This window comes from Nicotiana tabacum, chromosome 16 (genome assembly GCF_000715075.1).
Source record: "Nicotiana tabacum cultivar K326 chromosome 16, ASM71507v2, whole genome shotgun sequence".
Classification (NCBI taxonomy): domain Eukaryota; kingdom Viridiplantae; phylum Streptophyta; class Magnoliopsida; order Solanales; family Solanaceae; genus Nicotiana; species Nicotiana tabacum.
The window spans coordinates 143,334,579-143,406,667 of NC_134095.1; the positions used below are offsets into that span (position 1 = coordinate 143,334,579).

The window sequence follows — 72,089 nt, forward strand, 5'->3', positions numbered from 1 at the left end:
TCCTGATGGTCGATTCCCCGAGGAAGAAGTTCGCCAAATTTGGAGTGAGTGTCAACATCTGATGGCAAACACTTGTATGTCAGATAGGGTCAAAGGGGAAGTTGCCCAAGGATATCACGAGTGGTTCAGAGGTGACGTGGCATGTGGGAGACCGGCTAAAAGACCTCATCTCAAAGATTTCGCCAAGTCATCCCAAGAACAGTGGGACTGGTTAGCAAAGGAAGAAGGCTATCAAGTTGAGATCGGTAAACTGAAGCAGCAAGTTGAGAGTCTGAAATTCGAGAACAGTGTACAGGTTGCCGCAGATCAAGGTGAAAAGAATAGACTGGCTCGAGAAAATGAAGCACTTAGGACCCAAATCCGACAGTTGAAGATAACCATCGATAAGCAACCGAGGAGCTGATCCAATGAACAATTGGTAAAAAGATTGGAAAATGAAGTCAGGGAATGGCGGGATGAATTAGAAAAATCTAAGAATGTCTGCAGAACTTAAGTGGGCTACAAGAACAGAGGAGCGTCGCCAATACTTGAATCAGTTGAAAAGGGACCATGAGAAAATTGTTGCCAGTTTAAAGAGAAAAGTGGTTGCCCTTGAGGGTAAAGCGGTTAGGCAGGCTAGAGATTTTGAAATTGAAAGTGGACATTGTTACAACTTGTTGGCCCAGATGGAGGTAGAAGTACAGCGGCTGCAAGACCAACACCTGCAGGACTCTCGAGCTTTAAAGACATGCAGCGATCAGATAAGACGCTTGCTCATAGAAAAGAAGCAAACAAAAGACAGGATTAGAGCCATTGCTCATGCCATTTTCAGGAGATGCCGGGTTTGTGAAGACATGACCCATACTACTTTTGTCTCAGCAGTGATGATCTATGTGAAGCGAACCATGAATGAGTTAGAGCAGCTTGAAAGGGATTTGGATCCTAGGCCCGCGGCGAGGCCGAACGACGCCAAGCGGACACCTAAGTTTGAAGCACTAGAATATGCATAGTCCGTGTCTGTAATTTTCTACCATTTTGAGTCAATCTTTCGTATGTCCGTTATCTTTCCGGGTCAAGTATGTTCGTAGTCTTAGAATCTGTATTTAATTTGCATCCGTTAGTTTCATTCCGAAAAGTGTTGAGTTTGTAATAGTTTGTTTTAGTAATGAAAATTGAAAATTTTATTTCCACCCTTTATTTGTGCATTTATTTTCACGAACTACGCTTGGTCTGATTCATGCGGGGTCACAATACGTAGGCAATCTCCATAGGATTCGACCATAATCGTAAGAAAAATAGAAAGAAGAAAAAGAAGAAAATAGAAGGAAAACTGAGAAAGAGAGAAAGAAAGAAAAGAGCAGAAAAACAGAAAGAGAAAGCACAAGAGAAGGATGAGGTGAAGAAATTTGAAAAAAGGAAAAAAAACAAGGAACGAAGTGCCGGGATGACGCATGCAATCGAGGAAACGCATAATAGAAACGATTAACTGTATAAGTGCATTAATGCCAACGTGCGGTTGTTAAATCTGTTAAGACTTAATCGCTAACAAAGTGGTTGTCTAAATGTGTGAGTCCAGGCAGGTGGTTAGTTGATTGGAAATTCTGGCAACTCACCCGTACAACACCCGGTCGAAAGATCAAGTAAAAATGACCGGGCAGGATTCGGAAATCAGTATCATAGACCATTAAAATGAGGTTGAGGTAATAGATGTGGGTGCTATGAAAGAAGAGATGAAGAAATTAAAAGCACAAATGGCTGAAATGCATCGGGAATGGTCTCAGGGACATCCGGCACCACTATATCCTGCTAATCCATCTTACATCCCACCCTTGTCCCAAGCTCAGGAGCCCACCACTCCCCACACATCTTCAGCTTTCCCCTATCCCGCTCAGGGTTATGGTACCACTTCATACGCTCCCCCGGCTCCACCCCCCAAACAGAACCCTCCACCACCTATGGTTCCAGTCTTTGTGGCACCTCCCCCAGCCCCACTACATAGATCGTCCAGTGAGCCATTATTCCAAGCTCACGACACCCAATATTACCCTCCTGAACCCACTTTCAAAGCACCTGAACCATATACCTATTATCCCCACTTTGAAATCCCTGGAGATGTTGAGAAACCGGTTAAGAATACAAAACAGGTGGAAGTAATCCGTAGAGTCAAAAGCCTGGAGCAATCCTTCAGGAACATGCATGGTTTAGGTAACCAAGTCAGCGTCGCATACAAAGATTTGTGCCTTTTTCCTGATGTTCAGTTGCCTGCGGGGTTTAAAATGCCGAAGTTTGACTTATATGAGGGGCACAACGACCCAGTAGCCCATCTGCGTGGCTTTTGTAGCAAAATGAGAGGTGTTGGGGGAAAGGATGAACTGTTGATAGCATATTTCGGTCAAAGCTTGAGCGGGTCAGCGCTAGAATGGTACATGAGGCAAGACCCTGGCCGATGGTATACATGGGATGATTTGGCACAGGCATTCATTGGCCATTTTCAATACAACCTTGAGATAATCCCCGATCGTCTGTCATTGTTGAAGCTGGAAAAGAAGCCTGGGGAAAGTTTTAGAGAGTTTGGTTTCCGCTGGAGGGAACAAGCTCCAAGGGTTGATCCTCCCATGAGGGAGAGTGAGATGGTAGATTACTTCTTGCAAACATTGGAACCTACCTATTTTGGTCATCTCGTGACATCTGTCGGAAAGTCGTTTAATGAAGTGGTAAAGATGGGAGCCATGATTGAAGAAGGATTGAAATCTAACAAGATCTTGAGTTACTCGGCATTGAAAGCAACCACCCAGGCCATCCAAAGCAGTATTGGTGGTGTGCTTGGAAAGAAGAAGAAAGAAGAAGTGGCTACAGTTGAAGCTAGTGCTTGGTCCAGGCCCAATAACCCTCCACTCTATTACAACCAACCCAGACCCCACCACCCAAACTACCAATATACCCCATATGGCCCACCACAACACTATTATCTACCACCAGAACCACACTTTTCTATTCACCACGCCCAGACCTACACTCAGCCCCCGGTGCACTCGCAATGGCGTGCACCGAATCCTCAAAACACACATCCACCCCCACAAAACACATATCCCCCTCCCAGGGGAAACAGACCAGGAACCAACTTTCGCCCAAACCAAGCTTTCAGAAATGAGAAGGCCTCAAACAGAAAAACATTTACTCCGCTGGGGGAATCTTACACTGCTCTCTTCCATAGATTGAAACAGTTGGGAATGTTGACCCCGATTGAATCCAAAGCACCAAACCCCCTTCCTAGAAACCTGGACCATTCTGTTAGCTGCGAGTATTGCTCAGGGATGCTGGGGCATGATACTGAAAAATGTTGGAAGTTGAAAAACGCGATACAAGAACTCATTGATAATCGCCGTATTGAAGTACAGGCTCCAGAGGCCCCAAACATTAACCAAAATCTGTTACCAGCACATTATGAGGCCAATATGATCGAACTGATACATAAGGGGGCAGAGCCAGAAAAACCTTCACAGGTGGTTATGGTGATTCGTTCTACGGAAGCCAAAGAAAAGACAGTGGGTGCAAGGCCAGTGGTTCAGTTAAAAGCAATAAAAGACAAGCCAGTGTTGGTAATGGGAAAGGGACCATCCGTGGCTGCGAAAAAGCCAGAGCCAGTCAAGTTAGTGGCACCAGGGTCATCATCTACACCCATGGTGGTTGTGAAAGGAGCCTACGTAGAACCGGTTGTCATAAAACTGGTAGTCCAGTTACCCGTGGTTGATAGCAAAGCCGTACCGTGGAGATATGACAAGGTGGTGGTGACATACAAAGGAAAGGAAATTGAGGAAGAGAGTTGTGAAGAACAAGGACTAACCCGGTCGGGACGTTGTTTTGCTCCCGAAGAGTTGAGAAAGGCCAAAGGCGCTAAACACAATCCAATGCCAGTCAAAAAAGCTGTGACGGAAGAAGAGGCAGAAGAGTTTCTGAAAAAGATGAAAGTACAAGATTATTCCATTGTTGAACAACTGAGAAAAACACCGGCCCAAATTTCGTTGTTGTCGTTATAGATTCATTCTGACGAACATTGCCGAGCTTTGATGAAGATATTGAATGAGGCTCATGTGCCTGACAAAATTTCAGTGAACCATCTGGAGACAACTGCCAACAAGATCTTTGAAGTGAACAGGGTAGCATTTTCTGAGGATGAATTGCCTGTGGAAGGCACAGAACACAACAAAGCTCTCTATTTGACGGTCAAGTGTGAAGGATCAATGGTTACTCGGGCACTGATCGATAACGGGTCAAGTGCTAATATTTGCACGTTGTCCACGTTGAACAAGTTGAAGATCGATGAGGATAGAATCCGAAAAAATAGCATTTGTGTTCGAGGGTTCGACGGAGGGGGAACAAACACAGTAGGGGATATTGTACTCGAATTGACTATTGGCCCAGTCGAGTTCACTATGGAATTTCAGGTGTTGGATGTTGCAGTATCCTATAATCTTTTGTTGGGTCGACCATGGATTCATGCGGCCAAAGCCGTGCCGTCCACGCTGCACCAAATGGTCAAATTCGAGTGGGACAGACAAGAAATTGTGCTACATGGGGAAGATCCCACATGCGCCATGAACGATGCCATTGTGCCCTTTATAGAAACTGAAGATGCTAAGGGACCATGGGTTTATCAAGTCTTAGACACGGTACCGGTGAGTAGAGTGCCCGAAGGTAAAAGCATGCCATGTCCCAGGGTGGCAGCTGCGACCGTCATGGTAGTATCAGAAATGTTGAATAACGGGTTCGTGCCAGGGAAAGGTCTGGGGGCTGAACTTCAGGGCATTATTCAACCTGTGTCCCTTCCCAAAAATCTGGGCACTTTCGGATTAGGTTTCAAACCAACAGCGGCAGATGTTAGAAGAGCCCGTAAATTGAAAAAGAAAGCTTGGGTTCTTCCTAAACCTATCCCACGTTTGTCCAGGTCCTTCGTCAGGCCGGGTAGCAAGAAACAGGCATTGGCGAAGATGTCAGGTTCACTGATTGGGGCAGAGGGGAATTTGGATAAGGTGTTCGAGAGAGTATTTGCTGAAGTAAATATGGTTGAGGTCGGGACAGGGTCAAGCGGAGCAGATATACAGTACATCGGACCACATGCTAACATCAACAATTGGGAAGCTACTCCTCTTAAAATTCGGAGGGAGTCGTGGTAGTGGGTTTTGTTTTCCTTTTGTCACCTGGATTATTCCAGGATTTGTAATCCAGTTGCTATGTTCCGTCCGTTTGGATGAGTTAAAACCTTGTTATCTTTACATTTAATGAAATGCAATTTCCTTCGTCCCTAATTCTTTTTCCATTTTCTTTTCTTTTCTTTTGTACAGTTCTTTTTATGCTGATATCAATGATATGACATGCATGAGGAATCTTCGGCCCAGTTTTAAAAACCAATCTAGCTCAGAAGTAATAATACAAGAAATCAAGTGTGATGATGGGGTGGATGGTAACAATGATGAAGCTTATGAGGAAATTAGTAAAGAATTAAGTCATTTTGAAGAAAAACCCAAACCTAACCTAAATGACACAGAAGCAGTTAATCTAGGGGACCAAGACCATGTGCGGGAACTGTTAAAAGATGTTTTAAGCAGTTAAACTAAGATAGCCCGATGGGCTGGTTCTGTTGGTATTTTGCCCGAGGAGATGATTTGTGTTTCTATCTTTTATCCCTATTTTTATTCACTCATTTGAACTGTTAAAAGATGTTTTAAAAAGGTTTTACTGTACTTAGAAGTTTTTATGAGCTTTTACTGTTCTATTGTATTGTTCTTTTACACTGCCTCGTTGTAGCATTTTGATGTGTTTTTATGTGCTTTCTAATCGCTCAGTTGCCTTTACTTTTATTAGTTACTAAGTTGGCGTACTCACATTACTCCCTGCACCTTATGTGTAGATTCAGGTGTCAGGTCACGCTAACGAGGGCTGATTACTTCCAGCAGGCTGTTCAGAGTTCACTAGGTAGCTGCTCGGTGTTCGCAGCCTAGTGTTTCTCCTTCCTATCTTTACTTTTCTTTGTACTAGCTCTGTAATAGACTGTGTAGTCCTTTTCATACTCTTAGACGGATGTTTAGATGCTTATGACTAGTGACACCCCGATGTCGGGCTGCGTTGGTTTCCGCATTTGTTCTATTTCACTCTATTTTGGGATTTATCACTTATTAATGACTTAAATTATGAATTAGTATAACTGTTAATTGGTTTGGGGGTTTGTGTCGGCTGGCCTTGTTTCACGAGAGGTGCCATCACGACCGAGTCCGGTTTGGGGTCGCGACATGGTGAGTTTTGCAGCTAACACCAACAAGGTGCTCATAAGTGGAAAAGTTCTTGGAAAGCCTCTTCCTATTCCCGCAAAAACAAGAATGGACAATGAAGACAAAATAAATATCAAAGAGATAGGAGAGCTCATATTATGATAATGCAAAGGAGAAGGAAGATGACAAATTGAAGTGGAAGACCATTGATGATGCAGTAGAAACTAAGAACAAATTTGATGCACTGGAGATTAAAGAAATAGAACAACCAACTTTGAGGATCACTAATGGCAAAGGGGATGGGAATGACAAAGAAAAAGAGAAGAAACAGTTGGAGAAGGAATCCAATAAGGATCAGGAGCAGACACAACTAGACAATGCTCAAATTTCCAGCTCAAGTCCTAGGGCAACTGGGACTACTGTAGCGGCAAAAACTAGGAACCCTAATCCTACTTCTACAGGGATTGGGGTAGATACTAGTAAAGAGAGGACGGTTGACTGTGCAAATAGGAGATTTGGGGCTCCTAAAGAAGTGCTTAATGTTACCATGAACCAGTTTTGTCAGGAGGTACCTTCACAAATGACACAAGACTCGTCAAAGGCAATTGAAAATACTGGAGCTTTAAATAATGTTAGCTATTCATGGGGTGATTGAGTGGATTTAATGGAGAACAATACAAGAGCTAATTTTAATGCCCAGACCAAGGAGCAAAGCAGTAGCATGCTTAAAACACAAGCTGACACTGTAGGGCAGGCTGCTACAGTAAACCCTAGTTTACTATAAACTACGGTTGAAGATTTTAAATCAACAGCCAATGCAACCAGTTAGAGTTGATAAAGAATCCGTAGAAGGAGGTAAAATAAATGGATGATTAGTTATTGATGCAGCTGGGAAGAATACACCTAATGGAATAGTAAAACCTAAGGAAACTATCAAGGTTTTTGGCTTTGATACATGTGATCCAGTGGAGTTTTAAGGTAGTGATTAGTTTGGAGATGATTATGTTGAGGTCCTAGAGGATACAGTAAGGTCATACCATGAAACAACTGATGGGAAGACTTTTGATCTTAATGGAAGAGTGATTACTTCACTACCAGCTATAGTTTCCCTAGCTTGGGTTCTGTAATTAATCTCTAATTTAAGGTGATGCTAGAGGCTTTAGGTGTTATGGAAAAAAAAACTCTAAGGTGTTAAAGGAAGCAACAATGAAGGCACGTGATCAAATTGATCAAGCTATAGTCCCCAAGAACAATGGAGCAATGCTAATAGCATGTGCTTCAGGTACTGGGCAACCAATGCTGATTCAAATCAATGTACCCTTGAAATCACCAAATCATATCCTGCATGACATCATCACACATAATGTTACCCTAGTGGACATTCAAAATTCAATAGTGGAGCAAAGGCAATTCGAAGTTAAGGGTGATGATGAATCAACTGCAAGGAATTTCAAAGTTGTAGCTAGGGAAGCTGACTTATTACCTAGATCAAGTGCTAAGAGTGGTAAGAAAGAGCGAAAATAGACACAAAGTAAATAGGCAGCTCAACATACAAGAATTTTGCTCAGAAGGGCAGTATCACAAACTAAATGATGATCAAGACATTAGTTTGGAACATAAGGTCTGTTAATACTCAACATGCCTTTCAGAGGGTGATCAACATGCAAAGGGGACATGGTTTCTTCATTGTAGCACTCACGGAACCTTTTCAGCACTCTAGACATATTTAGAGGTACATGAGGAGGTTAGGAATGGAAGCTATAATATTAAATATCAATAGAAAAATATGGTTGTTCTTTGATGCTATGATAGAATGGGAATTGTTGATGGATACTGAGCAATAGGCGACTATTAAGGTGTATCATCAAGATATTGGTAAGCACATTATGGTGACCTTTGTGTATGCCAAATGTTCAGCACTTGAAAGATTAAAATTGTGGGACAATTTGTACTATCTTGCTAGTGACATTGTGTTGCCTTAGGTGGTTGCTGGAGACTTCAATGTGGTTCTTAGTAAAGATGAGAAGATAGGAGGCCTTCCAGTTTACCCTTCAGAATATGAAGATTTTGCTTTTTGTGTTAAATCATGTGGGATGTTTGATCTTGGATACAAAGGGAGCCCTTTCACTAGGTGAAATGGGAGATCCAATGTCGAATATATCTTCAAGAGGTTGGACAGAATTTTTATAAATCTACCTTTTCAGAATTTGTTTCCAAGTATTAAAGTGGATCATCTAATAAGAACAAGCTCAGATCATGCTCCAATATTGATGAGTTTTGGAGATCAGGCAATGCAATTCAACTAACCATTCAAGTTCTTGAATTTCTGGATAAAGCTTGATACACTTAAGGAGGTAGTTAGGAAAAATTGGGTGGATGACTTCATTGGAGATCATTTCCTATGTTCAAGCAAAAGTTGAAGAGAGTTAAAATTGTACTTTCCAAATGGATCAAGGAGACCTATGGAGATATCTTCCAGCAGCTGGCTATTAGGGAAGATGTAGTGAAAGTGAAGAAGATATTACTTGAGGAAGAACCAACTGTGGAGAATAGAATAGTACTGTTGGCCCAAGTTCAGGTGAAGTTTTGAAGAATGACAAATGAACTCAGTCATGGACCAGGTCCATCATGTGAGGCATAGTATTTATCAACCTAGACATGTGAGATACACATGAAGGAGATAAGTCTCAGTGATCAAGCAGCAATATCTCCTGAACTGATCGAAAAGGTTGCATATTAGATGAGGAGAGAAAGTCTCCTTATGGGAAGAGGACACAATCCGGATAACGGATAGGGTTGGAGTTTGTATTGTACAAAGACTCAACTTCGATGGAAGATCAGCAATTGAGTCTCAATCAAACTTTGATTACTAACTCATTAAATAACAGTGATTGTTCTCTTTTACAGGTGTTGCACATACGCAAAAGTTAAACTAAATTGAGAGCAAACGAGGAAGGCAATTTTGCGAGCAATTTATGTGAGATTTAAGTGTGCACACCTGAAGCTACTTGAACGAGATAGAAGAACTAGTTCTGTTGTGTTTATTCTTATTCTAGTTCAATTGTAGCAGGTGGTTTAAAGTTGTACCTTTTCAACTTTCATAGAAGCATTTGTAATAGGTACTTTGAGTGTTCAAGTTATAGGCTAACTTGAAGGTGTTGCAACAGTTGAGGTTGTGTGCTACACAACGATTAGAGTTAATCCTTAGGTTTACAAAGAGTTTTTGTAAATGTTGTTTTGGCTCAGTGATTTTAGTGGATGTTTGGGAAAATCTTACTGAGCAGTAGGTCGTGGTTTTTTCACCTTTTGAGCCAGGTGTTTTTCACGTAAAAATCTCTGTGTTTTTTATTTTTTGTACATTTAATTCTGTAACAGTAGTAGTTAGAACACTTAGAAGAACCGAGTTCTTCTAGATCGAAAAATTGGGTACCACACAAATCACCCCTCTCTTGTGTGGTATTGACGTTTAGAACATCAAGTACTTCAAAAAGCTCAGGCTAAGTTGAAAAAGTATTTTAAGTATTGAAAAGCAGAAATGGAAGCAAAAAAGCAGGCATGATATGGTTTGTTGAAGGAGATACTAAAACTAGATTTTTTCATAAACATGTCAATGGTAAAATGCAGAAGCTGCAGTCGAAGCGAATTCAAAATGGAGATGGTGCTTGGATCATAAGATCTTATGCCTGAGGCTGCAATAGAATTTTTCCAGAAGCAGTTCATATAAGAAGATGATCCTACAAACTTTGAGCTACTCAATGTTCATGCTATGGTGTTTATTGAACAAAATTTGGAACTTTTGTAGATTTCCTACTATTGAAGAGGTCAAAGGGGTAGTCTTTGCATTGAGTGGTGAAAGTGATAATGGTCCTGATGGCTTCACTAGCATATTCTATCAAGAATAATGGGACATAGTAGGTGATGATATATACAACATGCTATAGGTGTTCTATGGAGGAGGTTCTTTGCCAAAATCTATAACACATACAAACCTCGTTCTTCTACCTAAAAACCCTATGGTCCACACCTTCTCTAATCTAAGACCTATAAGCTTAACTAATTTTATAAACAAGGTGATCTCTAGGGTGTTGCATGATAGATTGGAGAAGATACTGCCATCTTTGATCTCCTTTAATCAATTAAGGTTTGTTTAGGGGAGAAGTATCTTTGAGAACATCTTACTAACATAGGAGATAGTCACTAATATAAGATTGAGGGATAAGCCTACCAATGTGGTGATCAAGCTTGATATGGAAAAGACCTATGATAGGGTGTCTTGGAAGTATTTGTTGCATGTGTTGAGGAGAATGGGATTTGCAAAATGCTTTATCAACATGGTATGGGATCTAATTGCTAATAATTGGTATTCGGTATTGATTAATAGCCAAGCTTCAGGATTCTTTCACTCAACAAGAGGAGTTAAGCAAGGTGATCCTCTATCACCAGCTTTGTTCATTCTTTCAACTGAGGTACTGTTTAGATATTTGAATAAACTGTTTGAAGATAGAAGGTTTAAGAGTTATGGCATGCCTAAGTGTACTGATCCATTGAATCACTTAGCCTATGCTGATGATACTATTATCTTTGCTTCTGCTGATCCATACTCATTAGAGAAGATAGTTGATGTGCTGACCTAGTATGAGCACATATCTAGCAAGATGATTAATAAGGCTAAGAGATCATTTTATATGCATGCTAATGTAACTGGAGCCTTGTTCGATTCTGTATGGGCAATCACTGGATTCTCAAGAAGTGAATTTCCATTTACTTATCTTGGTTGTCCAATTTTTAATACAAGAAAGGGGAAAGACTATTACAATGATCTCATCAAGAAAGTTAAAGTCAAACTTCACTCATGAAAAGGGAAGTTACTGTCTTATGGAAGTAAGGCTATATTGATCTCAAGTATGCTTCAAAGTATGTCTACTCACATTCTTTCAGTGTTGGATCCACCTGAAAACATCCTGGAGCATCTACATAAGACATTGCTAGGTTCTTTTGGAGTGCAAAGGAAGAAGGCAGGAGCAGGCACCGGACTAAATGGCAAAACCTATGTCTACCTAAAGAAGAGGGTGGATTAGGTTTTAGGTCATTGTTTGATGTATCCAAAGTATTGTTTGCTAAGTTACGGTGGTAGTTCAGGATCTCTTAATCTTTATGGTCTAATTTCATGTGGAACAAATACTGCAAGAAGGAGATACACACAGTGATTCAATTTAGAGAGCGGTCACGTGTAAGGAGGAAAATGTTAGAAGCAAGGGAGGAGGTGGAGCATGAAATACTTTGGGAGATGAATAGGGATTTTACTAACATATGACATGGGAATTGGACAGGTCTTGGTGCTTTGTATCATGTACTACCTCCAGACATTTACATTATTGAAGACCTTCAAGAAGTAGCAGAATTGAGGAATGAGAATAGCTGGAATGAACAACTACTGGAGCAGTCTTTCCCGGATGATATTGCTGAGCATATAAGGCATGAGGTGCACTTTCAAAATGATGATGAATTTTGGGACACACCTAGATGGACGCCAACTTCTTCAGGAAAGTTTTCAGTGAGTAGTGCACGGGAAATTCTGAGACATAGCCTACAAATTTAGAATACACAATGTGTGGACCAAAGGATTGCCTTTCAATATCTCTTTCTTCCTATGGAGGTCATGGAAAAGAAAGATATCTACTGATGATTTGTGGAGGACGAATTATTACTTGACTGTCTCTAAGTGTTGGCGTTGTTTACAACCACTATAGGAGGCTTTTCAACATTTGTTCTTAACAAGTTATACTACATTCAGGGTGCGGAAGACTTGTTTTACAAGCAGCAGGTATAGTTGTGAATTTGGTATAGGTCCATCAAGCTGTAAGGACATGGTTGAATGCTCAATGTTGTCCCAAACTCAAGCCTTTGTTTCAGGCAGTACCAGCTGTGATCACATGGGAGCTTTGGAAGAGGAGGAACACTATGAAAAATAGAGGTACAATATCATTTCCTAGGGTTGTGCACGAGGTGAATAAGACACTACATTATTTAGCAAAGGTGAGATACCCTTGGTTATCAAATATACCTCTTCTATGGCCAGACATGATCAGAGAGATACCCTCATGCTTGTATATGGTTACTTGCAGTGTGTTGTTAGATGATTTCCCAGTGATATTAGCATGTTATCATGCTCATTCTAGGGGGTGGTTTGGCAACATATAGAACTGTTAGGGCAAGCGGGCAATCCTCATTAACAACTGTTAGCAACTGGATCAAATTATGGGATTCTTGTGGGTGCAATGCTATCTACTGAAGTGTACTATACTATCATTCAGAGGTGTTAGCAGGTAACCATGCTCAATCTGGAGATGGTGTGATACTATATGGATTTGAAATGCTATACAGGCAGTGATGCAGGCTTTCTAAGAGGCATCACCATGGTAGTGATGCATATGCTAGCTCGTTTGGATTGGTTTGTGTTGTTGTATGGATGCACTACAAACAGGAGCTTCACATACTGCTGGAGAGAGGTCCAAGCTGCAATATCAAGAATGAATGGTTGAAGAACACAAGCTACATATGTTTCCGGGATTTCTGGATGGCTTAGTGGTGCATTTGTTTGGAATCCAATAACCTGGCGCCTGGTGAGAGCATTAGAGGTGCTACTAATTGCTTATGCCCTTGGCCTATGGATTCACTTGCATCATTCTTCTTCGGAAGCTTACATTGCATATTCATGTAGTAGCTAGCTTACCAAGTTTATTAACATTCCTTATTGTCATACCTAGTGGTAGTTTACACATTTTAGTTTTGTTTGGTCAATTTGTAAGACTTGGACCCATTTTGGGATTGTTATATATATATATATATATATATATATATATATATATATATATATATATATATATATATATATACTACAAAACATTATAAGAAATTATATTTGGAAAAAAGAATTACTAGTTTAGTGATAAAATAAAGATGAAATCATGAAATATAATAAAATCCGGGTCAAGAATACTTACCACAATCCAACACAAAATCCCCTTCAAAATCGTCCAAATCCGAGCTCTCTAACTTAAAAAGTGATAAATAACAAAATCCTCGAAATAGAGTACTTTTATATTTTCTGCCCAGGTTTTTACTCATCGCGATCGCGGAATGACCATCGTGATCATGAGGACAAATTTAAACAGCTGCCCAAATGTTCTTCGCGAACGCAAAATAAAGTCGCGACCGCTATTCACAAATCTTCAGCACACTATGCGAACACGAATAACAAATCCCCGATGCCCCTTCCAGCTATCAGTATACATGATCGCGTATCCTAGAATGCGAACACGAAGACAAAAGTCCTCGAAGTTTCGCGAACGCAGTCGCCTCTTCGCGACCACGAAGAACAAAATACTTGCCTCCGCAGAAATCTCTACGCAAACGCGATTGCTTCATCGCGACTGCGATGAAGAACATCATATATGAGAACCAACAGTTCAAAAACATAGAAAAATGATCTGTAATCTATCCGAAACACACTCGAGGCCTCCGAGACCCCGTTCGAACATATTAACAAGTTCCATAGCACAACGCGGAGTTGCTCAAAACCCATTACATCAAACAATATCAAAACTATGAATCGCACCTCAATTCAAGCCTAATGAACTAGTGAACTTTCAACTTCTACAACTCGCGCCGAATCATATCAAATCAACCCGGAATGACCTTAAATTTTGCATGCAAGTCCCAAATGATACAACGGAGCTATACCAACTCCCGAAACCACAATTCGAACCCGATATCAACAAAGTCAACTCTGGTCAACCTTCTCAACCTTCCAAACCTTCAACTTTCCAACTTTCACCAAAAAGCATCAAATCAACCTACGGGCCTCCGAATCCAAATCAGGACATACGCCTAAATCCGAAATCACCATATAAAACTATTGGAATCATCAAACGCCATTCCGGAGTCATCTACACAAAAGTTAAATTCCGGCCAACTCTTACCACTTAAGCTTCTAAAATGAGAACCATTCCATATCAACTCCGAAATGCAAAAAATCAAAATCAATCATACACGCAAGGCATAATACACAATACGAAGCTACTCGAAACCTTAAACCACCGAAAGGAACACTAAAGCTCAAGACGACCGGTCGAGTCGCTACAAGCGGTTAATTGAATTGGTAAAAATTATAAGAGATAAAAGTTCAAAATAAACGTTAAATAATTTTTTCACATCTGCTTAAACCTTGATTGGTAAGCGCAATAGGGTTATCCGATATGTTGACGGAAAGCAACAAGGTCAATGAAATAGTGTAAATGTGCACAAATTAACCTGAATATCAACTTTATCAAACAAAAATGTTTCTCCTATATGCCTCAGCAATGAACATCTCACCAAATATATGTGATCACGCCCAACTATGCCCTCTAAAAAGGACTCTGCGGACGTTGCAAATATAACCTGAGTATTACGCCCAGGGTCGAATCCACAGAGAGTTAACCTATCAATTACAATCTTTAGACCCACTAAACTCTTGAGAACCAATTTCCCAAACTTTTGAATCACAGTTGAAGGTTTCTTTAATAACTAAGATTGCAAGTACATAACAAGCTGTAAACTAAAATGCTAAGGTTGTAAACATTGACGAGAAAACGCTAAGGTAAAGATTTCCCCTATTAATGGAATCCCTTCTGTTTATGCTTCATACAAGTTTGTCAACACACCTCTATCAATCATGAACACTTTTCTTACCGTAAATCTCTCCCGAGTACTCATAGTAATATACTATTGCACTCTCCCGAGATACATTAGCTAGCTTTAATTAACACAATTCACTTAAGATTGCACCTAAGGCTTCGTTATCCCTAATCCCGCCTTTAAACCCGCAGTTATAGATTCCTCTTATACTTTAGGAGTGGTTTTATTCAACAATAACCTACATATGCACTCTCTCCCGAGTTATGCACACTAAATAGGCACAGCTAATTGAGGATCCTGTCAATTAACTACAACAAGAGCATAGTTGAATAAATAAAGATTGAAACTAGCAATTTGTATTCACATAAACAAGAAGTTCATCCCCCAATAGGTTCCATCAAAACCTTAGACAAAAGATTTAGCTACTCATAACTATGGGTAAACAAACTAAAACAATATTTATCATAAAAACTAGCAATAAAAATCAAAGAAAAGAAGAAAGATGTTTTGGGTGATCTCTCACAATGGTTTTTCTTGCTAAGAAACTCTAAAAATCAATACCTCCCCCTCTTGGGCGAAGTCTAGTGTTTAAAATAGGGTTTTGGGCTAAAAATCCCGTATTTTGCACTTTAGTCCCTGAAATTTTCGCCTCCTGCCGCAGTTTTGCCACGATCGCGGTGGAACCGCGGCCAAACAGCTCCTCTGAATCTCCTTCTGTCCGCGAGCATCCGTCACCACGGTTCTGCCGCGGTCGCGGTGGAACCGCGGCAGAGTCATTTTTCTGATTCTTCAGCCTGCTTTTGCGTGGTTCACTTGGGACATTTCACGGTTGGCCTCTCTTTCTTCATTGTTTTTGACTCCAAAAGTGTTCCCTAGCCTTCCCTAGTCATATATAACCTGCAAATCATGAAAAGCACTAATAAGAGCATTTTGTTATCACTTTTATTATTCAACTATGCAAGAAGGCGGTTATTTAGGGTCTGAATATAGTTAAATTCACCTATTATCAACACCCCACACTTAAACCCTTGCTCGTCCTCGAGCTAGATAAACCACACTTAAAAGCCTAACCGTTTGATGCTTTACCCCAAATATGTCACACCCACCATTTTGACGGAACAACCTAAGCAATGTGCCGGTCATACCCCAGATGCAGACTCTACTGCCATGACACACTTGCGCTCACTCTAGTTACTCTAACAGAGGTGAAGATTTACTTTTCCTTCCCGAGTCACATTCCCTCACATCAAAAAGTCTGAGAGAAGTTCCACACGCATAAAATTCAAACACAAGGAACTGAAGATAGAAAGAATTCACTCACTCTCAGCAAAGAACATTCACATGCCGCACAGACACACCATAAGCTTGTCCCTAGTGTAGTACTCTACTAATCGAGCTGTTTTAGTCAAAGATCAAGAAGTCTTTATTTGGTTGTAATGTAGGCTAAAGGACGGGTAGGATACATTTGGATGTAGTGACTAACCTCCCTAAGCACTTTTAATACACACTTCCTTTTATCTCAATTTCCCTGCTCAGCCCAATCATTCCTCCACTTTTTTTTTTAAATTCCAGTGCACCATTCAAATAATTCATTCCTGATTCCCCATTTTTTTTCTCGCTAACTCCCTACCACCCCACACTTTGACTTTTGTATTTTCTTTAGTGATTCAAGTGCTTTTCGGAGGTATAGGTTCAAACAATCAGCTATTCAAACACAGTGATATAGGTCATTATAGTGTTATCAGAGAACATGCTTCAGGCTCAAAGGGGTTAACTATGGCAATATAGACATGTGGATTCACCATTATATGTAGGCTTACACAAAGAAATGCCTCAATCATCTCTAAAACCCAACAGCTTCTATTTCGCTTTGCAAACACACAGGGCAAGTTCTAGGTATCGCACGTACGCACAGAATGCAAGTAAAATCTCACACGCACTTAGCATGTAACTCGTTCGGGATCAGTCTATCAACACACTCATACGAGCATTCAAGCAAAGCAAGATGTGCAAAATTAAGGCATAGATTGACAAGTCCACAACTGAGCCTAGACGTCACACTCTCAGGTTCATTTTAGTTGGTTGCCGGTGTGTACATCAGAGGTAGCATTCTAGACTTTACCCATCTTAGTCTTAACTACAAAAGAAAAAATCTACCTAACCCGGTTCAAGAAAAACCCTTGGAAAAGAACCGTGGCCAAAAGAAAAATCAAGGGGGATTTACTACACTACCTAAAAAGAAAAAAAAAGAAAATAACAAAAAAAAAATCTTCATGGACTACTTCCCTCAATAGTACTGTCCCAATGGTCCGTCCTCAGGAAGAGTCCTCTACCTTTAAATTTTTTTTTTTTTAAATATATCCGACTTGGACCCTCAAGAGACCCGTCGACAAGTGTCCGTCGTTGGGCCAAGTCAGACTCCTAATATAATTATAGTCAATTATATACAACAACATCAATTTCATGCTACAACACACAATGTCTATGTATAGTACAAATATAACTAGAGCAAGTCTCCCACCCCACACTTAAAATCATGGCATGTCCCCATGTCATATCAAGAAAATAAAGAGCAGAAGGTTAAGAAGACTTCCCTAAGACTCAATCAGAGTCGGAGACTGTGCTAGGGTCTACATGGCAAGCTCTCCCCAAAGCACGGAACCAGGCCATGAGCCTGTTCTCAGACCGGGCCTGCCTCTGAGACATGGCATCCATCCGTGTGTGTAGGCCATCCACTGAGGTGCGGAGATCCGCGACCTCTTCCTCTATGGAACGCAGCATAGGCCTGGTAGACTGAGATCTGGCAAAGCCTGCCCCAGTATGGGGGTGCCGAGATGGTCCGGCACTGTCAAGAGATCTCCTGGACGGTGCAAAAGGAACCGGGTCATCAGCCTCATCATCTAGAACAATTGTTGTACGTGTGCCCCTGCCCACTCTGATGCGTGAAGCTCGGAATGGTGCTTCAGGTGCCAATGCTCCATCAGCAGGATCAGTGGGGACCCTCCTCCGTAAGCATAGTGCAGTCACCAAGGAAGGGAAGTAAAATCCCTTTGATAGTAGCGGTCCCCGCAGGACCATTTCGTCACCAATTACCTGTGCTGCATCAAAATCCTTCTTCGTCACGAAGCACCAAGTCAATAGGGCTCTGTTGAAGTTCACGTCTGTGGTGTTGCTGGAGGGCATGAACCGGCTGCAGATGACAGTCAACCAACACTTAGCCAAGTGCGTGAAAGAGTTGGAGTTCAGGGTAATGTGGTCCTTGATCCAGGTTGGTCGCCCACCAGCACAAAGTACATCAGTCATAACCTCCCACGTAACCCCTGGTCTGTCGTGGTAGTAGTCAATATCGCCCGTGAACCGGGGTAGCCTCAATACCTGGCGGATAGTTTCAATTGAGGAATCTACCCCTGTGCCTTGCACAGTCACCTCCCGCAGCATGTGTACTGGGCAGTTCGCGTAGAACTCGCTAACCATCATCCGGTTTGCTGGGCCGGGATCATCAAAGAGAAATTCCATTTCTCGCCATCGAATTTCTTCATACATTTCCTCCTGTTCCATGCAGAGATCTGCCCGGTCAATTGCACTCCTGAATGAAGTTCTTACCAGCCTTGGCATTAAAATCATCCTCCGCTCGTTCCGATTCAAACCTGGACTCGTCATATGTCGGCTGTTGGGATGTGCCCGCCCCTTTCTTCTGCTTTTTACGGGCCATAATACCTGCAATGAGTCAGGAAAATTCATAACTATCAAATTCATCCTAATTAGCGTCCATCAGATGGGTACTCAGACTTCGCCACCCGATGGTACCAAAACACCATCCCCATTGAGTTTATCTTGGCAGACTAGCTACACAAGCAAGGTAGGGAAGGTGACAATCTCCACAGAGGCCTCACAACAGAACTACGTACAACATTCGGCCTACACCACCCCACACTACTCCTGCATAGATTATCAAACAATGACAACACCCCCAATCACCAAGTATAACACCCCTAATTAGGAGTGGGTATAACCCGCCCCATAATATCACAAAAACTCCAATATTTCAACCCACATGGTGCATAATACAACTACACCCCAAAAAAATGATTTCTAGGCTAAAACATCATAAACACCATGAAGGCCCACACACTATGACACCAAACAATTTCACAACAGTACCAAACCACAAAAAAAACCATGAAAGAAAGCAAAAATTGACAAAAGTTATACTAACCCTACCTAGGGTTAAACTAAATACAATCATGCTAAAGTATACTAAGTTAGAAGATGGAATAGAGAGAGAGAAAGAGCAACTTACTTGTTTGGTTGAGGGAAAGTGGATGAAGAAGGTGGATAGTAGGGGAGGATGGTAATGGAGTGATGTGAAGATGAGAAGAGAAGAGAGAAGATAGAGAGAAGTGGGAGAGAAATTAGATAGAAGGGATTGGGGGGTGTTTTTCTGAAGCTGGGCGAATTGGGGGGGGGGGGGGGGTTTAGTGGTAGGTGGGGGGTATTTTGGGTAAAAGGTGAAAAGAGAAAAATTTAAAACGAAAAAACTTACCTGGACCCCGTCTGCGTCTGCCGCGATTCTGCCGCGGTCGCGGTAGGACCGCGGTAGACCAAGTTCAGAGGGTCTCCCTTACCGCGGTTGTACCGCGATCGCGGTGTAACCGCGACGGCCTAGGTTCAGAGAAGGGTCAGTACCGCGGTTTGACCGCGATCGCGGTGGAACCGCGGTCTGACCGCATCTCTGATTCTGACGTTATTATTATTAATATTATTTTTTAGGGAGAGTTACACTTACAACAATTTCATGGGTTGCCTCCCATGCAGTGCCTGATTTAACGTCGCGGCACGACCCAGATGAGTGCAGTTAAAGCTCACTCGACCTCCGCGGTTCAGTCAACTGCAGTTGAGACCCTTCCTTGGGCTCGCTCATACCCACATACAACTTCAATCTCTGACCATTGACTCTAAATGTACGAGAGTCATCCTCAGTGGTGACGTCAACCGCTCCTGACTGGAAAACTTCAACTACTCGAAATAGTCCAGACCATCGTGACTTCAGCTTGCCCGGGAACAACCTCAGTCTTGAGTTGTATAGCAGTACCATGTCCCCAGGTTTGAAATTTCGCTCAACAATGTTCTGATCGTGTAGCCTCTTCATTCTCTCTTTGTACATCCTTGTGCTCTCAAAAGCAAGATACCTGAACTCCTTGAGCTCATGCAATTCTGTGACTCTTGACGTGCCCGCAGCTTCCATGTCTAAGTTTAGTTGTTTGAGTGCCCACCATGCTTTATGCTCGAGTTCTACAGGTAAGTGACAGGCCTTCCCAAATACTAACTTGTATGGTGACATAACAATTGGTGTCTTGAAAGCTGTTCTGTAGGCCCAGAGGGCATCATCTAGCTTCCTTGCCCAATCAGTTCTTATGGCATTCACAGTTTTCGTTAACACACTCTTGATTTCCCTGTGGGATACCTCAACCTGTCCACTAGTCTGCGGGTGGTATGGAGTAGCCACCTTGTGGCGCACATCGTATTTTATAAGCAACTTCTCGAAGGCTCTATTGCAGAAGTGAGTGCCTCCGTCGCTGATAATCGCACGTGGTGTCCCAAAGCGGGTGAATATGTTCTTCTTTAGAAACCCCACCACCACTTTCGCATCATTGGTGGGCAACGCTACAGCTTCCACCCACTTGGACACATAGTCTACAGCAACAAGGATGTACTTATTGCCATAGGAGCTGACGAAGGGACCCATGAAATCAATCCCCCAGATGTCGAACACTTCTATCTCCTGAATTGGGTTCATGGGCATCTCGTGGCGCCGGGAAATGTTCCCGATGCGTTGACATTCATTACAACCCTTAACCCATGAGTGAGCATCTTTAAACACAGTCGGCCAGAAAAATTCGGCTTCTAGCACCTTTGTTGCTGTCCTGATCCCTCCAAAGTGTCCACCATAAGCTGATGCATGACAAGCCTGCAAAATAGAAGATTGTTCTATCTCGGAGACGCATCTTCGGATCATGTTATCCAGGCATATTCTAAAGAGATAGGGCTCGTCCCAATAGTACAAGTGGCTTTCCCGAAAAAATCGCTTCCTCTGGACCAATGAAAGGTCGTGAGGAACTATACCACTGGCCAGGTAATTGGCCAAGTCCGTATACCATGGCGCTTCCTGATGAATTATGGCGAGCAGTTCCTCGTCTGGAAAAGTTTCCAGAATTTCCTCAACTTCAATTGCAGTTTCAGCTCCCTCAAGTCGTGATAAGTGATCAGCGACTTGATTCTCAGTGCCCTTGCGGTCACGTATTTCAAGATCGAACTCTTGCAGCAGCAACACCCAATGAATCAGGCGTGGCTTAGAGTCTTTCTTTTCTATTAAGTATCTGAGAGCGGCATGGTCAGTGTAGACGATTACCTTTGATCCTATCAAGTAGGATCAGAACTTGTCGAATGCGAACACCACAGCTAGCATCTCCTTTTCAGTCACCGTATAGTTCAACTGGGCTCCACTCAGTGTTCTACTGGCATAGTAGATAGGGTGCATCAATTTGTCCTTTCGTTGGCCCAGCACTGCCCCCACTGCGTAGTCACTACGTCACACATTAGTTCGAATGGTTGCTCCCAGTTGGGGGCAACAATGATGGGTGTTGTGACCAGCCTCTGCTTCAACTCCTCAAACGCGATCCTGCAATCATTAGAAAATACAAACGGGTGATCTTTCTCTAATAACTTACAGAGAGGTTTGGTGATTTTGGAGAAGTCTTTTATGAACCGCCGGTAAAAACCGGCATGTCCAAGAAAACTTCTAATTGCTTTGACCGAAGTTGGTGGAGGCAGCTTTGCTATTACATCAACCTTTGCTCGATCTACTTCTATTCCCTTACTTGACACCCTGTTCCCCAAGACTATGCCTTCTTGTACCATGAAATGGCACTTCTCCCAGTTCAGCACCAGATTAGTCTCGATGCACTATTTCAGTACACGCGTCAGATTCACCAGGCACTCATCAAATGAACTTCCCACCACTGAGAAGTCATCCATGAACACCTCCATTATATCCTCAACCATGTCAGTAAATATGGCTATCATGCACCGTTGGAATGTGGCGGGTGCATTGCATAGGCCAAAGGGCATCCTCCTAAAGGCATAAATGCCATAAGGGCATGTGAAGGAGGTCTTCTCTCGGTCCTCAGGTGCAATGGAAATCTGATTGTACCCTGAGTACCCATCTAGAAAACAAAAGTGTGACCTCTCTGCCAATCTATCCAGCATCTGATCGATGAAGGGAAGTGGAAAGTGGTCTTTCCTGGTGGCTAGATTCAACTTTCGATAATCCATAAAAATTCTCCATCCAGTGATGGTTCTCGTTGAGATTAGTTCATTGTTGTCATTCTTCACAACCGTCATGCCACCCTTCTTAGGCACACATTAAACTGGGCTAACCCAGCTGCTGTCAGAGATTGGGAAAATAATTCCTGCATCTAACCACTTTATCACTTCCTTCTTCACCACTTCCTTCATATTTGGGTTCAGCCTCCTCTGATGTTCCTTGGAAGGTTTGTGCCCCTCTTCCAGCAGAATCTTATGCATGCAGTAAGCGGGGCTGATCCCCTTGATGTCTTCCATGGTCCACCCAATGGCAGTTTTGCACTCCTTCAATACCTGTAAAAGCTGTTGGACCTGCACATCTAACAAACCAGATGAGATAATAACATGTAGAGTGGAGTCAGGTCCCAGAAATTCATACCTGAGGTGGCCTGGCAATGGCTTTAGTTCCAGCTTTGGTGGTTCTTCAATGGATGGCTTAGCTGGAGGAGTTTCCCTCTTTTCTAAGTGTAGAGGCGCAAACTCTAGATTTCTTTCCCAGAAACCTCTACCTTCCAATGCCAACACCCATTCTGCCAAGTCCTCACCGTTCACTTCCTCCAAATTCGTCAAACATGCAGCGAGGGGATCCTCAATCATCAACACTTCATCATCAGACTGTACGATTACATCCACGGCATCAATAAGAGATCAATTTGCAAACTCACTTGGGCGCCGCATAGATTTCTGCACATTGAATATAATCTCTTCGTCATTGAGCCTCATCTTAAGCTCCCCGATCTCACAATCAATAAGAGCTCTCCCTGTGGCCAAGAAAGGTCTTCCTAAGATGATAGGAATTTCTTCATCCACCTTGCAATCCAATATTACAAAATCTGCAGGGAACACGAATTTCCCCACCTGAATAAGTACATCATCCAGGATCCCAAATGGATGCTTCACAATCCTGTCAGCCAGCTGTAGCAACATAGAGGTGGGTCTAGCTCTCCCTATGCCCAACTTCTTGTAAATTACCAGGGGCATAAGATTAATGATGGCCCCTAAATCGCAAAGTGCTTTCGCAAAAGCGAAGTTTCCAATAGTGCATGGAATAGTAAAACTCCCTAGATCAGAGAGCTTTTCAGCAACAGGTCTAGTTACAACTGCACTGCACGTCTGAGTAAGGGTCACTATGGCCAAGTCTTGGAAGTCAAATTTTCGGGACATTAAATCTTTCATCATTTTTGCGTATCCAGGCATCTCCTTTAAAGCTTCAATCAATGGAATATTAACCTGAATTTGCTTGAGCATCTCAAAGAACTTTTTGTACTGCTCCTCCTTTTGATGCTTGGCCAACCTCTGTGGAAATGGAGCAGGAGGTCTTTTCTTCCCAATCTCTTGGGACTTTTATTTCTTAGCTACTATCTCTTACCGGCTCTTCAACTGCTTCAGCAACTTTCTCGGTCTCCTGCTGAGTATTCTTTTCTTCCTGAGCAGTCTGGATTGCCACATCTGTCAGCCTTATGGATTCATCTAGCTCAATGGGTACCTGAATGAGTGTCTCAGCCTGTATATTGTGACGAGCTCTCTCTTGCTCTTCGTCGAGATCCCTGCCGTTACGGAGACTCACCGCCATCAGCTGCTTCGGGCCCTGATCTTTAGGATTGATTTGGGTATCTGCAGGTAGCGTCCCTTGAGGACGATTGTTCAGAGACATTGAAATTTGGCCCACTTGCACTTCAATATTTTTTATAGTTGCATCATGTGCATCTACTCTCTCGTTTATCTTCGTAGTGGACCCAATAACCTGCTGCATCATTGCTTCCAGTCTAGCAAACCCATCGTCCTGTCTTCCACCATGTTGCTGCTAAGGAGGGTGGTACCCCTGCTGTTGATTGTTGTACCCCTGTGGTCTAGGATACGGTGCCATGTTGTTGGGGGGTCTCATACCTCCCATGTTTCCGGCATTATATTGTGGTTGAGGTGGTCTGTACTGCTGCTGAGTCTGCTGACCCCAGTTCTGATTTCCCTGTCTCTGACCCCCATAGTTAGCAACATAGTTCATATCTTCAGGGTGCTGATGATGATGATCAAGCTCTGTATTCCAAGGATTACCATTTGGATGACTAATGCAAGATGTGCACAGGCCCCCATTGGTAGTATCTACTATGTGTACCTGCTGCTTCTGCCCTGATTCCTCCACCTTTTTGGTGAGGATGCTCATTTGTGTCAGGAGAGTCGCCATATTTTCAGCCATAGTGTTTGAAGGATCAAGAGGCACTGAGAGCACCACTGGAGTGATGGGTGCATTCCTGGATGTCCATCCCGAATTCTGTGCCATTTTATCTAGTAAACTCTGACTTTCACTCCATGTTTTGCTTAGGAATGCCCCACCAGCTGAGGCATCCACAATATTCTTCAACCCATCTGACAGTCCCATATAAAATCGTTATCCCAACATCTGTTCTGGAATACCATGATGTGGACACATAACCAACATTCCTTTGAACCTGCCCCATGTTTCATGCAGTGTCTCCATCGGTTTCTGCTTGAAGCTCACGATCTCATCAATTTGTTGGGCAGTTTTGTTGGGTGGATGAAACTTGTTATGAAACTGCTTGACTAACTCATCCCACGTTGCTATAGAATTTATGGGGAGTGGGTTTAGCCAAACCTGTGCAGCTCCTGTCACCGAGAATGGGAACAATAATAGCCTAATAGCCTCTGGAGTGACATTGGGCTGCCTCTGGGTCTTGCAGATTGACAGGAAGTTCTTCAGGTGTTGCTGAGGATCTTCAAGTTGTGTCCCAGAGAAGAGTCCCTTGTTTTGCAGCAAGTGCAGCATGTTGTTCGTGATCTGGAACGATTCAACTTGTATCGTGGGCACAACAATGGCAGTGGCCAGATTGTCAGCTGTGGGTTGTTCCCAGTCATACAGTGCACCCTCGGGCACCAGAGGTGCCGCTTCTCTGACATTCAAGTTGACTTGCTCATGCCTGCCATTTCCGTTGGGGTCGATTACGTCTCCCATGTCAGCTTCAAATTTGTCTATTTGTTGAGGTGGTTGAAGTCTTCTGTTGGCACGGTTCAATGCCCTGAATATTTTCTCAATGTCTGAGAGTCCTTCAAGTAGTTCTCCAGTCCTGGTAGAGTTTCTAGGTATACACCTGTGCAACCAAGTCAACAACCGTCAAAAGTTTCAATCAACAATTGGGTGTGGAGAAACTGCTTACACTAAGAATTTTTGTATTTCTATCAATGGTAATTGATAATTCCGTTAACTCCCCGGCAACGGCGCCAAAATTTGATCACGCCCAACTATGCCCTCTAAAAAGGACTCTGCGGACGTTGCAAATATAACCCGAGTATTACGCCCAGGGTCGAATCCACAGAGAGTTAACCTATCAATCACAATCTTTAGACCCACTAAACTCTTAAGAACCAATTTCCCAAACTTTTGAATCACAGTTGAAGGTTTCTTTACTAACTAAGATTGCAAGTAAATAACAAGCTGTAAACTAAAATGCTAAGGTTGTAAACAATGACGAGAAAAAGCTAAGGTAAAGATTTCCCCTATTGATGGAATCCCTTCTGTTTATGCTTCATACAAGTTTCCCAACACACCTCTATCAATCATGAACACTTTTCTTACCGTAAATCTCTCCCGAGTACTCACAGTAATATATTATTGCACTCTCCCGAGATACATTAGCTAGCTTTAATTAATACAGTTCACTTAAGATTGCACCCAAGGCTTCGTTATCCCTAATCCCGCCTTTAAACCCGCAGTTATAGATTCCTCTTATACTTTAGGAGTGGTGTTATTCAACAATAACCTACATATGCACTCTCTCCCGAGTTATGCACACTAAATAGGCACAGCTAATTGAGGATCCTGTCAATTAACTACAACAAGAGCATAGTTGAATAAATAAAGACTGAAAGTAGCAATTTGTATTCACATAAACAAGAAGTTCATCCCCTAATAGGTTCCATCAAAACCTTAGACAAAAGATTTAGCTACTCATAACAATAGGTAAACAAACTAAAACAATATTTCTCATAAAAACTAGCAATAAAAATCAAAGAAAAGAAGAAAGATGTTTTGGGTGATCTCTCACAATGGTTTTTCTTGCTAAGAAACTCTAAAAATCAATACCTCCCCCTCTTGGGCGAAGTCTAGTGTTTAAAATAGGGTTTTGGGCTAAAAATCCCGTGTTTTGCACTTTAGTCCCTGAAATTTCCGCCTCCTGCCGCGATCGCGGTGGAACCACGGCCAAACAGCTCCTCTGAATCTCCTTCTGTCCGCGAGCATCCGTCACCACGGTTCTGCCGCGGTCGCGGTGGAACCGCGGCAGAGTCATTTTTCTGATTCTTCAACCTGCTTTTGCGTGGTTCACTTGGGACATTTCACGGTTGGCCTCTCTTTCTTCATTCTTTTTGACTCCAAAAGTGCTCCCTAGCCTTCTCTAGTCATATATAACCTGCAAATCATGAAAAGCACTAATAAGAGCATTTTGTTATCACTTTTATTATTCAAACTATGCAAGAAGGCGGTTATTTAGGGCCTGAATATAGTTAAATTCACCTATTATCAATATGCATTGAACATTAATTTAAACAAATAGACATTTGAATTTGGATACAATATAAAACAACAATCATGTAACTTTGGTTACACTATATATTCTGATTTTAGGAAAAATACAATTGTAAGAACAAATAGGGGAAGCACTATTTGTTTCAATCTTAATTATTCACACTTTATGGAGACTAAAGGATGATAAGACAGAAGATATTCCAGAGCCCACAAATCCAGCCAAAAGGAATGCTGCTGGAATGAACATCAGGTTCAAGAAGTCATGTTTTTTGGAGTTGTCATTTTCATAACGAATTCTCAGTAAATCCATGGTTGCACCTAACATTGCAGCAGCTCCAGTTGCTAGTAGGCAAAGTATAATCTGCATGAATTTCACGAAATTAATATTTGATACAACTAGTTTCAGACTGAAGATTCGTATTATGAGCCCCAACTAAACTATTGAGGTGCAGTTGATTGTTCTCATTGAATAGTTGTATGTTTAAATAAGGGCTTAAGTTATATTAATCGCAGTTACAATATCTAGGAAACTACAGTTATGTCTGTTTATAAGTAACTTATCATAAAATTGGTCAATTCATAAAATACTACTAATATTGACTAACTAGTTATTTGTAGCCAAAAAAGGTCAAATTCTTGCTTTCTTTGAGTGGGTGTTATTACTTTTTAGAATATATTAGGTATATCTTGAGGAGTTTGAATCTCAGTTTTGGGATGATTAATTTGGTGGAGTTTTGAGATGATTTGAATTGAAAATTCAAAGTAGTAGATGAACATAAAAAAAATAATATGTGTATCACATATGTATCATATTTGTATTAAATATGTATCACGTGTATATCCATGTATACCTTTGTGTGAGATACATACGTAATACATGTGTTGCAGAAGAATTTTTTGAACTCGATTTTAAGTACGAATTATGATACCAAACTAGTTCAAATCACCTCCAATCATGTTCAAATTTTATATATTGCCTCATCTATATGTTATCAACGAATTTCAACCATACCCGCCGAAAAAAAAATCCTTTTTTTGTCTTTTGTTTAGTACTTTATATCATTCGTAATGAATTTTGACTCCAAACTAGTCTAACGCACCTTCAAACTTCGTCAAATTTTGTATATTGCCTCAACTATATGTTTTCAATAAGTCACAATAATACCCATTAAAAAAATCTTCCTTTTTCTTGCCTATGTTTTTGAATATTATATATCATTGGTAACTTTTTTGACTATTTTTGGTAGCATGACTAAAATGGCTCGTTGTTGGTAAATAATGTCTTTCTTCAATACGTAAGATTCCCTTATATTATTGGTAAACTTGTTTAAAATTTGTGATTTTTAATCTTGAAAATAAAGAAACTAAAACAAGTTACTCGCTATATCAAGTAAAAATGATCTGATAGCGTAATTTCTTACACTGGCGGGTATATAACTTTAAATTCAATAAAGGCAAAGAGTGGAAATTTTAGTTAACCTTGTCACAGTAGAATTCAATCAGGCGAAAGAGCTTGTGACTTATCAAACGCTTCTTTGTTATGAGGAAATATATTGCAAAAGGAATGAGCAATACACTGTAAGCAACTCCTGCTATCACAACAAATAACGTATAGCTGCAAAAGAGAAAGAGGATCTTAGAAATATATTTTGATGTAAACATTGAGTGCGGTTAAGTTAATTTTATCCGATTACAATGAGTGGGTAATGAAAATTTTTACCTGTATGAACGATAATGATCATAGTTAAGTTTGTCTCCATCTTTTAAAGTAACTGCACTAGTCTGCAACACAGCCCATGATACCAGAAGATAAACTAAGGTTATCACCCTCGCACCTAATGTAATTAATGGTAGTTTATTTGATGAAGAGGAAAGCTTTTCATCAAAGTTATAATTAGACATTTTTTTTCCCAACCTCAAAGTCTTTCTATCATAGCCCATCCTTAGTCTGATGGTCCTTTTAAACTCCCTAAAAGAATTAGCTTCCTATGTTGAGTGTTCTATATGTTAACTTTGTTTGTTTTGTTTTTAGTCCCTATGTTGTTGGATTCTTGGATAATATACAGCACATAATTTTCAAGTACTACGTTGTTGAGTATTTTTGTATACGTAGTACTTGACAAACTTAATTTGTTTTTGAAATATTTGGCATTTTAGATAAAGAAGAAGCTCAAATCCCTTATTATTCCAATTAATTAATGGATTACTAATTAAGTGAGAGTTTAAGGGGAGACAAAGGTAAAAATAAACTCATATTTAAGATTATAATTAATTAAATATTTTTCTCAAGAGATTTGCAGGAATCTTAAAAGACATATAATATTGATTGAGCCTGCTTTGACCATGTCTCCATAGCACAATTGAATATTGATATCATGTACAGAATACCATGTTCGCAACCTATATTTTGAGATTTCAATTTGCAATTAAATTAGTATTGTCTTTCGTATTTAGAAATACTCAGTATTATGTTATTAAATATTTTTCTCAAAAGGTATGCATGCTGCAGGAATCTTAAAAGACAAATAATATAGATCGAATGTGAAGTGAAGAATACGAGGTTCGTAACTATTCCCCTATTTAGTTACTTCCTAGAGCAGTGTTCTGCATATCTCGTACTTGCTTTTCAACTAATTATGCCATTATGGACAAAAGCAAAATATGAAAATTCAGAAAAAGAACAAGGAGAAAATTGAAAAGCCGGTCGGCAATTCATAAGGCAAGTTAAACCTTTTCTCACATATAATAAAGTCCACTTTTTTCGATTAGGCCGGCTTAGGATAGATGATGACAAATGTTTCATTTTCGTAAGAAAATCGATGCTTGTTTGGTAAGGGAAAAACATTTTTTTTCTGGTAAATGACCTACCTTTTAGGCAATATGTTCCTTAAAAATGTTAATCAGTAAATTGGTTGGAGAGCTGAACTATTTATAAAGATCGACAGTAATGTTAAAAAATCAGATGATAATTTTATTTATTTTTTAGTATTAGATATCGAACAATAAGATGCAAGTACTGGTTGTAGATTTGGAGCGATGATATGAAGTTAAATATTTTCTCTGGCAGCCATTTAAATGGTTTATTTTTTTAATAAATATTTCCTACCATACAGAGATAATTGATATCAATGGAAAGCCATGGCAATGGATATTCAATTATACTGTTCTTAGCTGCACATATCACTGTTTTAAGCTTTCCATCAGCTAGATAACAACTTTGTAAGAATTAAACTTGTTAAACTAGCAAGATTTGAGATTTTTAAATTTCCATATGGCGGATCTAGGATTTAAATTCTAAGGGCTCGGGATTTTAGGTTTTTAGCATTGAAACTATTATATTTTTAAAGTTATGTGTTCATATATACTATTTCTTACAATTTTAATAAATTTTATACAAATTTATATGCCGACTCAAAAATTATAGATTCAATTGTACCTGTAATCGTAATGCTGCATACGCCGCTGCCAGCTGTATTAAGTATATATAATTCTCATATGAAATGTGACAAAAGGGACTGATGGAGTGATTATTTAGGCTTTAATTTTATCCACCAGAGTACCAGAGTCTTGATATCCTTTTTGATATCTAAGCCCAGAACTCCTAGGCAATCCTGTTGCAACAGGTCCAAAAACTCAGAGTCATATGTTTATGTACAAATCGTGTTTGGGTTTAATGTTTGTGATTTATAGTACTTTTTAGATATCAAACCCCCAACCTCCCGCCCCGCCCCACCTCACCTACCCACCCTACCCCTTTCACTCTGCCTTCACCCTAAATAAAAATATTGTTAATAGTACTTTCTTTTCATGTTATAGATAGATTTTTTTTTCATTTCAACAAATAAGTATTCTTTTTCATAATATAAAAAAGTATTTTTTTCATTTTAACAAAAAAAATACCCTTTTCATGTAGAAAAAGTATTTTTTCCATTTCAACAAAAATTATTTTCTTTTCATGATGTAAAAAAAAAATCATTTCAACAAAATGAGTATTTTCTTTTCATGATGGAGCACAAATTGTTGACAGAATACTTTCTTTTTCAACCAAAAAATGAGTATTTCTTTTTAGTTATGGAGCACAAATTTCAACGTTATTTTTGCATAAAAAAGTAAAGCAACACATTAGTTCTTTTGGGTTTGTGTGAATTTTTAGAAGAATAATTAAAATTTTGAAGAAAATAAAGTCCTAAAAATATTGGCTATTTGGGGGGAGGGGGAGGAGAGGGGGAGGGAGAGAGCATAGGATACATGGGGACTTTGGGGAACGGGGTGAAAAGAGTAGCATAAAAAATTATTTTTCTAAAATATATTTTCTACCCTCTAATCAAACACTATATTTGTCGGAAAAAGTTTTGCACTCACCAACCAAACAAGGGAAAATAAGTGATGAAACCATTCATTTTCCATGAAAAACAATTTCCTTTGTACCAAGCACACCGTTAATATGCTCTTCTTTCCCATCTGCTTTTAAATTTGCAGCTTCCTCTTTTTAGCAATATGAGTACTCTGTTTTAAAAGGCAGAATTGGGACTCGCTCGGGGCTCGCCCCGGGGCGGAGCACTCGTAAAACGCCCCTGGACTTATGTGTGGGGCTTAGTTCCGTGAGACTTACGCCTCGGCCGTCGGGGCTTACGTCCCTGACACGCCCAACGCCCAGCGTATTGGGCTTGCCTAATAGAACTTTATGTAATTGTGTGTAACGAACCTTGTAAATCCTCAAATTTTCTTAATAAATTATTGACTATTCAAAATTACTTTTTTCTTAATCAGTAAATTAAGAGTATTTTATGTCATAATTAAAATAAAAATTATTCCACGTTATCCACTAAGACTGCTATGATAATAAATTTTAAATAAATCTTTCATTTAAAATTATTTATTTATTAACTTTTGTTATGTCTTTATTATATAATAGTCCATAATTTTTTTAAATAATTATTTTCCCAAATATTATTTTTTTCACGTTTATGAGATACAATACTTACTAATTTAATAATCCAGTATTAGCTAGTAACTATTTACAAATAATTAGTTATCATGGTATGGTATGGTGAATTATGTGTCACTTTATTGAGAATCATATTTAAATCGTGAATTATGATTTTATATAAATTCTCTTTGAAATAGAAAGCATATTAATAAAAAGGAGTATTTACAAAAATATCAAATTATAATATTAAAATTCTTTCAAGATTCAATACTCCTAAAGAGATACATATAAGATTTCGCATCGAATATATTACTTTTGTTGTTTGAGTTGCAACGACATTGCAACTAATTTGCATATTATGATATATGTCATACTTTTCATATTATTCATAGTTAAATTATAATTGATAAATATTTTATATAGATTTTTTATTATAATTTTTGTATTTTAATGTAATTTTTATTAATATTTTTTATTTTATACTATATTAAAATTCTTGAAATTAATAAAATTTAAAGATCCGTGGGACTTACGCCCTGTGTCTTAGGACTTACACCTCGCCTCGTCAGAGTTAAACACCTCGCCTCACGCCCCGCCTTTTAAAACATATGAGTATAATATACCTATATTGATAAGCGAAACTAGGAGCGACATGGTCTAATAAAATGCTGCTAACACTTTAAAAGTGGGCCCCACATCAGTTGCTCGAGGAATATTTTTAGCAATGGAAATAATGGTGGATTTTTATTTTTTGTGACTAACAGGTGAACAAAGGGTAATTTTAAACCATTTACCAAATTTAGATACTTCTTCATCCGAATTTAGATAAATGCTCACTTTTCTTTGAGTTAATATTGAGTGTTAGTAACAATTGTAAATACATTTAACTTCATTTCCCATTGTTTCTATAGTTGATTTTACTTAATTTATGATTAGACATATAGTTAATTTATTGTCACTTAATACATCATCAAATGTGATCAATATCCACACAAGACTCTGATACATGAAATAATTAATATTGCAAAAAGCAAGAAAAGTTGCTCACTAAGTACAAATGCATCTGAATACATGCACAAAGAAAAGAAAAAAGAATCTTACATTCTTTAGTTTTTTCTTCACTACTAATCCTGAGAAAAAACCTTCTTTCTCTTCTTTTTTTCCTTTTGTTTTGTAGTTTGCTCTTTAACCACTGTTGCTTGAACTACTTCCAGCAATAAGCTCTCTCAACATAGCCACAACTTGTAACATATTAGGCCTTTTTGATGGAAAATCATCTACACATTGCATTGTTATTTCCAAATACCTAACCATTTCTTTCACCTCTACTACTTCTGCTTCATCATTCCCTTTAGTACTCACTGATAACAATTCTTGATCAATTACTTCCATTGATTTCCCTTCTCTTACTTTCATTTTAGTCCATCCTACCAAGTTAGTGTCACCAAAATCTTCTTTATCTGTTGGCCTTTTACCTGTTAAGAGTTCAAGTAGCACGACGCCAAACGAGTAAACATCCCCCTTTGCTGTACACCTGAAACTTTGATAGTACTCAGGTGGCACATATCCTGGTGTTCCTGCTAGTGTACTCACACTAAGATGCGTGTCTAGCGCGCTTATGAGCCGTGCCATCCCAAAATCCGAGACCCTGGCATCCATTTCGTTATCCAAAAGCACGTTGCTTGACTTCATGTCGCGGTGTATGATGTGTGGGATGCAATTGTGATGAAGGAAACATAGTCCTTTGGCTGCTCCTCTTGCTATCTTTTTCCTTTCTTCCCATGTTAGGATTCTCCTATCGCGCGTTCTTGTCTTCCCGTGAAGCATTTCTTCAAGACTTCCATATTCCATGAACTCATAGACCAAAAGTCTCTCCTCACCAACTTTGCAGTATCCCAAGAGGGGTACAAGGTTTTTGTGCTTGATCTTTCCTAGAGTCTCCATTTCAGCCATGAACTCTCGGTCGCCTTGGCAACTTAGCCTGATGAGTTTCTTGATTGCTACACTTGATCCATCCTTCAATGTTGCCTTGAACACTTCTCCAAATCCTCCTGAGCCAATTAGACTTGCAGCTGAGAATCCATTCGTCGCCTCGATCAGCTGTGAGAATTTGAGCTTCCTAAGCTGTCTTTGGAAAGTGGCCACATTGATGCTCAATGGCTCTCTCTCTTTGTCAATCTTCCATGTTGTGGCTGCATAATTAGTACTCAGACTACTAAGCATTTTCACCCCCTCTGCCTCTCTTCTCCTAGCGCGCATAGCAATCGCCCAAACTATCAAAATACAAATGGAGGCAATAGAAATGAGAATTCCAAGAACAATGCTATTAGCCCAAGATGCAGCTGAACTTCTTTTTCCGGTCCTTCCCCCATCTCCATTAGTGGTAGGTGGATCGGTATATTGGCATTCGGGTAATGGAACCCCACAGAGTCCTGGATTGTTTGCATATTGGCTTGCAGGAAGTGTACTGAGCTGACCCCTTGATGGAATTTCACCTGTCAATTCATTGTTGGAAAGGTCAATTTGCACCAAGAAAGAAAGAAGTGAAAATGAATCAGGAATATGACCCTGCAGTCTGTTATGTGATGCATCAAACACTCCCAAATTTTTTAGCCCTCCAAGCGATGAAGGAATCTCTCCTGATAAATGGTTGTGTGATATAACAAGAACTTGCAAAGCAATCATGTCTCCAAATTCATCAGGAATTTTGCCACGAAGCTCGTTGTAAGAAAGATCAAGGTACTCGATAGTCTGATATCGAGTAAAAGCACTAAGAACCGGACCTGAATACAACCGAGTGAAATCACAACTCTTTAGCGAAGGAACCTGTAAAAGCCTTTCAGGATGAATCCCATAGAACTCTAGCAATCCTCCAACGCCTCTGCACGAATTGCCCACATTTCGGACAAACACCAACGTGTTACCTGAGAGAATTCCACTCAGTGCTTTAGCTCCTTGCTGCCTACCAAGTCGAGGTGGGATCTCGCCCGTTAACCTGTTGCTGCTTAAATCTAGCCAAACCAAACTACTGCAGTTGACTAATTCACTTGGAATCTGACCACTCAAACTGTTATTTGCTAGTTGCAAAACAGCCAACCTTGACAAATAACCAAACTCTTTAGGAATCTCACCACTTAGTCCATTGCTTGTGAGGGAAATCCACTCAAGATTACCACAGTTAAACAATTCAGCTGGAATTTTCCCACTCAAATAGTTATTGTTAAGAATAAGATTCTTAAGATTACTGCACTTCCCCAACTCTGCCGGTATATTCCCATCCAAGCTATTATACCAAGCGATAAGCTGCTCAAGATTCTCAAGCTTTCCTAATTCTGATGGAATTGAACCATTCAAATAATTCAAACTAAAATCAATTGTCTTAAGCTGTGAACATTGAGAAAGTTGAGATGGAATTGGACCATAAAGTGAATTATCTGGTGCTCTTAGCTCTTCCAATGAGGAAGCTCCAGGGCATAAATCAGGTGGAATCATCCCATTAATCATATTGGAGCTGAAGTCTACTATGCGTAGTTTCTTGCAATATGAAAGGGAAGCAGGAAATGGTCCTGAGATTTTATTGCTACTCATTTGTAGAGTCTCTAAAGAACCTAAATTCTGAAGGATAGAATCAGGAAACGGACCGGTTAGATTATTGCTGGATAAATCAAGATTCTGAAGAGAAGAACATGAGGAGAAGGAATTTGGAATTGAACCAGTGATGTTATTATTAGAAAGCTTGAGTTCCACAAGTGAAGTACATGAGTTTCCAAATTCAGATGGGATCCAACCAGATAAATGATTCTTGGAAAGATCCAATCTTTGTATGTTTTTAAGCTCACCAAATGAACTTGGAATTGAACCAGAAAAGGAGTTTTCAGCCAAAACCAATTCTTGAAGTGTTGTGCAATTAGACAAAGAACCAGGAATTGAATCAAATATTTGATTTCCTGATAAATCAAGATGCAGCAAGGAATTACAAGTCTCAATCTTGATATCAGAAATTGAACCTGTGAGATTATTATAGTCCATTGCTAAATACTGCAACTTATCAATATGCAACAAGAAATTCTGAGGCAAAGAACCTGTGATATTATTAAAAGAAAGACTAACATATTCAAGATTTGGACATTTTGCAAAGAGATTTTCAGGAACAAAACCTGCAAGTCCAGTAAAGGAAAGTTCAAGTTGCTTCAAACTATAAGGGAGTTGACTTAAAGACGTCGAGGCATTTACATAGAACGAATTCGAAGACAGGTTGAGGACAGTTAACATATCAAGAGATGAAAAGGGAGAAAAAGAGACTTCTCCAACAAGTTCAGATTGCTGAAGATCAAGATTTGTAACTCTTCCAAGACTATTGCAAGTAACACCATTCCATGAACATGGATTATTTTTAAGCTGCCAACTTGATAAAACTCCACCAGGGTCTTTTTGTATCATATTTTTGAATAGCAAAAGAGCCTCAGCATCAGTTTTAATGGAGGAACTAGCACCGGCTTTTTCGGCTGCAAGAACTGAGACAAAAGCCATGAAAATTAATGTTATAGCAAAGAGAAGGGATTCAAAATGGTTTGAATTGGTATCCATGTTGATCATTGGAGAAGATAGAAAGAAGAGAGAGCTTAGAGAGTAAGCTTTAGTGAGTGTAGAAGATGATTGTGTTTTGAGGGAGAGTGAATGTCAAAAGGAGCAGAAAAGAGAGTGCTTACTATGATGAGAAATTCTCATGGTGTAAAGCAGAAGAGCTAACTTTTGAAAAAGTAGTTGTCATTTTTTTTATAAAAAAAAACACGTATAGCCGCTCTCAAAATAATAGTCGAAGAATTTGTATATTTTTTTTTGTATATATATACATTTTTGTATAAAGGGCAACTCGTGCACTAAGCTTCCACTATGTGTGTGAGGTTCGGGAAAGGGCCGGACCACAAGGGTCTATTATATGCAGTCTTACCCTGTATTTCTGCAAGAGGTCATTTTCACAGCTCGAACCCTTGACCTCCTGATCACATGGCAATAACTTTGCCAGTTATGTCAAGGTTCCCCTTCTCATTTCTGTATGTTATATACAAAACATATACAAATTTTATACACTTTACAACTACATATAAAAAATTTTGGCCACGGGTTAAAATTGATCTTTGCCCTGCTTTTTTCTTTAATGTGTGCATGTGTATGTGTGTGTTTTGTTTATTTTTGTAATGAAGATTTTTGTATATTGAAAAAAGGAGGGAACATGGGGAATAAAAAAAAAGTAGTGAATTGGGGTATTGGACTAAGGTCTTGGTAGGTGATGTAATTTAATAGTGAATCCAATTACCTATTTTCAATTAATATTCTTCTTTGTTGTCATGTCTTTATAAATATTTTTCTTTTGTAGGTCCAAATAGTTTGATACTTAAGGTCTAGAATTAAATATTGTTTTAAATGATATACATTTGCAATTTGTCCATCTTATGTATTATCAAATTCTTTTGAATCATTTTCCTTAAGAGAAATATACTTCTTTTTTTTTTTTTTTTGCGTTATACGTATCTGGAAATTGGCGACATACTTCTGTTTCTTGATAAAGATTTTTCTCATTTCATTTGTATTTATATATTTTCTAATTTAACACCAAAAGCATAATGTTTTAGACGTTTCTCATAACAAAATTGTCAAGTAAAACATAAGAAAGTACTAATTCCGATGAATGATATAGTACTTCAAAAACTCTTAAAGATGAAGGAAAAATAATGTACAACTGCTTCATTTTATATGACAATGTAATTATTTAAGGAGTCAGACTAATTTTAGTATATGATTATGATTTCGCAAACGTTTTTACTTGTGTGTTGAGAAATAGTGACCTTACGAAAGAGTTAAAATACAAAGGCATAAAAGAAGGAAGGAATTGACTTTTGGTCAAAGGGGGCATGTGGGGACCACAGACAAAGAGTCTATCCAAGATCGGTGCTACTTTAGCAGAAGAAGGAAAAAAGAAAGAGAAGATTAAAAAGAAAAAGGAAAAATAAATCAACTGCGTTTGATCCAACATGATTTAGTCATTTCTTGTCAGTGAGCGTGAGAATGTTCCCCAAATCACATTTCCTACAGGTTCTAATTCACTGGATTGCATGTCTTCTTTTTTTTTTTTTTTTTTTGTATTCGATATTCGTACTAAGTAGGCGTTTGGACATAAGAACCGTAAAATTCCAAAAAAAAAAGTAAAAAAAAAATTCAAGTAAAAATGGTATTAGAAAATCAGAGTTGTGTTTGGACATGAATATTATTTTGGGTTGTTTTTAAAATTTTGTGAGTGGTTTGAGTGAAAATTTAGAAAAATAATTTTTTGGAGTTTTTCAAATTTGCGAAAAAAATCCAAATTTATTTTCAAGTGAAAATGAAAAGTTTTATGGCCAAACACTGATTTCGAAAAAAAGTGAAAATTTTTTAAAAAAAATGAACTTTTTTTTATGTCCAAACGGGTTCTAAGGGCTTCGACTAATTCGAAATCACGTACAAAAAGCCTATTAAAGGAATATTATTCTCCCATCAAAAAATTTAAATTCAAATCTGAAACTTCTAATTAAGAATAAAGAATTCATATTCATTCTCACTATAGTCTTTGGTGACGACCGGTGAATAGAATATTTTTGGTTTCAAAACACCACAAATGTCTTTCTTGTACACCATTAACAAAGAGATTTGATAATTTTAATTATAAAACGTTTAATTAAATTATTCTTTATCTATTAAGTGTCTCACTTAATTAGATTATACCAATCGGACCAATAAAGAGAGACTTAGCGAAGAAAAAAGTGACTTCTTATTTTTAAAAATATTAAGTATTTAGAATATATTCAATTTTTCAAAACGATTAATGTTTGAGTATGAATTAATTAATAAGAATATAATGGAGTACAATAATTTAGTATTCTATAAATACTCCCTTTGTTTCTTAAAGATTATATAACTATTTTAGTTTTTAATGTGAATTTAGATTTCTTAATATTTTAAAATATAATCTATTGATAAATTACATATAACTATTCAAAGGTTTTACCTTATATCACCTACTTGAAGGGTTTCAATCTCATTAAAGGTTTTTCTCTACTTTCTCTTCTCACTTTTCAAAGGCACATTCTCACCGCAAAAAATTTCTTTTCTAAAACAAAAAGAATAAAATATGGATTTTTTAATGTTATGAAAGGGTAAGAAATGCATATAAGTTATATGTCCTAATTAAGTAATGAACATAGATGTATATACAAAATTCTATCACATTTGTAGTTGCTAATAACACAACAACTAAATTTTTGAAAATTGTTTTTAATTTTTTTTTTTATGACGATGGTGTCTGAATCAACTTGTGTGTCTCTTAACTATTCCATTGAATACCTGCTACTTCTTATCGGTATATGTATCAGATAACTTTATGCACCGAAATTAAGACAAATAGAAAGAAAATCAAATAATCCCAAATTAAAGAATCTAATCAAGATCCAAATTGGGATATATTCAAATCTTATTTTACTCTGCTTTACTAAAGATATGTTGTCAAGTAGGGTCTCCAACTTCTTTATACTATTTAGAGAGGGAATCATTAACATAGTGCAAAGGGTTGATATAACCAATAATAAAAAGGCTGTTTTCAAGTAAAAAAGAACTTTTTCTTATTTAAAAAAACATGATGAGGGCCCTACAAAGGAAAAACATCAATGAGCTCTTATGGTTAATGGCATAGGTGGCTATGATTCTCACATTTTTGCCCCTTTTTTCCCTACTTTTTCTTGCCTAGTGAATAAATAAATGAATAATTAACCAAATAAAAGATTGAATAAATAGAATAATAAAATAAAAGTAAGCAATTTTTTCTAATCCAAAATTCAAAACCTTGTGGTTTCTCTTAAAGTTAACTTTTTACGAGCTGGTTATGAGCCCCACAAACATTAATTTATTCATTATAGTTCAATATATACTATTGCAAGATCAGCATGCTTGGGATCCTTGGACCATTGATATTGTGGCCTCTTTTCTGGCAATTTCTTTTTTGCATAAGCATATGAATTAATTATTACTATTTGTTTACATCCAATGAATCTATGTATTTGAGAGCATGCACAGAATTTGATAACATTCTAAATGTTGTGTTATGATTTGAAGACGGAAAACATTTTTCTAATATTTCCTCTATCTCAATTTATATGTCATACTATCTTTTTTAGTCGGTTCTAAAAAAATATCATACTAACTTATTTAGAAATAATTTAATTGTAATATCCTCATTTTCTACCGCCACACAAATGCTTATGACTAGTTTTATATTTAGATTACAAATTTCAGAATTTTTTTTAACTTTATCACTTATCAAACATCGTCATATAAATTGAGGTCGATGTAGAACTTCTTTCTAGCTAAATTATCTGTGTTGTTGTGTGTTGGTGTTCGATTCGATCAAAAGGATCTTGTCATCAAATATGCTATAATTAATATTGTTGTTAAAAAAGATAAGTAATTCATGATTATACTTCGCGATTTTCATGTTTTAAATAGATAATAAATAATTTATTCATTGTTTACCCTACATTTATTTCAAAATCAAACTTCAGTTCAAAACTATTAGGAGTAGTTTTAAATTGGACATTTTTATTTAATTACAAAAAAGTCTAAACCATATACAAATTTTCTTGTACAATAGGAAAAGATAGGTTTCCTTTGTTTTGGGTCGATGCCTTGATGGGGTTTGAAGGGAAAGAAATTAAAAAAATAAAATAAAAGCATTATTGGAAAAAGAAAGAAGAAAGGGGAAAACACCAATTCATTTGTGGAGAAGAATGGGCATGAAACTGTGAAAGAAAGTAAAAATGGGAAGGAAGAAAAGTTAAAGTCAAAAGAGAGGAATAAATTACTGAGGGGATCAATGTATTGACATGGTTTAGGAAGATTCGATCCTGCGTCAGCTTGCTTCACTAATACTATTTGCTCACACAAAGTAGAGGTTCCATGTCGAAATCAATGGGTGCTAAAGAACCCATGCAGTACCATGTGGATATATATATATATACTAATTTTAGTATACGTGCGTCTATCGATAAAAATATATATGGAATATTGAATAAAAATAAATTATGTATAATAGCAATTGATGTAGAGATAGATGTAATGGTCATTTAAATGAAAAAAAAATACTTTATCTAAAAATATAAATGTACTAACAAAGTTAAATTCTAGGGATAAATTCATACTTAGAAGCACTTTGGCCATGCTTATCGGAAAATGTACTTTTTTTTAAAGCTTCTACTACTATTCGAAAGCACCTCAAAACACCTTAACTCTCTAAAATAAGTATATTTAAAAAGAAATATTTACCTTTGACTTCCCAAAAAACTTGGTCAAACAGGCTCGCCTACATATTTTGGATGTGAGCAATGTGGTAGGAATCGACCTTTTTTACTTTATCTAACTCAATTTAAAGTTTGATCGTCCAATTCGTAGAGCCGTCAAAAGCCACTAAACAACCAAACTACATTATCTTAACGAATCCATTCTACGGACTACTGTAGGTTTGATAACTTTGAGAAAAGAAATATATGAACATATAAGTATATAACGGAAATAATTACGACATTAAGTTAAAAGGGAAAAAAAAGAAAGGAGAAATTAAAACATAACCCTAAAATTTGTGAATTCTAATCAACCTAAGTGTATGAATCTTCTTTTATAAGATTCAAGTGTCATAGTATATTGTGATACAACATACAATCTAAAAAAATGACATATACAAATACTACAAATAGAGTGATGTAATGAGTATTACAATATGGAATATTACCAAATCAAGCAATTTATGAATTTGATTATGAATGCGCAAAATTCCAAGTTCCCAAAGTACCTATACACTAAAATACAGTATAAATAATATTACTATGGTATTACATGTAAAAACTTAGCAGAGTTTATGCCAATAAACGCACCGCAACCTAGAACAAAAACCGCGTTATAGCATAATTCTTTCTAACTTTTAAATGTCTATGAAATATTATCAGGGTATATGTGTGTTCATGAATGATTTTTCGTACGATTTGTTGCATAATAAGTGCGAACTGCGATAAGGCGATACTGATTTGATACACATGAATTTGCTTGCAACAACATTTATTTTTTATATAGCAATCTTCTCTATTTTTCTTTTTGGTTGCTAATAGAAGACCAAAAGTACGTAGGAGAAATTGAGGAAATTTTAGGACCTTCCTTTTGATATGTATATTTTGATGGCTTAACATCTATATAAATTAAACTCAATTGTTGCCTTCTTTTAATTGGCACTGGTTATAAATGTAATCGTACTTGAATAACGTACAAGTGAAGAACTTCAATAATTATAAAATTTTCAATCGTCACTCATGGGAGTCAAGATATATTATTTATTATTTTCAATGACCTATACTTTTTAAATTTTATTTTATAATTCAAATATATTATTTAATAATATTTACGTGCCTCTTTAACATTATGTAATTAATGTTATGAGGTAGCATAATGGGATAAAACCAATTAAATTCCTCGTATAAAACTTAGAAAAAGTATTGATTAATTAATTAATGAGTTCCGTAGAAATATATTTTCTTCACATTGTCACACCTCCTTTTTCAGTCCCCGCAAGGGGTGAAGGAGTTTTTCCAATTAAAGGACAATCGAAACGGGATTTATTTATTTATTTCAGAGTCGCCACTTGGGAGATTTAGGGTGTCCCAAGTCACCAATTTAATCCCGAATCGAGGAAAAGAATGACTCTGTATTACAGTCCGCGAACCAGAAATCCGGATAAGGAATTCTGTTAACCCGGGAGAAGGTGTTAGGCATTCCCGAGTTCCGTGGTTCTAGCACGGTCGCTCAACTGTCATATTCGGCTTGTTTATCTGATTTTATACAATTATGAGCTCATGTGCAAATTTTAACTCTTTACCGCTTTTATTATTATATTTTAAAAGAATGTGAACATCGTTTAAAAACATGTCTTTGGATTGCGTCACATGAAATGCACCCGCGATCCGGAACACATTTTTATTCAATGTTTTGGGATTTGGATTTGGGTCGCATGAAATGCACACCCGAGTTTAAGAAGGTAAGATTATTAAAATGTGTGCTAAAGCAATTAGCGTATTATTATTTCTGGGTAAGGCCGTGGAATTTTGCTAAAACGGCTCATCCCGAAGTCTAAGTAATTTTAATTAAACATTTACCGAGAGCCCCGCAATTTGTGTGTTTTATTGGGCGAGGCTCTTCTCATTTATTTTAAAAGGATAATCCTAAAGTGCCTACATTTTTTTCTATTAAAATTGTCTCTACAAAATGAAAGAGAAAAGGTCTTAATTTATTTACATGCTTGAGTTGTTATAGTTGGGTTTCGAATATGATTCATAAATTCTAAAAATGATGCAAGCAGGGCAGTCCGTTGCCAATGCTGGCCCTGGCCTAACGTGTATGGCATAAACTAGACATGGGTCATCTTATTCACATGTTACTACCTAGTTACATTATACTAGGCATGTTCATAGTTTGTCAAATTTAAAAAAAAAAAAACTTAACAATCTAATTTTAATTCTAAACCATTTACATGCTGAAATTAACCAATAGTATTTAACTAAACAACATTTCTACAAGTTCTGAAATGGTCTATTCGTTTGATGAATTAACGTGCTTTTTGAGACATGGTAATCATCCAACAATAACGAATTAACTAGACGGAGTTACTGTACCATTTATTTATTTTTAGGCAATATATAGATAGTTCGTCCATTAAGTTATCGTCAGATGTTCCACTATATATATTAAAAAGCTACATGATTCTGATTAGAGTAAGCTAAATAATTAATATATACAAATAAAATTCAGAATATAATTAAAATAAATTTAGAACTTCAACTCTTCATTTTTGTATTCATGCTTCATGTTTCAGTTTACAACAATCAGCGTGTCAGTTGTGTACCTGATATTGGAAGCAAAAGAAAAGGGAGATCAGCAGCAATTCAGTAGCATACAACAACAGCAACACCCAGTAACCAGCAACGAGAAACCAGTGACAGATTTTAAAATCAAGATAAAAATCCAGAAACACCAACAACAATCAACGGACAGAAGCAAAGGGAATCTTTTCAGATTTGGAAGACTAATTAATGTTTAACCCTTAATTTTTGAATCCGTACATCAGAATATTTAGATTGTATATCAGGTGTATACTACTCACTCTTTTAATTTCCAGAATGTTTTTATTTGTATTTTTGGAAATCTTAATATTTTCGGAACTTTTCTCTCTCTTAAAAATTCAGATCTCCTTTTTTTTCTCTATCTTCTTTTTTTAAAACTGTCCAAGTCCCCCTATTTATTACCATCTTTCAGCAATTTTTAAAAATTAAAACCCACTATCTTCCACTCATCCCCCTTTTAATCTCACTACCTAATGTTTTGTCCCCCATTATATTAAACAAATACATTATCCTTCCCCCATTATATCTTGTTCCCCATGCCTATATTAAACAATTGCATTATTCCCCACCATTATGTCTTATCCCCCACCATGTACTATTTTAATATTATTAAAAAATTATTTAATCTTAATGGACAGAGCACTCAAAATAAATAAATGTTCAGATTTTTAATTCCAAAAATACCCCTCCGCCTTTACTGGAATTACCAATTTACCCCTGAAAATACTGCAATTTACCAATCTACCCTGTCAGCTATAACCAATTCACCTAATCAATTCTAACCAAAATATAGCAGCTATAACCAATTCCTAATCAAATTTTATGAACAAACTCAAATTATATGATGAACAACAAAGAAAACTTGAATTATTTTGACTGAACAATATCTTTTAACAACACATATATTTTCAGATTCAATAATATTAACAAATTGAACATAACAAACAAGTAGATTTGAATTTCTAAATTCAATAATCATTTGAACTTTAAACTAAATCCAACAACATTACAACCAAGATAAATATTCAAATTAAATCAAGAATTAAAACATAAACTCACATTAAATCACCGGATTAAGAACGAACTTCAAACAAAAGATGAACACGAATTAAATCTAAGCTAATCAACAAAGATGGATGATCCAAGCGATTAAACTAACATATTTCTATATTACAACTAAATTCTTTTAAACGAATAAAAACAAACCGAAGAAGAAATAATTAATTGAATTATAACTTGAATCTAACAACATTAAATTTCTAAAAAAAATACATAAAAACACATGAAACAAACTGAAGGAATAATTAATTAAATTTCAATTTGAATCTAACAACATTAAAATTAAACTAGCAATTTCTTTTAATAAATAAAAACACATGAACAAACTGAAAAACTAATTAATTAAATTTCAATTTGAATCTAATAACATTAAAATTAAACTAAAATTTTTTAAAAACACATGAAACAAACTGAAAAAATAATTAATTAAATTTCAATTTGAATCTAATAACATTAAAATTAAACTAACAATTTCTTTTAATTAAATAAAAACACATGAACAAACTAAAAAAACTAATTAATTAAATTTCAATTTGAATCTAATAACATTAAAATTAAACTAACAATTTCTTTTAATAAAAACACATGAACAAACTGAAAAACTAATTAATTAAACGATGAACACGAACAAAACAAGAATCAAACATTTACCGATTTTAGATCCAAGAATATCAAAACAAAATACGGACAAAAAATGAAACTCAAAACCCACTAACCGGATCGAAACGACGAAGAACTTGAATGAAAACAAATCCGTCCGGAAATGATTATCGCACCAAAATAACTCGACGCCGAAGATGACCACGAACGGACCATCAAAGAAGATGGTCGTTTGGTATCCGTCGAAATTGGACGAAGCAGAAGCATCGAGCAGCAGCAATGTTGGACGACTGGAAACTCACGAGCAGTCAATGATGAAGACGAGGGGTTCTTGTGTTGTTGGTGGTCGAAGACGAAGCAGTGGTGATGGGGTTTGGTTTCGAACCAGCTACTCGACGAGGCTGGATGCAGCAGGAGCAACAGAAGCAGCTGGGTTTTGGAGAAGCAATGACGGGGCAGTAGGGTCGTTTGGTTGAAGACGATGCAAAAGAAACAGTAGGTGATGGGGTGGAGAAGAAGACGCAGCAGCAACCATGGGTGTCGAGCTCAAGCTCGAGCTTGACGAAGAAGATGAAGGCAGAAGCAGCAGGGTCTGTTTGGACGTAGCAGAAGACGCGGCAACGCAGCAGCCATGGGAGCTTGACGAGCTCGTCAATGGCGGATGTTGTTCGTCGATGAAGACGAAGCTTGGGCAGCAGCTGGTCGAAGAAGAAGAAGATGCACAGTAATGGGGGTCGTTTGGTCTTCAATGGAGGACGAGGGAGGGGCTGTTTGGAGCGAGCTTGAGGGGCAACCATGGATGGGCTTGGAGTTTTGGGGATGGTGAAGGAGAAGAGAGAAAGAGAGGGGGCGGATGGGATTGGTTTAGGTTTAGGTTTTGTTTTTTTTTGTTTTGTTTTGTGAAATGTAAGATAATAGGGGTGTTGGGTATTTGGGTTATGGACTGGGTCGACCCGTGTTGAGATGGACCGGGTAATGGGGAAGGTTGGGTATTTTTGGGCCTGTGGTTTGAATTTGAAGAAGAGCCCAATTCCGATTTTCTTTATATTTTTGCTCTCTTTTATTCTTTTATTTTTCTTAAACTAAATTCTAAATATCCTTAAATTATCATATAGAACTAAATTAATTTATAAAAGCGCAAATTAACTCCCAATAACAATTAACACACAATTAAGTAATAATTAAGCATAAAATTGTACAATTGGACATTAAATGCTAAAAATGCAAACGATGCATATTTTTGTAATTTTCATTCTTGTAAAACAAACCTAATTATTCCTAATTGTAGAATTAAATCCTAAATGCAAATGCGACATATTTTTGTATTTGTTTTTATTAATTTAACAAATAAACATGCACAGACAAATACAAATAATTATCCAAAATGTCACAAAAATTCTCAAAATTGCGCACCAAGGAAAATCGTTTTATTTTGAATTTTTGGGAGTAATTCTTATATAGGGCAAAAATCACGTTCTCACAGCTGCCCCTCTTTGTCCGGAAGCACGAAGGGTTTTCGCGCAAAGATAAAGTGAGCGGATACGAGCGATTTTTGCCCGTTGGAATACTCCGTGCGAAGCATTTTTTGAAAGATTTGACATAACCTTTGCTTCAGAGGTTTCCTACATATCCTGGGCTAAACAGGAATCAGGTCAATGTAGTTCGGGAAGTTTTGGTAGCTGGGACTACCATGGGACTGCAATGTTACTGCTGTTGCATGCTACTTTTACTGTTTGCTGACCTCCTTATTACACCATGCTTAAAAAAATCAAGAAGTTATGCTAGACTACGGATTACAAGATCCCATCTATCTTCCATTTGTTCTTGATGCCTTGCTTTCTTGTCGGCTTGCGTCGATTCCGGTGCTTCTTTCTTCCGAGAACTGACGGGGGTGACACCAGCCTCATGCTTTCATAAACACCAGTTTGCATCTTTTTGTTCTGTCCGCTTGAGGATGCGGCTTCCTGCGTTATGTTGTGGATCCTTTGTTGTAACCTTCTGCCTTTCGGTGGGTTACGGATTTCAAGACCTGAAATGTAAAGGCTGAAAAATATTCCCTCGTTATACAGGTGGGCGCCTAATGCTAAGACATAAAAGTATTCCCTTGTTATACAGGTAGGCGCCTAATGGTAAAGACATGAAATGTATTCCCTTGTTATACAGGTGGGCGCCTAATGGTAAAGACATGAAATGTATTCCCTTGTTATACAGGTGGGCGCCTAATGGTAAAGACATGAAATGTATTCCCTTGTTATACAGGTGGGCGCCTAATGGTAAAGACATGAAATGTATTCCCTTGTTATACAGGTGGGCGCCTAATGGTAAAGACATGAAATGTATTCCCTTGTTATACAGGTGGGCGCCTAATGGTAAAGACATGAAATGTATTCCCTTGTTATACAGGTGGGCGCCTAATGGTAAAGACATGAAATGTATTCCCTTCTTATACAGGTGGGCGCCTAATGGTAAAGACATGAAATGTATTCCCTTGTTATACAGGTGGGCGCCTAATGGTAAAGACATGAAATGTATTCCCTTGTTATACAGGTGGGCGCCTAATGGTAAAGACATGAAATGTATTCCCTTGTTATACAGGTGGGCGCCTAATGGTAAAGACATGAAATGTATTCCCTTGTTATACAGGTGGGCGCCTAATTACTAAAGACATGAAATGTATACCTTTGTTATACATGTGGGCGCCTAATTGTTAAAGACATGAAATGTATTCCCTTGTTATATAGGTGGGCGCCTAATGGTAAAGACATGAAATGTATTCCCTTGTTATACAGGTAGGCGCCTAATTGGTAAAGACATGAAATGTATTCTCTTGTTATATAGGTGGGCGCCTAATGGTAAAGACATGAAATGTATTCCCTTGTTATACAGGTGGGCGCCTAATTACTAAAGAATAACTTGAATTTGTTTCCTCGATTCTCCGAGAAAATTTTCACCTGTGGCAGAAAATTTTCTGCCCCAGTTCTGGCGATATTTCTTATGGCGTGTCTTTCGGCCATCATCAACACTTTATTTTCCTATTCAAATCAAAGAAAATTTAGTTAGTTTTTAAAATATGGCGAGTGGTCATGTCACTCCTGATGGGGGATGATTGTTCCCTTCTCCTTATTCCTGTTTGGCGTTCCCAAAACTTGTTGGGGATGACGTTATTTGCTGGGGATAACATTCTGCTGGGGATGGTTTTTCCATTTATCCCTTCCCTGTTCTGTGTCTCAAAACTTGCCGGGGGTTATTTTGCTGAAGATGGATTTTCCTTTCTTCTTTTCCCACTCTGTGTTGTCCGAACACCTCGGAACTTGGTCGATATTCGGTCGGAGTTCTACTGGGGATCCTCTTGGAATTTGGCCCATAATTTCCTCAACATGTTTTTTTTCCGGTTCTTCACCGTACTTTCCTTGCCATCTTAGACCAATATTGTTCGGCCTGGCAACCAACGTCTTTTGTCTTATTGCCTTGTCTCTGGCCTGTCCTCTTCATATTTTGCGTCATACCATTTTGGCAACTGGTAGTAAGCTCTGAAAGACCTTTCTAAAAAAAAATCTGGAAAAAATCTTTTAAACAAAGAAATGAAAAGATAGAAAAAGAGAAAATCTTTCTGAACAAATGCTGGGGAAAAGAAAAGAAATGAACTTATCTCGGTGGTATAACAGATTCCAACGATCATGTCATGCATTCCAGATTAATCAACCCAGTCTATTTGTGTCGATCAATCTTTCTGATGTCTTCACTTGCTGGGGATAAATAGGTGTCCACCTCTTCGCAACATGTGGATCCTTTCCGCCAATCTATCTTGTCGCCTCATAGTGTCCTTCGCGCGGTTTTCGCTAATAAGACTCTCTCATTTCTCTCAGTTCCCGTCGTCTTATGGCGCCTTTGAAGGTTTTCACCGATAAGACTCTCTCATTTTGCTTCTCTTAACTTACGTCGCCTTATGGTGCCTGTGAAGGTTTTCACCGATAAGACTCTCTCATCTTATTTTCTCAGCTGGGGTTTGGAATGTTGCCGGTAAGATTATCTCTACTGGGAATTCTTATGGCTATCAATTCTTTCAGCTCATGATCCTCATTCAGTCGGGGACCAACGTGTTATTCTCGGCTTTCATTTGCCTGTCTTGGCACCTCTCGGACACTGATCGGGAGGTCTTTTTTGGACATCAATATGGGTTTTATGTGGGGCTTAAAAGAAAAGGATATAAAAATTCAAAACAACTTTGGTGGGTAAAACATTACAACTCTTGGAATCAAACCCTTTTTTTTTCAAAATTTAAAAACATAACTCCTGCCCCAGTTTTCTTGCTTGGGGAATTTTTGATTTTTGTTACATTATGACTGAGCCGTGAGGCGCCTACGTATCCTCTTTGAGGAATCAGGTCGAACGTAGTTCACTTGACTCCTTTGTTTTTCTTGCGACCTTCCCTTTTTTTTTTGTTATTATTCTCCTTCTTTTCTCTTTTTCATTTTTTTCTTTTCCATTAATGATTCCAAGGGAGGGGTATAAAAGAATAAGTAAGGCTCAAAGGGGTAAAGCAAAGGTTAAAAATGTTTGGATAGAAGAGAGAATTGCCTCCGTCATTTCATTATCCGATAAGCACCAAGTACAAACAAACAGATAAACAACAAAAGAAATTACACATAATATCTCTTGACTGCATCAGAATTGATAGCCATGTCGATACATTTCCCTTCGATATCTGTTAAACATATAGCGTCATTGGGCTTGCTTTGTTTAGATTGCGATAATCAACACACACCTTGATTTTTCCATCTTTTTGGCCCTGATACCACATTAGCCAACCAATCAGGATATGGAGAGACCCGAATAACCTTAGCATTCAGCTATTTGGTTACCTCTTCCTTAATCTTCACACTCCTGTTGGTTTTGAACTTCCTCAATTTTGCTCGACGGGAGGAAATGTCGGGTCAGTGGGCAATTTATGAACCACTAAATCTGTGCCTAACCCCGACATGTCATCATATGACCATGCAAAAACATCTTTGAACTCAATAAGTGTTTTGATCAATTCCTCCCTGATATTTGGTGCAATGTGGATGCTTATTTTAGTTTCTCTGATATCGCCGACATCCCGTAAATTGATGTCTTCTGTGTCATTTAAGTTAGGCTTGGATTTTTCTTCAAACTGGCTTAACTCCCTGTTTATCTCCTCGAAGGCTTCATCCTCATCGTATTCCGACTAATCATCACAATCTTGTACTATAAGTTCGAAATCAGATTGATTTTTTAGACTAGGTTGAAGATCCGTCGTGCATGCCATGTCATTAGAACCAGTATAAAGAGAACTGTTCAGAAGACAAAAAGAAGAAGAAAAATTAAAACAAAATAAGGAATGAAGAAAAACAACTTTCACCTTATTAAAATACGGGATAGCAAGGTTTCACACTTTGGCGAGCATAAAAAGAAATCTGGATTACAACCCTGGAATAATCCAGACAACGAGAAAGAAAATCAGAGCCCACTACCAAGACTCCCTTCGGATAGGAAGAGGAGTAGCCATTCAATTGTTAATTTTTGCTATCAGCCCCACAAACTGTACATCTGCCACCGCTTTTCCACTAGTCGACTTTTCTTTGAACCGGCATGGATCGTTATCACTGTTTGTGAGAGTTTCTTTAGCTCCCCTCCTTCGTGCACTAGTTCGATCATGTGGGCCTCACAGTGAACCAGTAACGGGTTTTCATTGATGTTGGGTGCCTCTAGTGCCTGGACCTCGATCCTATTTGTGTCAATAAGATCTTGTATGGCAGTCTTCAACTTCCAACACTTCTCAGTATCATGCCCGGGAGCCCCCGAACAATATTCACAGCTTACTGAGTGGTCCAGATTTCTAGGAAGGGAATTTGGCAATTTGGGTTCAACAGGACTCAACAAGCCTAACTGCCTCAATTTGTGGAACACGACAGTATAGGTTTCTCCCAACTCAGTGAATGTTCTCTGTATTCTTTCATTTCTGAAAACCTGATTCCCCCGGAAACCTGCCCCTGGAGGGTTCCTGTAGGCCCTTGGCGGCAAATAGGTGTTTTGTGGAGGTGGGTATGTATTTTGTGGAGCCGGCGCGCGCCATTGCGGGCGAGCCGGAGGCTGAGTGTATGTCTGGGCTTGGTGTACGGAGAAGTGTGGTTCTTGCGGCGGGTAATAGGGTTGTGGAGGGTAATTTGGAGTGTGGGGGTAGTTTGGGTGATGGGGTCTGGGTTGGTAGCGAGGGGAAGGACCTCTCGATCTGGACCAGTTGCCTGCCTCTACTGCCGCGACCTCTTCTATCTTTTTCTTTCCAAGCGCACCTCCCGTGTCGCTCTGAATGGCCTGAGTCGTTGCCTTGATTGCCGAGTAACTCAGGATCTTATTGGACTTAAGTCCCTCTTCAACCATGCCGCCTATTTTTACTACTTCATTGAAAGATTTACCAACTGACGTCACCAGGTGACCAAAGTAAGTTGGTTCCAACGTTTGTAAGAAGTAGTCCACTATTTCACCTTCCTTCATTGGCGGATCGACTCTTGCCGCTTGTTCTCTCCAACGGAATCCAAATTCCCGGAAGCTCTCCCCGGGCTTCTTCTCAAACTTTAGCAATGTGAGACGGTCAGGGACTATCTCAAGGTTGTACTGGAAGTGACCTGCAAAAGCCTGTGCTAGATCGTCCCAGGTGTACCACCTGCTCGGATCTTGTCTTGTATACCATTCCAGTGCTGACCCACTTAGGCTTTGGCCAAAGTAAGCTATTAATAGCTCATCTTTGCCCCCCGCTCCCCTCATCTTGCTACAAAAGCCCCGTAGATGTGCCATTGGATCGCCATGCCCTTCGTATAAATCGAACTTGGGCATCTTGAACCCTGCTGGTAATTGGACGTCAGGGAAAGGGCATAGATCCTTGTAAGCCACGCTGACCTGGTTGCCTAACCCATGCATGTTCCTGAAGGACTGCTCCAGGCTTTTAAATTTCCGCATCACCTCGTCCTGCTCTGGGCTCTTAGCCGGCTTTTCAATCTCCGCCAGGACCTCAAAGTGGGGATTATAGGTATGTGGCTCGGGTGCTTTGAATGTGAGTTCAGGGGGGTAATATTGCGCATTGTGAGCTTGAAGAAATGGCTCACTAGACGATCTGTGCAATGGGGCTGGGGCAGGCGCCACAAAGACGGGAATATTTGGTGGAAGAGGATTCTGATTGGGTGGTGGAGCTTGGGGATCATAGGCCTCTCTTCCCTGATAGTAGTGATGGCTTGGGAAACTCGTTGAAGGGCCGGTGGAGGGGTATTCCGGTGTGTGTCCTGGTAGGAGAGTAGGAGTAACAGGTAGTTCATGCCCCTTTTGGGCTCTAGCTAAGGCTATCTGCATTTCATTCATTTCCAGCCTCATCTTTTCCATTTTTTCCATGGCCTCTTTCAACATCTGATTTGTCGTCTTTTCCGACTCAACACTGTTGTCTGAGCCAGTCATGCTTTCTGGTATGGGCCTTTTTGATCTTGTTTGATAATGGTACGGTGCCAGTACGCTTTAACAAACTAACTGATATAGATTAGAAAAACAACAAACTTGTCAGTGTTAGAGTCTTAACAGATATTGTAATTGCACGTTGGGGGATGCAATGTTCTTAGGTGGTTAACCATTTCTAATATGCTCTTGCTCTGACCGCATGCATCATCCCGGCTTATTTTATTTGTGCCTCTTTCGAGTGTTTTAGAGACCTCTCTTTTCTTCTTCTCTCTCTTTTTTTTAGTGATGGTCGAATCTTATGTGGATTGCCTACGTATCATGTCCCCGCATGAATCAGACCGAGCGTAGTTCTGCCAAAATGAAAGGTAACAACAATGAAACATTTTTTTTTTTGGAATTATCAATTTTCATAATAAAACAAACTGGGTTTCAAAGGTTTAAAGATGACCTACAAACTCGAAAATCAAACAACCCACATATTCTAATCAAAAGATTTACAAACTCAAAAACAAACGGCCAGCTCCCTTTCTCCGTTTGACAAATGCAACCAAACGGTTATTTTTTGCAAATGTGGCCCCTTCCAAATTTCACATGAATTTTGAGGTCGGGGAGGATTATTTTATGACACTTTACAAACTTGTCCGTTCTTTTACGAAAATAGCCTTTCGACAACTGAAAGATACTCTAAGGCTATTTCGGCAAGAACGGTTTAAGACGCGGCCGAAGCTGGCTCGGCTTATTTTGACCAAAAATCCAAACGGTATTCACCTGACCGCTGACTCTTTGTTTTTTTTTCTTTTCAAATTGCAATAAAAACCTGGTGTTGCAAACACAGCCTTTCAGCGTCTCGGGGACAAAGATTTTAAGACTGCGTTAGCTAACCGGCCAAAATCCTAAAAATGACCCAAGGTGGCTGTTTATACAAAGTCAGCCTTCCGGCGTCCCTTTCGGGAACATTCGGCTATTTTTGACAAAAATAGCATCACCCAATTTATTTGTGACTCTTTTTATTGTTTTTCAAAATAGAAGACCCGATATTGCAAACATGGCCTTTTAACGCCTCGGGGACGTAAATTTTTAAGGTTGTGTGTGTCAACTGGACCAAATCTAAAAAAATGACCCAAAGGTGACTGTTTATACAAAGTCAGCCTTCCGGCGTCCCTTTCGGGAACATTCGGCTATGTTTTGACAAAACAGCGTCACCCGAATTCTTTATGATGAAATTAAAATTTGACATATTTTTTGGCTATTTTAGCAAAAGGGGAGGTTGGACCCGATTAGGGCTGCCTACGTATCTCACATCCGATGAGAATCAAACCAGCGTAGTTCGCCCATTTAAACAAACTATATTATTCTTTATTTTTATTTTTTTATTTGTTTTTTTTTTAAAAACAACAACATATTTTCGCTTCCTTTGGCAAATAATCTATTTTGAAACAAAATCAAGACTCTTTTTCATTTTCATTTTTCAAGGCAAGACAAATTATTTTGCTTTTCTACTTTTGAAAACAAGACAGAACAGCGACTTTTTATTTTTATTTTTTTTTATTTTCAACAAACAATAAAATAACCTATTTTTCCCAAACTAACATAAAGACTCTTTTTCTATTTTTCTTTTGCTTTTAGTAAAACAAAATATTTTATTTTATTTTTGAAAATTTCGGCAGAGTTTCGACACTATTTGGACATTGTTATTTTTTCAAAGCAGAAAATTAACCCTATACACTGTTATTTTTTTTTTAAAGTTTCCAATATTCTAAACCGGTCAGCATGCAAGTCCAAAGCAAATAAAATGCACAAGCAGTAAGTAGGATGCATCAGGATGGTCTTTTCTGTTTCAGGTTGCTATTCCTAGACGGACCCAACCCCTGTGTTGAGTCCCTAAGTCAAAAATGCACAAGATGCAGATAAGCGTTCCTACTAGGGATCCGGCATGAAGTTGAGTTATTCTAGGTTCAGAACCTGGGTGTTTGTTCTAGACCTGGCTTACCCGAGCGGACATCTCGAGCCGAGGGGGAGGCAGCAATCCGGGAATACAGAAGCTTCGCCGGCTTTGCAACTTATCCAAACCTCGTTCTAAATTGGGATTTGACACTATACAGAAAAGAAGTCGTACGAAGTACACCCTTCTTCATGATTTAGAAGACTCAGAGAGGAGATGGGTTTCGGCACAGTTTATATACAGTTCACAAAATATCAAAGCGGTAAAAGTAGTTAGTTAACAAATTATGCACAGATCATGTAACAAAATCAGATAAAACCAAATATAACAATTTATCTAAGCTCGAATTTCTAACCCTGAACCAGTGGTTCTGGGTCCCAATCCCCAGCAGAGTCGCCAGAGCTATCACACCTCTTTTTTCAGTCCCCGCAAGGGGTGAAGGAGTTTTTCCAATTAAAGGACAATCGAAATGGGATTTATTTATTTATTTATTCAGAGTCGCCACTTGGGAGATTTAAGGTGTCCCAAGTCACCAATTTAATCCCGTATCGAGGAAAAGAATGACTCTGTATTACAGTCTGCGAACCAGAAATCCGGATAAGGAATTCTGTTAACCCGGGAGAAGGTATTAGGCATTTCCGAGTTCCGTGGTTCTAGCACGGTCGCTCAACTATCATATTCGGCTTGTTTATCTGATTTTATACAATTATAAGCTCATGTGAAAATTTTAACTCTTTACCGCTTTTATTATTATATTTTAAAAGAATGTGAACATCGTTTAAAAATATGTCTTTTTGGATTGCGTCACATGAAATGCATTCGCGATCCGGAACGCATTTTTATTCAATATTTTGGGGATTTGGACTTGGGTCGCATGAAATGCACACCCGAGTTTAAGAAGGTAAGATTATTAAAATGCGTGCCTAAAGCAATTAGCGTATTATTATTTCTAGGTAAGGCCATGGAATTTTGCTAAAACGGCTTATCCCGAAGTCTAAGTAATTTTAATTAAACATTTATTGAGGGCCCCACAATTTGTGTGTTTTATTGGGCGAGGCTCTTCTCATTTATTTTAAAAGGATAATCCTAAAGTGCCTACATTTTTTTTCTATTAAAATTGTCTCTACAAAATGAAAGAGAAAAGGTCTTAATTTATTTACATGCTTGAGTTGTTATAGTTGGGTTTCGAATATGATTCATAAATTCTGAAAATGATGCAAGCAGGGCAGTCCGTTGCCAATGCGGGCCCAGGCCCAACGTGTATGGCATAAACTAGACCTGGGCCATCTTATTCATATGTTACTACCTAGTTACATTATACTAGGCATGTTTACAGTTTGTCAAATTAAAAAAAAAATAGCAATCTAATTTTAATTCTAAACCATTTACATGCTGAAATTAACCAATAGTATTTAACTAAACAACATTCCTACAAGTTCCAAAATGATCTATTCGTTTGATGAATTAACGTGCTTTTTGAGACATGGTAATCATCCAACAATAACGAATTAACTAGACGGAGTTACTGCACCATTTATTTATTTTTAGGTAATATATAGATAGTTCGTCTGTTAAGTTATCGTCAGATGTTCCACTATATATATTAAACAGCTACATGATTCTGATTAGAGTAAGCTAAATAATTTATATATACAAATAAAATTCAGAATATAATTAAAATAAATTTAGAACTTCAAATCTTCATTTTTGTATTCATGCTTCATGTTTCAGTTTACAACAATCAGCGTGTCAGTTGTGTACCTGATATTGGAAGCAAAAGAAAAGGGAGATCAGCAGCAATTCAGTAGCATACAACAACAGCAACACCCAATAACCAGCAACGAGAAACCAGTGACAGATTTTAAAATCAAGATAAAAATCCAGACACACCAACAACAATCAACGGACAGAAGCAAAGGGAATCTTTTCAGATTTGGAAGACTAATTAATGTTTAACACTTAATTTCTGAATCCGTATATCAGAATATTTAGATTGTATATCAGGTGTATACTACTCATTCTTTTAATTTCCAGAATGTTTTTATTTGTATTTTTGGAAGTCTTAATATTTTCGGAACTTTTCCCTCTCTTAAAAATTCAGCGCTCCTTTTTTTTCTCTATCTTCTTTTTTTAAAACTGTCCAAGTCCCCCTATTTATTACCATCTTTCAGCAATTTTTAAAAATTAAAACTCACTATCTTCCACTCATCCCTCTTTTAGTCCCACTACCTAATGTTTTGTCCCCCATTATATTAAACAAATACATTATCCTTCCCCCATTATATCTTGTTCCTCATGCTTATATTAAACAATTGCATTATTCCCCACCATTATGTCTTGTCCCCCACCATGTACTATTTTAATATTATTAAAAAATTATTTAATCTTAATGGACAGAGCACTCAAAATAAATAATTGTTCAGATTTTTAATTCCAAAAATACCTCTCCGCCCTTACTGAAATTACCATTTTACCCCTGAAAATACTGCAATTTACCAATCTACCCCGTCAGCTATAACCAATTCACCTAATCAATTCTAACCAAAATATAGCAGCTATAACCAATTCCTAATCAAATTTTATGAACAAACTCAAACTATATGATGAACAACAAAGAAACTTGAATTATTTTGACTGAACAATATCTTTTAACAACACATATATTTTCAGATTCAATAATATTAACAAATTGAACATAACAAACAAGTAGATTTGAATTTCTAAATTCAATAATCATTTGAACTTTAAACTAAATCTAACAACATTACAACCAAGATAAATATTCAAATTAAATCAAGAATTAAAACATAAACTCACATTAAATCACCGGATTAAGAACGAACTTCAAACAAAAGATGAACACAAATTAAATCTAAGCTAATCAACAAAGATGGATGATCCAAGCGATTAAACTAACATATTTCTATATTACAACTAAATTCTTTTAAACGAATAAAAACAAACCGAAGAAGAAATAATTAATTGAATTATAACTTGAATCTAACAACATTAAATTTCTAAAAAAAATACATAAAAACACATGAAACAAACTGAAGGAATAATTAATTAAATTTCAATTTGAATCTAACAACATTAAAATTAAACTAGCAATTTCTTTTAATAAATAAAAACACATGAACAAACTGAAAAACTAATTAATTAAATTTCAATTTGAATCTAATAACATTAAAATTAAACTAAAAAAATTTAAAAACACATGAAACAAACTGAAAAAATAATTAATTAAATTTCAATTTGAATCTAATAACATTAAAATTAAACTAATAATTTCTTTTAATTAAATAAAAACACATGAACAAACTGAAAAACTAATTAATTAAATTTCAATTTGAATCTAATAACATTAAAATTAAACTAACAATTTCTTTTAATAAAAACACATGAACAAACTGAAAAACTAATTAATTAAACGATGAACACGAACAAAACAAGAATCAAACATTTACCGATTTTAGATCCGAGAATATCAAAACAAAATACGGACAAAAAATGGAACTCAAAGCTCACTAACCGCATCGAAACGACGAAGAACTTGAATGAAAACAAATCCGTCCGGAAATGATTATCGCACCAAAAAAACTCGACGCCGAAGACGACCACGAACGGACCATCGAAGAAGATGGTCGTTTGGTATCCGTCGAAACTGGACGAAGCAGAAGGATTGAGCAGCAGCAATGTTGGACGACTGGAAACTCACGAGCAGTCAATGATGAAGACGATGGGTTCTTCTGCTGTTGGTGGTCGAAGACGAAGCAGTGGCGATGGGGTTTGGTTTCGAACCAGCTGCTCGACGAGGCTGGATGCAGCAAGATCAGCAGAAGCAGCTGGGTTTTGGACAAGCAGCGACGGGGTAGTAGGGTCGTTTGGTTGAAGACGATGCAAAAGAAACAGTAGGTGACGAGGTGGAGAAGAAGACGCAACAGCAGCCATGGGTGTCGAGCTCAAGCTCGAGCTTGACGAAGAAGATGAAGGTAGAAGCAGCGGGGTCTGTTTGGACGTAGCAGAAGACGCGGCAACGCAGCAGCCATGGGAGCTTGACGAGCTCGTCAATGGCGGATGTTGTTCGTCGATGAAGACGAAGCTTGGGCAGCAGCTGGTCGAAGAAGAAGAAGATGCACAGTAATGGGGGTCGTTTAGTCTTCAATGGCGGACGAGGGAGGGGCTGTTTGGAGCGAGCTTGAGGGGCAGCCATGGATGGGCTTGGAGTTTTGGGGATGGTGAAGGAGAAGAGAGAAAGAGAGGGGGCGGATGGGATTGGTTTAGGTTTAGGGTTTTTTGTTTTGTTTTGTTTTGTGAAATGTAAGATAATAGGGGTGTTGAGTATTTGGGTTATGGACTGGGTCGACCCGTGTTGAGATGGACCGGGTAATGGGGAAGGTTGAGTATTTTTGGGCCTGTGGTTTGAATTTGAAGAAGAGCCCAATTCCGATTTTCTTTATATTTTTGCTCTCTTTTCTTCTTTTATTTTTCTTAAACTAAATTCTAAATATCCTTAAATTATCATATATAACTAAATTAATTTATAAAAGTGCAAATTAACTCCCAATAACAATTAACACACAATTAAGTAATAATTAAGCATAAAATTGTACAATTGGACATTAAATGCTAAAAATGCAAGCGATGCATATTTTTGTAATTTTCATTCTTGTAAAACAAGCTTAATTATTCCTAATTGTAGAATTAAGTCCTAAATGCAAATGCGACATATTTTTGTATTTTTTTTTATTAATTTAACAAATAAACATGCACAGACAAATACAAATAATTATCCAAAATGTCACAAAAATTCTCAAAATTGCGCACCAAGGAAAATCATTTTATTTTGAATTTTTGGGAGTAATTCTTATATAGGGCAAAAATCACGTGCTCACACACATAATTTGTTTTTACTTCGTTAGACAATTATTAGGAGTAGGAGATTTGGCTTCCGTAAAAATCAATTGATTTCCTCGTATAAAACTTAGAAGTTTTAATTAATTAATTAATATAAGAAAATAATAATAAAGCTTTTATAAATTAAAGATACAATGTATGTGCGAATTAGGACTCGTACAAGTTAAAATAGGAAAATATTTAGTAGTCAATATTTTAGTTGATTTCAAACACTTAAATATTAGAAAATAACTAAATAGGAGATTTGACTTCCGTAAAAATCAATTGGTTTCCTTGTATTAAACTTAGAAGTATTAATTAATTAATATAAGGAAATAATAATAAAGCTTTTATAAATTAAAGATACAATGCATGTGCAAATTAAGACTCGTACAAGTTAAAATAGGAAACTATTTAGTAGTCAATATTTTAGTTGATTTCAAACACTTAAATATTAGAAAAAGAACTAAATTACTATTTTGTCTAGTGCGAAATCTATTTTGAAAGGGTAAAAAAGACGAACGACATTTCGCAAAGGGCTTTTTTGCTTTAGTTATAGTACTAGTATAAGGATTACTTTTTGTAAAGCAATCACATAAGTATTGCACGTACATTCTATATTCATGATTATTTTTTTAAGCAATGTATAATAATATATTAAAAACTGTGAGTTATAAATAAAAATATATATGGATTTTTGAAAATAGTCAGAGTTTGAAAATCTATTGAAAAATAGCCATTTTTAATGTAAAAACTCAATGATAGTGTTGTAGATTTTGAACTTAAATACGTAAAAATTTCATTATATCATCCTGGTTTTTTATACTCTTAATAGTATCATGTATTTTGAACTTTAAAAAGTGAAACTCTGTGACAATGTTTTAGATTTGGTCCAGGATATTGTAATTGAGTTTAAATTTTTTAAGTTCGAAATCCATAACGCTTTCATGCTCTCATAGATTCCAAAAATTTGTCATTTTAGTGACTTTTAAATCGATAGCTATTTGTCAATTACAAATCCAGTAAATCGCTATTTTTGAGCTTTACCCTATGCTAAGGCAGTGCCGGCTCAAGCACAAGCCACTAAGACAAGTGATTTAGGCCCTCAAATTTGGAGGGCCCCATTTTTCAATAATTACTAATATTAGGGACTATGTTTATATGAGCGTTTAAAAAAAATATATTAAATTAAATTTTGATTTAAAATGAAAGACAGTTTGTGCATATATAAATGAGGTGAATTATGAGGTAAGTTAGGTAATAAAATCAACACATTTATCTTAGTGTGTGAATTGACATTATTTCTGTGATTGACCCAAAAGGTCATCACTTATTTTAAAAATGAATTATGCGTTCCGAGTAGGTGTGTTCATAAAAACCCGAAAAATCGAACCAAATCGAAAACCAAACCAAACCGACCAAAAAACCCCGATACTTTTGGTTTGGTTTGGTTTTGGTTTTGAATTTTAAAAACCGATCAAATTTGGTTTGGCTTTGGTTTTAATCAAAAAATAAGCGGAAAAAAACCGAACCAAACCGACTATAGGAGTAGCTATTTCAAATTTATTATTACACCTATATATATATATAAATATGTATGGATATTTTTATACAAAGTTTTAAAATTTTTATGGTGAGTGTTAATCGTTTGCACTTTTAGTACACTTCTTTACCTTTATATTCTAGTTTGATTGGTAGTTTTCTTTTGTTAAGTGTAAGAATCCATTTCATGTTTAAAAAAATATATTTTTAATTGAGTCCTTAAATTATTCATCACTATTTGATTCAATTATCATCAATGTATTTTAGTGAATAATAGATTTCTCGAAGGGCAATTGATTTGATAGTGTTACGTTGAAAATGTGATCGCCGAAATATGTGTTTGGTAGTGTATGTCTTATATTTAAGAAAAAATCGACAAATAACCGAAAAAACCGAAAACCCGACAAAACCTTACATAAACCGAATCGAGAAAAAACCGACTTAATTGGTTTGGTTTGGTTCTAATATTTGAAGAACCGACTTACTTGGTTTGGTTTCTTTTTAGGGAAAAACCGATCCAAACCGAACCATGAACACCCCTAGTTCCGAGACCTTAAAAACAACTTTCAGCATCACCTCGATTTGCGTGCGTAGTTCGGGCGCGTAGCTGGAAAGCCAATATGTGAAAATTTGTGAAAAATGATGAATTTTGACTTTAAAATGAATTAATTTGACTTCGGTCAATATTTTGGGTAAACGGACCCGGACCCGTAATTTGACGGTCCTGGGGGGTCCGTAGGAAAATATTGGACTTAGGCGTATGCCCGGAATCGAATTCCGAGGTCCCAAGCCCGAGAAAAGAATTTTTAAGAATATTGTTGAGTTTTTGAAAATGATACGTGTTTAGAACTTCATGGTATCGGGCCCGTATTTTGGTTCCGGCGCTCAGTACAGGTCTTATATGTGATTAAGATAAGTCTGTGAAATTTGGTAATAAACAGACTTGAGATGACGTGAATCGGATCGTATTTGAGAAAATTGGAAAATTTGAAATTCTTAAGAAATTTCATGATTTTGATGCTAAATTCATAGTTGTTGATGTTATTTTGGTGATTTGAATACACGAGCGAGTCCGTATGATATTTTTAGGTTGGTGTGCATGTTTGGTTTGGAACCCGGAGGGCTCGGGTGAGTTTTGGATAGGCCACGGATTGGAATTTGGACTTAGGATGTTGCAGATTTTATCGGGTATGCTTCAGGCCTGCATGCTTCGCAATTGCGAAGCCTGCCTCGCAAATGCGAGCTCGTAAATGTGAGCAATGAGTCGCAAATGCGAGAAGTGGCCTGGGCTGCCTTGGGTCTCAAATGCGACGACTTTATCGCAAATGCGAAGATGCCCTGAACTCCCCAGTTGTCGCAAATGCGACAAATTTATCGCAAAAGTGACAAATGCGAGATTAGCAGAGCCTGGGTTCGCAATTGCGAACCCTGATCGCAATTGCGATACCTGCAACCTGTAAGTTCATAACTTAAACGCATTTTCAACCATTTTTCATATTTTCTCAAAACATAAACCCTCTAGGGCGATTTTTCAAAGGCAACTTCTCTTTCAAATCGATTGTAAGTGATTTCTAACTAATTTTCTTCAAACTTTAACATCTTTTCACTTGATTTCAACTCAAAATCAATAATTTTCATGGTGGAAATTGGGTGTTTTGGGTAGAATCTAGATTTTTCAAAAATTGGGGAGTTGGACCTCAATTTGAGGTCCGATTTCAAAACAAATTATATATTTGAGTTCGTGGGGGAATGGATAATAGGATTTTGGTTCGAACTTCGGGTTTTGATCATGTGGGTCCGGGGGCGATTTTTGACTTTTGGATAAAACTTTGGAAAACTCATTTTCATGCATTAGAATTGATTCATTTAGCGCTTATTGATATAATTAAGTAACTTGTTGCTAGATACGCACGAATTGGTGGTGGAATCAAGAGGTAAAGCGATAGTAGAGACTTGAATTGTGTTCGTGGCATCGAGGTAAGTGTTTGGTCTAATCTTAGCTTGAGGGATTAGGAGTTGTGTCTTATTTGTTACGTGTTAATTGTGGAGTACGACGTATAGGCATGGTGACGAGTATCTATACGTCGGTGTCAAGCATGCCCGTGAGTCTTGTATTGTAATTGTTATGACTCCGTTGTGGTTTAATGCGCTTCATATGAGGATTATCATTATTGTTCCCTTGCCGGAATGTTATTATCATTATTGTTCCCTTGCCAGGATGTTATTGTCATATTATGTTCCCTTGTCGGGATGTTATTGCAATATTATTGTTCCCTTGCCGGGATTCTTTTGTGATTGTTGTTGATATGAAATGGGAGCGGGTTGCGCGCCTGCAACGAGATATATGAAATAGGAGCGGGTTGTACGCCTACAACGAGATATATGAAATGAGAGCGGGTTGCACGCTTGCAACAAGATATATGAAATGGGAGCGGGTTGCACACCTGCAACGAGATATCTGAAATGGGATCGGGTTGCACGCCTGCAACAAGATATGAAATGAAAGTGAATTCTGTCTTTGTTTTCCTTATCCTTGTTAGTAATTGGATTTTGGTTTCTTTATATTCTCTTGATATTCCGTTGTTATCTGTTATTCCCCGAAGCATGTTTCCCCTGACCAATTTTAATTGTAATTATCTGCCTCTATTTTCGCTGTTTATGATATAATTGCACAGGTTTATTTGGTAGCATGGTCCTAGCCTCGTCACTACTTCCCGGAGGTTAGGTTAGACACTTACCAGCACATGGGGTCGGTTGTGCTGATACTATACTCTGCACTCTTTTGTGCAGATCCCAGTGTTGTAGACTTCGGACCGCAGTGAGGTTGCTGCCTTCAGTCCAACGTCTGCGGGTCTTGGCGTCACCTTCTATCTTTCCTTTATCCTGTTTCCTTTACTCATTTCAGAAACAATATATATTTTATCTTTCAGACTTTGTATGTAGTATTCTTAGACCGTCTATGAAGTTGTGACACCAAATTCTGGGTAGAGCTATATTTAGACTTTCGCGGTTTTATATTAAGATTAATTATCAGCTTTTGTCTTCCGCTTAATTATTTTCGCTAATTGCATGATATCTACTCATCACTGATAATGGTTTAAAACCGGAAAGGGTTAAGTAATTAGAATAACTTGGCTTGCTTAGCTTTCACTAGTAGGCACTATCCCGACTCTCGAGGGTGGGAAAATCGGGTCGTGACAATTTCGAATTATATTTGACTTACTCAGTAGGATATATAATCCAAATTCTGCTTCTCTATTTAGTTTTTTCTCACAAAACAAAGTTTACTTTACTCCTTTTCCCCATTCTTCAAAGAAAATTATTATTTTGTCAAAACTAAACTGAGGTGTGTCGGACAATGTGTTGCATATTCTTTTTTGTTCATTCCGAAAGCGCAATAAGCAAATTGAAGCAGTGAATTAATAGCATCTAAAATGGGTTCTATTGTTTTAGCTTTTATTATATTTATTTAAATCTTGAATAATCCTTAAAACATAATAGTCATTTAGGTATTGTTGGCTTAGACTTATTTTTTACATTAAAAATGCTAAGAAAAAGAATAGTAGTGGAATATGATACTTTAATTGATATACTTAATCAGATAAAAGACTCAATTCTTTTTCAAATATCTATATTGCTTATAGAATAATGATAACAGTTCCTTAGTTCCTTAGATGAAAGACGTTTTCAAAATTAAATTAATAAAATATTATCTAAAATCAACAATGTCTCAAGAAAGATTAAACAAACTGACTGATAATTAATGATTGCAACTCAAAATTTTAGAAAAATAATCTTCAAATAAAGTTATATATGAAGTATTTTTTTAAAAAAAATTTAAGGCCTCCTTTTAAAGTTTCGTTTAGGCCACCGAACATGTTGAGCCGCCCCTGTGCTAAGGAGCCAAGAATACAATTTAAGTGGTCGTTTGGACATAAGAATTGTGAATTTTTTTTTCCAATTGAAAATGGTATTTGAAATTTAGAGTTGTGTTTGGACATGAATATAATTTTGGGTTGTTTTTGAAGTTTTGTAAGTAATTTAAGTGAAAATTTTTAAAAAACAGTTTTTTGGAATTTTTTTTTAAATTTTCGAAAATTTTCAAAATGTATTTTCAAGTGAAAATTGAAAATTTTATGAACAAACATTGGTTTCGAAAAAAATAAAAATATTTTGGAAAAAAGAGAAAAATTTCTTATGTCCAAACGGGCTCTAAGACAGTCGTTTCAACAATTGCATTAATTTGAGGTAGTCGAAAAACGTACATCTATATATAAATATAATTGAGGGAAAAAAGAAAATGACTTGGCACCTCTCTTTGGCCAAAGATTATATTTATCTTTTTTCTCTTTTTTTTGACTTTCCCCCCTCATTTTTTCATTTATTTTATTTTTAATAGTCTAATATGTCATTAATTTCTTTTCTCTTAATTACCATTTATACTCTTTCCAGAAACGTTTGTTCTATCCTAACGTCTCCTCTCCTTCTTATTAGTTTCATTATCCTTCCTCATTTAAACATATGCATTTATTTTCTTCCTTCACTCACATTTTAATGTGGTTGTCTGTTAATTAGTAATTAATCATCTTTATATATTTCTCCCCAGCACTCACTTCTCTCTCTATACTTTTTATTTTCACTCACTTTCTTTGTACTCATTTCCATGATTGCATATGTCTTAAAAAATTGTTATAGTTTTATAGGATAGCACTCTTAGTTGCACAGATTTTCAAAAATATATCCTAACATACTTGATTTTTTCAGGTCCAGAAGACATATTTGTAGTCTGAAGTTTTGGCGCATGTTGGTTATGTGTAATTTTTCCTTTTTAATTGGCCAGTTTTAACGTCAATCTCTCTTTTGTGGCAATATCCTAACATATTTTGTTATTTTTGATTCAGAAGAGATATTTACAGCCTGAAATCTTGGCGGATGTTGGTCATGTATAATTTTTCTTTTTCAATTGGTTATGTTTAATGATAATCTCTCCTTTCTAAAGACTGTGCATGGGTATTTATATGGAATATGGTAGTCTGCAGATTTATATATTCAGATGTTTGTTACAAAGGCAAATTAGGAGGAAAAAAATGAGTTTATCTTACTGATGACAGAAAACGTAAGTTAGAGGGAGAAAAAGAAGAAAATAAGGAAGAGAAACAAAAGGGAAAAACGAAAAGAAAAAATTCGTACATTTCTTTCTTCTTTTGTAATGTATCCAAAAATTGAATTTGTGTCTTCCTTCTGCTTTTTCATGCTTTTAATTTCCTTCCTCTTTCTTATTCTTTTTCTTTTTTGGTTTATCATAAATACAAGAAATTTTGAAAAATACCAATATAGAAACTGCGCATGTATATTTATATAGAATAGTGCAGTTTGCACAATTATTTATATGTCTGTTACAAAAATAAATTAGGAGAACAACAAAGGAGTTTTTCTTAGTGATGGAGGAAAACATAACTTAGAGGGAGAAAAAGAAGAAAAGAAGGAGGGAGAAAAAGAAGAAAAGAGAAATAAAAGGGAAAAATGAAAGAAAAGAGTCGTACATTTCTTTCTTCTTTTTACATAGTGTGTCAAAAAAAATTGGATTTGTAACTTCTTCTCCGTTTTCATGTTTTTAATTTCCTCCCTTTATCTTTTTTTTTTGGTTTATCATAAACTACAAAAAACTTTATGAAGTACCAATATAGTGGGTGTGTGTATATATATATAGAGAGAGGGGGTCACGTAATGTGACATAATTATCGCTAAGAAACACATTTATAATTATCATCCCTTTTTTCCCTTCAAATTATTTTTTTGGAAATAATTATATGAAAAGTCTTGGAGCTCATCGAAAAATATATGTATGTACTGTAATTTTCTCAAATTATAGAATTAAAATTATAAAGGACTTTTTTATATTCATTAATTTATTTTGTGACCGCGCGAAGCGCGAAAAATTCACTAGTTAAGATGATAATGCAGGCAAAAGTCTAATGGACCCGTTTTACGTCTTAAGTGATCGTCTAAAATTTTAAGTTAATGATATTATTAGAATGATTTTTATTAATCGAAGAAAATAGTAACACGTCTTTTCAGTAAACAACAAAAAAAATACTCGGATATTGTCATTATCTTACCCTAAACTTTGATGTTCCTCTTCTTACCTTTTTTTCCCAATTTTTTTAAAGTTTGATATTACTAGGACTTTCTTGATGTCCTACGATATATTACAGCATTCATACTTAAGAATTATTCTCGTGTGAATATAAAAGTTCACATTTTGAACGTTAGAAAAGTGTTACCACATCCTATCCATTTATCATAATGAGATTTATTATTAGTTTTGCATTTAGTGGACCCTTCAATAAAATAACATTATTGGATTCATGAGTGGATTTTTTCCACACAAAATCTTACTCAATCCACTCAAAAATTGCATTGTCTTCTATTATTGACTTAGAAATAAAGGAGTTTAACTTCGGCATATAGATAGTATGTACTTAGTTTTTTATGCCTTCGGATTATATTGACTTATAACAACATATAATTGTTTACAAAAGTTAGAATAGATAACTTACCATAATAACAAAATTGACAAATTCGACACAATTCGGTGAATATCAATGTCGTCCAAAAAACATCATTTTGATGCTTAACTGTAATAATTTAATATTATTTTATTCTCTTTTAATGTCAGTTTATATATTTGTTAGGGTAAATTACACAAACCTCTTTTCTAAATTGGATGGAAAAATTGAAGAGACCTTTTTCTAATTATAAAAATTACAAGAACTTCTAAAAAATATCATTGTAGAGACCTATGCTTCATACTAGATATGGGTAAACAAAAGACACAGAAAGTAAAAACTAAGAGAGAGGAAAAAGATTATTCGACATACATGATTCTTTAACAAGGGGTAGCTTAATATTTCCCCCAAACTAGTTGTGACTTAACTATATTATATGTTCTTGTGATATAGTCATTGCTTTATGTATTAATTAAAGTAAACGGATTTCTCATGCCAATTGATGGTATGCCAATTTCAGAATCAAGAAAATATTCTATCAATTTCATGATTAATATTTATTATAATGCTCGTACTCTTCAAAATAATCATTAAATGTACGCTGAATCCTCCAAAAATAATGTAAATTTTGGAGGATCCAATATGAATACGAAAATATTTTCAGAGAATCCAAGCAATATCTTTGATTTATTATGTTCTAACATACTTCATTTTATTTATTACTCCCTCAGGTCCATTTTAATTGATTTTTGGCTATTTTCACACATATTAAGAAATTTAACTTTTAACGTTAATTAACTATAAAATTGATCATATTAACCTTTACTGTCTTTTAAATTTATTCATTGTTAATATAACAGATACTTCAAGACTCGTTATTCCTTGGGCAATTTTGACAAAAGAAGTTAATTTCATCTTCATATCTGAAAAACTTAAATATTTGGAATCACAAGAAAGGCCAAAAAATTAATTAAAGTAGACGGAATGGAGTACTAAAAGTTGATCTAAGTGGTTAAAGAAAGAAGGGAAAGTGTGGAAAATTTTCTGTATTTTCTGATTGATTTCTTTCTGTACAAGCCATGTATATTTATACAAGTATATTCCTAGTAAAAGAAAATTAGAACTAAAAATAGAAATAGAATAATTCTATGGTATTTGTACACTTGTCATGTACGTACTAAACTAATTATAACAAAATAGCCAACTAATATTCTTTCCTATCTCTCGTGCGTGTGAACCTTCTTATATGTGTGAGAAGGTTCCAGAATTGTGTTATTATTTACATGGTCTAGATTAAATCTATCATGATCAACTTTAGACACTAGGATGCTACCATGTGTCCCTTCAGATTTGAGACTAGATTTTAAACACTTTGTTTTGTCCGAAATTATTCCTTCTTCTTTGATTCTCACACCTTTCCTCTTTTCTTCTTCTCTGCTGTGTGAGCCCGTGGTAAGATTGATTTCCAACATCCTTCCTCAAGTTGGAGGGGAACGACGAGATCCACAACTTGCTAAGAATTGAACGATGGGAAGGCCCTGACAACGGCTTGGTAAATAGATTTGCAAGCTGAGATTTTGATGGCACAAAAGAGAGGGAAATGAGGCTGGAAAGAAATTGCTGTCGAACAAAATGGCAATCTAACTCCACGTGTTTGGTACACTCATGGAACACGAGGTTTTATGCAATATGAATGGCAGATTGACTATCGAAGAGAACAGGAACCGACAATGAAGGTGGTATAGAAAGATCGTCAAGAAGACGAGTGAGCCATGTTAGTTCGGCGATAACCTTACACATAGAACAATATTCCGCCTCAGCGGAAGACAAAGACAAAAAATCATGTTTCTTTGACTTCCAGGAAATAGGAGACCCACCAAGTGCGATATAGAAGCCACTAACAGACCGTCTGGTTTTCGGACATAAAGTCCAGTCAGCATCGCAAAAAGGTACGAGCTTTAGGGATAAGGCTGAATTGAGGATGATCCCTTGACCTGGGTTTGTTTTCGGATATTGTAACATTCGAAGGGCTGTTGTGAGATGAGGAAGTTTGGGGATTTGCATGAATTGGCTCAATTTAAGAACGATAAATGAGAGATCTGGCCTTTGTATGAGTCAAATAATTTAATTCTACCACTAGATGTTGATATAATGTTGGATTTGAGAGAGGAGGCTCTGATTCTGCTGTAAGCTTGGATGAAGGATGAAGGAGAGAAGCCACACATGAGGAATCTGCAATGTTAAATTCATTCAGCAAGTCCAGGTAAACTTCCTTTGACACACAATAATTCCTTGTCGTTCTCTTAGAATCTCCATGCCTAGAAAGTAATGTAGATTACTTAGATCTTTCACTTTAAATTCACAATTGAGGAAAGACTTCAAGGTTGTAATTTCTGCTGAATCATTTCCACTAATTAGAATATCATCGGCGTACACAGCCACAATTGTAGTCAAAACACCCTATCTTTTAAAAAATAAAGAATAATTGTTCATAGAAGAAGAATACCCTTTGAAACTCAATGCTCCAGCAAGCCTAGCATACCATTGTCGTGAGGCTTACTTTAAACCATAGAGGGACTTTCAAAGTAAACAAACATGATTAGGACTTGGAGGTGATAATACAACAGAGAATTTCAAATAAATTTCCTCTTGTAAATCTCCATGTAGGAAAGCATTACTGATATCTAACTGATTAATTGGCCAGTCTTTCTTAGTAGCCACTGCCAATAAACATCTAATGGTGGTCATTTTGACCATAGGGAAAAAGTTTCTATGTAGTTTATCCCCTCTCTTTGGATGTCCCCCTCACTATCAACCTAGTCTTGAGTCTTTCAATGATCCCATCTGATTTGTGTTTGACCTTGTAAACTCATTTACAAGGTAGTGCCTTTTTGCCAGGTGGTAACACCACCACATCCCAAGTATGATTTGACTTTAAAGCCTCTATTTCTGAATTCATGGCCTCTTGCCAACCAGGGTGCGTTGAGGCTTGAGTGAAACTAGTAGGTTTTGAGATTTGTGAAATAGACTGCAACACATGTTGATTGTGAGATGATAAAATCTCAAAAGAACATACATTAGACACAACAGGATCTACAAAACAAGATATAAGGTTAGTGAGGAAAATATTGTTACAAAAAAAATCCTTGAGCTGACTTGGCCATTTAGACTCTCTAGAAGATCTCCTAAGTAAAACAGGTGTGGTGGTTTGAAGAGTATTTCTGGACATTGGTGAATGTGAAGGATGTCGATAGGGATATCGGGTAAAGATAGGTGAAAAAGACATGTTATGGGTAGAGCTACAAGATTCAGGTGGGCTGGAAGGAATGACAGAAGGTGGAGGCAATGGGTGATTAGTTGTAGTTGAAGGGATATTGGGGTTAAGTATAGTATCAGGGAATAGAAAGTCAAGATATAGAGGATCTTATGGAGAAACAAGAAGGAAAATAGAATTAGGTTGTGTAGGAGTGGATGCAAAAGGAAATTCGTCCTCAAAGAAATAAACATCCCTAGACACTATAATCTTCCTTGTGTCCAATTCCAGCAACTAGTAACCTTTCTGCCTAAGAGGATAACCTAGTTTTGCTCTTAGATCAAATTTGTCTCTCTCACGAGATAAAGTAGAAGCATAGCATAGACAACCAAAAATCTTGAGAGTATCATAAGAGGGAGATTGTTTGAACAGCACATAGTAGGGTGTTCTTCCTTGAATAACCTAAGAATGCATCATGTTAATCAAATAAGTAGCAGTCAGTACACATTCTCCCCAATAAGTAATAGGAACCTTAGAGTAGAAAAGTAGAGCTCGAGTAGTCTCTATGAGATATCTGTCTTTTCTCTCAACTACTCCATTTTATTGAGGAGTAGCAACACATAATGTTTGATGAAAACTACCCTGAGAATGAAGGAAAGTAGATTCTTGTGTGTCTTTCCCTAGCTCAAAAGCATTGTCTGTCCTTAGTTGTTTCACCTTGGTGACAAACTGTCTTTCAACCATTGTGAGAAAGTTCTTTAAAACCTCAAATGCATTACTTTTGGTGCTCAATAAAAAAGTTCAAGGGCCCCTACTAAAATCATCTACAATAGTTAAGAAATATTTGAAACCATTGTATGTGGGAACTCTGTAAGGTCCCCCATATGTCTACATGGATTATCTCAAATGCTTGCTTTGATTTAATATGACTCAAAGGAAATGGATGTCTAGTTTTCCTAGCTTTGGGACAAATATCACAGTAACATTCAGAACTTGAAGGAAAATGAATAAAATTGAGACGTCTCAGTGATGAAATAGGCAAATGCCCCAATCTAATATGCCAAAGAGTTACATCAGAATTTGCATTAGTAGAAAAAGGAAATACTGA

General features: G+C 37.2%; 3 protein-coding genes and 1 long non-coding RNA gene across 4 annotated transcripts in view; 2 read left to right on the forward strand and 2 right to left on the reverse strand.

Moving 5' to 3' along the window:
* Window positions 1-10,492: 10,492 nt before the first annotated feature.
* On the forward strand, window positions 10,493-10,879 carry LOC142170446 (putative mitochondrial protein AtMg01250). Its single transcript, XM_075232359.1, has one exon. The coding sequence runs from the start codon at window positions 10,493-10,495 to the stop codon at window positions 10,877-10,879; it is 387 nt and encodes a 128-aa protein (XP_075088460.1).
* Window positions 10,880-26,206: 15,327 nt separating this feature from the next.
* On the reverse strand, window positions 26,207-28,779 carry LOC142170586 (CASP-like protein PIMP1). Its single transcript, XM_075232484.1, has 3 exons — window positions 28,544-28,779; window positions 28,303-28,438; window positions 26,207-27,184 (listed from the first exon to the last, which is right to left on the reverse strand). The coding sequence occupies exons 1-3, from the start codon at window positions 28,762-28,764 to the stop codon at window positions 26,981-26,983; spliced, it is 561 nt and encodes a 186-aa protein (XP_075088585.1). The 5' UTR covers window positions 28,765-28,779; the 3' UTR covers window positions 26,207-26,980.
* A 3,977-nt stretch (window positions 28,780-32,756) lies between these two features.
* LOC107784588 (serine/threonine-protein kinase BRI1-like 2) lies at window positions 32,757-36,442 on the reverse strand. The gene has a single exon (XM_016605737.2). The coding sequence runs from the start codon at window positions 36,347-36,349 to the stop codon at window positions 32,939-32,941; it is 3,411 nt and encodes a 1,136-aa protein (XP_016461223.1). The 5' UTR covers window positions 36,350-36,442; the 3' UTR covers window positions 32,757-32,938.
* A 32,335-nt stretch (window positions 36,443-68,777) lies between these two features.
* LOC107776425 (uncharacterized) overlaps window positions 68,778-72,089 on the forward strand; it is a 5,285-nt gene continuing 1,973 nt past the window's right edge. Inside the window, exon 1 of the long non-coding RNA XR_001645976.2 lies at window positions 68,778-69,991. This is a non-coding gene — a long non-coding RNA (uncharacterized LOC107776425). The remainder of the gene's footprint in view (window positions 69,992-72,089) is intronic.

Excerpts from the sequence above, each read along its gene's own strand:
- LOC142170586 (XM_075232484.1), bottom strand. The coding sequence starts at position 28,764 with ATGGGCTATGATAGAAAGACTTTGAGGTTGGGAAAAAAAATGTCTAAT. Across the intron at positions 28,439-28,543 it reads GATCATTATCGTTCATACAG|CTATACGTTATTTGTTGTGA; the intron begins GTAAAAATTTTC and ends TCTCTTTTGCAG. Across the intron at positions 27,185-28,302 it reads TTGAATTCTACTGTGACAAG|ATTATACTTTGCCTACTAGC; the intron begins GTTAACTAAAAT and ends AAATTCATGCAG.
- LOC142170446 (XM_075232359.1), top strand. The coding sequence starts at position 10,493 with ATGGAAAAGACCTATGATAGGGTGTCTTGGAAGTATTTGTTGCATGTG.
- LOC107784588 (XM_016605737.2), bottom strand. The coding sequence starts at position 36,349 with ATGATCAACATGGATACCAATTCAAACCATTTTGAATCCCTTCTCTTT.